This window comes from Oncorhynchus nerka, linkage group LG9a, assembly GCF_034236695.1.
Source record: "Oncorhynchus nerka isolate Pitt River linkage group LG9a, Oner_Uvic_2.0, whole genome shotgun sequence".
NCBI lineage: Eukaryota > Metazoa > Chordata > Actinopteri > Salmoniformes > Salmonidae > Oncorhynchus > Oncorhynchus nerka.
Genome location: NC_088404.1, coordinates 51,410,929 through 51,483,017, shown reverse-complemented (window position 1 = coordinate 51,483,017; position 72,089 = coordinate 51,410,929). Strand labels below are relative to the sequence as shown.

The following is a 72,089-nucleotide window of genomic DNA, read 5'->3' as shown; positions in this document are numbered from 1 at the left end:
ACTAAAATAGAATTGAATACATGATGTACATATGAGATGAGTAATGCAAAATATGTAAACATTATTAAAGTTACTAGTGTTCCATCATTAAAGTGGCCAGTGATTTCAAGTCAATGTATATTGGGCAGCAGTCTCTAAGGTGCTGGTGATGGTTATTTAACAGTCTGATGGCCTTGAGTTAGAAGCTATTTGTCAGTCTCTCGGTCCCAGCTTTGATACCCCTGTACTGACCTCGCCTTGTGGATGATAGTGGGGCGAACAGGCAATGGTTCGGGTGGTTGTTGTCCTTGATGATCTTTTTGGCCTTCCTGTGACATCGGGTGCTGTTGGTGTCCTGAAGGGCAGGTAGTTTTCCCCCAGTGATGCATTGGGCAGACCGATCCACCCTTTGGAGAGCCCTGAGGTTGCGGGTGGTTGCTTTACCAGTTGCCTTACCAGGCGGTGATACAGCCCGACAGGATGCTCTCAATTGTGTAAAATTTCTGTAAAGATTTGTGAGGGTTTTAGATGCCAAGCCACATTTCTCCTGGCACCCCACTCCCAGGGCCTTCACCTCCTCCCTGTAGGCTGTCTGGTCATTGCTGGTAATCAGGCCTACTACTGTTGTGTTGTCTGCAAACTTGATGATTGAGTTGGAGGCATGCGTGGTCACGCAGTCATGGGTGAACAGGGTGTACAGGAGGGGGCTGAGCACACACCCATGTGGGGCCCCTGTGTGGATCAGTGAAGTGGAGGAGTTGTTTCCTACCTTCACCACAAGCCCGTCAGGAAGTCCAGGACCCAGTTGCACATGGCGGGGTTCAGACCCAGGGTCCCGAGCTTAATGATGGGCTTGGAGGGTACTATGGTGTTGAATGCTGAGCTATCGTCAATGAACAGCAATCTTACATAGGTATTCCTCTTGTCCAGATGGGATAGGGCAGTGTGATGGCGATTGCATCATCTGTGGATCTATTGGGGCGGTAAGCAAATTGAAGTGGGTCTAGGGTGTCAGGTAAGGTAGATGTGATATGATCCTTGACTAGTCTCTCAATGCACTTCTTCATGATGACAGAAGTGAGTTCTACCGGACGATAATAATTTAGTTCAGTTACCTTTGCTTTCTTGAGTATTTGTTGTTAATGGTTGACGCTCATACAAAGTACATAGCTAGACACGGCCTTGTCGACCTGATAGCTACTGAGGTGAGACCGGTAAGTCTCACCAACAGCACACGTTCACAAACTCTCTCAGGCTGGTTTAATGTCGATGATGATATGTTTTCTTGTATGCCAAATATGCCAGACGTTGTTGTGGGGGAGGCCAAAGGGAGGTGCTCATTTTGGAAGTAGGTTGCTCTTTTGACTCTTACATGGAGCAGACCTTTTCTGACAAGTGACAGAAATACCAGTCCTTTGTGTCATGTCTTAACAGCTTCGGTTATCAGTGCAAGCTTGTGGTGCTGATATTTGGGAGTCTAGGCCATGTACGTAGACTGACAGTACGTGGCCTTCAGATTGCAGGCCTGCATAAGACAACGGCAGAAGCAGCTGGCGAGGAACTGTTCTGTGTCAGCGGTCATGGGCACCTTTGCTGTGTGGAGAAGAAGGTGGTATCTGTGTCCAGATATTCATGTTCTTTGAAATGTTTTAATTCATCTCAACTGTAATGTGATTTAAATGAAGTATTTCAGCTGTGTGTGCGTGCACATGAGTGTCTGCAGCCTGGCATATGAAGAATCCACTTAATATATCCCTCCATGCTACATGTCTTCAAACGAGACGAGTGAAGCTTCCAAGCACATTATCTTTAAAACATTTTTTAAAATCATTAACATCAAGATGATGTTATTTGTTTACTAGTCAAAGAGAAATACTCACAATTTAAGCAAGAAGATTCCCTCTTTCAAAATGTGACGCCTTGTATTTTCTTATGATGTGCATTTTAGAAAAATAACAATGTTAGGGTGACGATGTGTGTACAATGGGCATTTCAGATTCATCTCCTTGACATGGAATGTTGAAGCCGGGGGGTTATCTGTTGAAAGACACAATCTGTTCTCGTAGACACCTAGAGATTGGCGTGTCACCTTTCTATGTGACTTCATGAAATCTCATGAATCAATCATCTAAAAGGATTGGTTGGTGAGATGGAGTGAACAGTGAGTCAGTGAACCTTGGGGTCACTTAGTTGAAGTCAGACACTTCAAAGCGATATCGTTTGAAACTCTCAAGGTTGTCTGATGAAAACAGACGTTGTGTCACCTCACATTATCACATTGTCCTGTTCATAGACGCAATAAAGAGGGGAAAGACGCGTGAATGGCAGTGACATTGGTGCTGCTGTCTAATTGGATGAACAGATGTGAGGGTAAGGTGTGCCGACGCTCTGTGGAGCTGGGGAGTGAAATGGCGGTGAAAGTGGGTGGAGAACTCTACAATAGATATGTACCAACATTATGTCAACGTTTGTGTGACGGTTTGTGTCAGTGTTTGTGTTTCTCCAGAGTGGGCATGAGGTGGGTTGGACGTGGCGTTCGTTGTGATCGAGTTTCTGTCTTCGCCGGCGATGCATGATGGCCATCTGGAGGGAATCGCATTGCTCATTAATCACCTCCCTCTGGACGGACTTCATTAAACACTCTGCTAAGGTGCGTTTCACTAATTCACGGTTCTTTCTTTAACTTTTTCAATCTCTCTCTTTCTCTCTCTCTCTCTCTCTGAGATAGTATTTTGATAGTTGATAGCATTTTCTTCTGAAAAAGGAACTGCATTCAACTGCTGGAGGTGGAACAGGAATCAAATTGCTTTCTTGCACAGTACAGGGATTCAGAAGGTAAAGCTGAAAAACGTATCAGGCAGTACGCTGTAATGCTTCCATTCACCACAACATGGCAGTGTGTCTACATGAATGAGAGGCGTGGAGCAATGAAATAAACCATGGTTTCTGGCTGCACTGTTAAAGATGGTGCACAGTAAATTACTGGACTTTTTCTGTTATCGAGTTTCTATCTGTTAATTTTGTATGACACACACACACACACACACACACAATCGCTCACTCGCTCTCTCCTCATTGCTCCTTGGATTAGGAAGGTAGCTCAGAGCTCTTACTAAGACCTCTCTTATATATGGACTTCCACAAAAGACAGATGAATCCCTTTGGATATTAGAGTATCTCGTTCAGTAATCACACACGCACACACACTTTGTCTCCTGGCCTCTGCTGTGCTCATCTCAAGTGCTGGACAGAGGAGAGCAGTTAGAGAGGCCTGGAGGAAGTAAACACTGTATATAATTTAGGATGAATGCCCTGTATTATCCCTCGCTCCTCTCCTCCGCTCACACATTGGCCCACAGGTGGGAGTTACGGTAGCTGCTTATTGCAGTCCAGATGCCTGGCTGGGGTGTTTACTGTGAGAATGGGACTGGCTGTGTTCAGAGTTGTGTTCACAAGGCATGCCACATGGCGTGAGTTGGCTCGAACCGAAGCAGACAAATGATATAGTCATGAAAGGTGGTAGTATATGTGTGTGTATGTGTGTTTGTGTTGACATGGATTTTGCATACAACAAACAATGTGCCACATCATATCTTCCAGCTTTCATCTCATCTGCTGTTGGTAATGTGTGTGTGTTTATTTCTAGACCATCACTATGACATATGTCTGGCGCCTTGTATCACTTTAGAGAACCATATAGTGAACTCCCCTCAAACGCCTGCAAGATAAATTGACCCCAACCCCCGCAGGTGTGGATGTCCCCTTGTACCCCCCCAAATAGCTCAACTAATTTGGGGGTACAGGAGGCATGCATGGCGGAGGGGGGAATTTATTGCTCAGGGGGGTGTGCCCAAACCTGCCTTAGTGGCCCCCAGGTGATTACAGTACTGCAAGCCCACCTGGCCCTCCCACCTGGATAGATAGAAATAGGAGAGGAGAGAGGAAGAGAGGTTGTTCCCTTTGATGTATACCTTTATCCTAGATTATAACTTTGGTGTTTAGAACAGTTCAAACACAGCGATCTGTGTGAAGGTTTTAAGGTGGGTGTAATGTGCATGGTAGGTTGGCTGCTGAGGGGAGGACGACTCATAATGATAATAACTGAGCAAATGGAATGGCATCAAACTACGTGTTTGATGTATTTAATACTATTCCACTTATTCCGCTCCAGCCATTACCACTAGCCCGTCCTCCCCAATTAAGGTGCCACCAGCCTCCTGTATTGCACATGTAGTTCCATGGAACCTGCATTAACACATCACAAAATCTGGTACTCTGAATCATGGACCAACCACTCAGGCAGGTAGCAGAATTTGTTTGCAATCTTGGAACCCACAACCAAATCTAGCAAGCTAACTCAATTCACTTCTGGGGGTGTGAAACATTAAGCATAGATCAGGGCACCAAACACTCCAGGATCCGAATCAGAAAATGCCCTATAATTAAAATGAAGTGCTTCTCTGTTGTCAAATCAGCATCCTCTAAGGGGTGCTTGGATTGGTCTACCCCACCAAGCAGCTTATTCCTCCATCCTAAATGTCCTCCACATGAGTCCCCACCAGACTGCAGCCAGACTCCTAGCTGCAGGGAGATCGTCTCCACTAGGTCCTGGAACATTGTGTGGCACCTCATCAAGGCCCCATCTGTCATTCACGCTGCACCACTGTGTCCACAGAGGCCTGAAGATAATGATAACCGTTAGTCCATTTGCCACAAAGCACTGGGCGACCTCCTTTTCAGACGCCCTCACTCGCTGGATGATGGAGATAACTGGACCACAGCCTACGCACTGTTGTTTGTTGCTTAGGGCCTCATCCATCCAGGCAACAGATAGAGACAAAATGGCAGGCAATCATGGCCGCGATTTAAAAACGGAGGCAGTTAGCATGACAGCCATTGATGTCTTTCATAATTAGCGAGTGTTTTATAATTAGCTAGTTAGCTAATGGGCTGATGGTTGTTTTTCTCCTCATTCCGTCGCTGTGGTTGCAGAGGCAAGACCACCACCTCCTGTGGTTTTGGACAAAATGGCAGGTTAGTCAGGTCGCTTAAATGTGCCCAGCAAATGTCCCTGGTGGCTCCCAGACGTGTGATTCAGACTGCCATTTGGCCACGCGCCTAGAACTTTTCTGTGACACTGCCACCAAGGCCGGATAGGCAGGACAACTGGTGCCAATGACAAATCGTATAGGGATGTGTTTTTTGTGGGTTGCCCCCGACATCGGGGAGCTTCTCTTCAGCATCTGGAACGAAATCCCAAAGTCTCCTTGCTTTGGTTTTGGCTGATTCCTGTTGACTGCCTCTGATACGTTCCAACTGCTCTACATACAGCCAAGAGAAACAGTAATTTCTTCTTTATCTATATTATTCCCCACCCATTAGGGACTCTACTTTTCCTACCAACACCCTTCACCTTGAAAGTCAAAATAATCTCTGTGCTCTTGGATTTTAATTAGAGTTCATATGGGAAGGCTTGTGACATTGACAAAAAAAATGGTGGCTAAACTTCATCACTCCCTGATGAAGGTTGTGTGAAAGCATAACATTTTGGCCATATTTTTTATTAGATTTTTTATTTTACCTTTATTTAACTAGGCAAGTCAGTTAAGAACAAATTCTTATTTTCAATGACGGCCTAGGAACAGTGGGTCAACTGCCTGTTCAGGGGCAGAACGACAGATTTGTACCTTGTCAGCTCGGGGGTTTGAACTTGAACTTGCAACATAGAAGATATGATCAAATGTGCTTATACCTATCCTATCATTTCAAATCCAGTGCCTAGGACAGGGGTGTCAAACATACAGAGGGGGTCCAATCTGGCCTGCGGGTGGTTTGAGTAAAAAAAAAATATATATATATATATATATATATATATATATACTGTAAATATATCTTTTTTGGGGGGGTGGGAGCAAGGAAATAGAACACATTTGTAGTGCAGCCCATAAGACCTCGTTGAAGACCGAATGCGGCCCCCGGGGCAAAATGAGTTTGACACTCCTGCCCTGGGAGATAAGGAATGGGGGTCGATTTGAGATTGAGTGACAGCGATTGACCTACAAAGATGATTGAAGACAGCCATTTTGAGCCGATGTCTGCCTGGAGACACACAGGATGTATGACTGAGATGTGAGGCAGGACTGCAGTGATATGTGAGGAGAAGATAAAAGAGGGGAAAGGTGTCACAGCTCCAGGGAGGAGACCGAGGGTCGGAATGCATGCAGCAGAGATGGAAGAGGGGGTTAACAGCACAGGTCTCCGCTGTCAGAAAGGGTCGATCTCCCGGTTTTTATAACACTCTGAAGATGAAATAGCAGACATTGACATTGAATTGGACAAATCGTTCCTTCCTTGGCATCTCCTCTACCATGTGAAATCCAACTGACAAACTTGATTTGAGATTCCACAATCTTTATCTGAGCTGAGTTAAGCAAGGCTTCCATTTGTGGGAAACATGTTCCCTAATAACAATTTCAGTTGGACGATATGAATGAACATTCCAAAATGTTAGAGTGAAACATAAAACAGCAAATTGTGTGTGCATAGTCAGGCTTGTGAGGGGGCGTTCACAATGTACCAGTCAGTTTGAATACACAAATTTGTATTTTTTATTTTACCTTTTATTTAACTAGGCAACTCAGTTAAGAACAAATTCTTATTTTCAATGACGGCCTAGGAACAGTGCCTGTTCAGGGGCAGAATGACAGATTTGTACCTTGTCAGCTCGGGGATTCAAACTTGCAACCTTTTGGTTACTAGTCCAACACTCTAACCACTAGGCTACCCTGCCGCCCCCAAATATTGAATTATGAAGGGCTCTCACTCTAGCAAGCTCTCCTTTGTAATTGTATTGTATGGAGAGAAAGACCTTAAGTGAAAAATGTTTCATTGGGGCACAGAAGCCAGAACTATCCTTGTGCTGTTGGACCATAAAGGCCAGGAGGTGGTCTCACAATGCTCCAGCGGCAGCACTCCTTCTTTGTGGGCTTATCACTAGCATTAATGGGGTCTCGTGGGCAGCCCATTCACTCTCCAATGGCACTGTCGACCGCTGCAGCTATGGCCGATGAAACATCTGTGAGGGTAATACTGTTTTTTGTTTACTGTCCTTCTAAATTAGATTTGTGCTGAAGTTCAGAAGGAAATCGATTCGCTGTATTGAATACTGAGCTGTGGGCGCACTGTGTGGTGAGCAGGTTTAGATTTTATGGCAATGTTCCAATTCTCTGAAATGTTTTCTTACATGAAAGGACTGGAACTGTTTTTCCCACGTTTTTCCTCCTTTCCCTTATTCGGTTGGTTTACAATGTTTCCTTTCCTGAAAAGGATCTTTGCTTATAAACTGTCATATTTTTTTTAGAGCTAGAGCTATACAACTGCAATACAAAAACAATTGTTCTGAGAGTCCAAACTAATAGTTTAAATAAAATATATAATGTAAACAGATACATCTAGATACAGAAGACAAATTATAGAGGAAAACCCTAAAGCAGGGTGTAATTAATGTGCCATGGAATCAGCGCTTCCAAAATCTATTCCCAACTAGTTTGCAACCTGTATGCCGCAGTTGTCAATTTTTGGGCCCTTGAATTAAAGTGGTATACTTTTTTATTTCGCACAATTTTCTTTAACTAATTTTGATGTTTAATGTAGGGCTGACAGACAAGTTCCTTACCTTCTCCCTCTTCCACTTGCCTCTTCCATTTTTGTGGTAATGCTGCAATCTGTTTATTGTCATTTTGGAAAGAGCTGACATTTCCATTTATTTGTGTTAGCTGCATGTGACAGAACTCCACCAGTCCTATTCATGATATCATTAACAAAGTATTTAAAAAAAAATCCCCCCTAAAATATTCATTTTTAGTTCATTAGTTTGAATTTACCCATAATATTTGTTATTTCTTAACTGGCGGATTAAACATGAATTGCAACCAGCTTTCTATGGCTTGTTTTAAAAATAACGATTTTTTGGAGATTATTTAATTTTCAGATAACTGGAAGTGAGAGGTTATAATCTGAATAAAGGGAAAAGGTACATTTTTGAACACTGGGTGAGCCATTCTTACTAATATTTTTATTTATTTTACCTTTATTTAACTAGGCAAGTCAGCTGAGAACTAATACTTATTTTCAATGACGGCCTAGGAACAGTGGGTTAACTGCCTGTTCAGGGGCAGAACGACAGATTTGTACCTTGTCAGCTCGGGGGTTTGAACTTGCAACCTTCCGGTTACTAGTCCAACTCTCTAACCGCCAGTTCGGATTTAAGTACAACTTTTGAATGACTGAAGCCTTTAATTAGAGGTTGGCACAATGATTTAATATTTAATCATTTCAGCCCTTAGAAATCATATTCAATATATAAATAGGCCTGTTGAATTTTATCTGGCTTGCTGTTCCAAATAAAGTGGGATATTTTTTACTCATATCATTAAAAAACAAGTTGTTTGGTGTAGGCAGGGCCATAAGTAAATGGGTAAACTGGGATACGTCTAAATAATTTATCAGGGTGATTTATCCACAAACAGCAAGATCTTATATTTTTGCTAACTTTCTATTAAAATCTTTGGAGTGAGATCGCTTCTTTCTTTCGGGATATGAATACGGAGTATGTCCTCTTCACTGTCAGACCATTTCATTGGTGAACTACACAGTAATGTGGTACAGTACACTTGTAATCCAGAGAGGCTAGAGAAATGATCTAGATCCTCTATGAGGCTGTGCAGGCATCCAAATTGTGGATTTAAATGAAAACATGAGTCGTCAGCATACAATGACCACTTTGTTTTTAAGCCCTGGATTTCTAGCCCCTTGATATTATTGTTGGAATTAATTTGAATAGCTAACATTTCAATGGCCATAATAAATAGATATGCCAATAGTGGACAACCTTGTTTCACTCCTTGACAGTTTAATACTTTTTGAGAAGTAGCCATTATTTACTATTTTACACCTGGGCAATCCTCTTTGTCATGTCAGTCTGGGGCGGTCTCTGGGGCAGCAGAACTGAGATTGGCTGGTGGGTTGAGATCCACACATGAGGAAGTGGCATTACCTGCATTTTTGTCATGATACCGTTTGCAACCTCGTAGATTGGTGTTCCCTGAAAACAGAGGGTTCTACTGATAATGGGATGTACGCGTGAGGTTCAGTATTGTAGCTGAGGGAGTTTTATTTCATTGCATTTCAAGATTTGAGGCTAAATGTTCACTGCTACAAATTCTATATATTTTTAAAGGGTTTATTTCCAAAATGCTATATAGACACATTTTTCACATTTACTGTATGTTTTTTTCATCTGAAATTAATGCTTATGTCCACTTCACGGTTAGACCATTTCATTTATTTACACGGTAATTGTAAAAATGTAATTTTTGGGCAATCCATTTTTCATCTGAAATGAATGCTTATGAGTACCTTAATCTGTCTTTAAAATATTATTGTTCTCAGATGTTTTATTGATATATTTTAGATATGATTATACAGTATACTATACTATACAGTATATCCATTGTTTAGCTGGAATGGAATGTGCGTATCCTGTGTATTTTACAAACATATCTCATATTACTGTATTGATTAAAACAATCATTTAAAAAATACATATTGATGTCACATATGATTCATTTTCATAGTTCTTTAGTAAATCATGTATTTGTCACATTTGACTGTGTAAAACCTTGCAGTGCTACTGAGAGTGGGGTGGATATATAGCATTTTACAACATTTGATTATTTGTCTCTCTAAAATGAAACCATCTAGTGATAGATTTCAAACAAATACATCTCTGTCATTTAACAACCCCATGCCATGATTAGATGCGGAAAAACACCAATCTCTTTCATTAAAAAAACATGTACAAAAATAATAATGATAATTTTCCAAAATTTCTGAAAATTGATATATATATATATAGCGTTTTGGTGAGAGTCAGAGAGCAGAGAGGAAATCTGTTTTTCATTGGCTGAGTGGCGAGAGGATGAGCTTTTGATTGGTCTGGGTTGAGAGGAGATGTATCTTTCATTGCTTGAGAGGAGAGACCCAAGGTCCGCTCTCCCTGCTACAAAGGCAGTCGACCCATGATCAATATGGTAATTTTCCCTGTTCACTGAACTCTCCCTCTTGCTCTCTCTCTCTCACACAAAATTATCCAATGATAATCCGTTAGGTGAATTGACCCCACTGTGTCATATAGCTTCTTCACAAGCATCTCTTCAGCAGAAGCAGACCCTTTAACAGTTTCAATGAGAAAAGGAGTATATGGCAGCACAGGCTTTTCATGAACACTGTTCCCAATGGATGAGCTCCCAAAAGAATCATGTATCCAGTCGATTAGACCCGCAGTGGGACACGACCCATTACAGATGCGTATGAGTATGTACGCTTAGTAGTATAATTTACAGGAAAGTGTGTGCGCGTGTGTAACAGCAAGCACTACTGGAATATCTTGCAGCATATATCTTACAGCATCATTAGCTGTGCAAATTCCATCTGCATTTAGTGGTGAAACAGTCCAGTTGCTAATTTCTCAGCCATAGCAGGAAGGTCGATTAGCATATCCTGGAAATATTTTCACTGAAGGGTCTATGTAAGGACAGTAAATGGCAGACTAATCTGTTTACTCTTATGTTCCTGTTAGCCTATGTTGATTTCTAGATAAACTCTGCATTGCAGTGGCTCAGTGGGTTGACTGATAGTATGGAGAGGTTAGTGATAGCAGCAGTTTCTCCACGTGGCCCCAATCAAGGCTGCCATGGAAGTGAAGTGCTACTTTTTCATCTTGCTAAACAGCACCAAACACTAACTGCAGTTTGGTTGGGATATCTTGCTCTCTCACCAGGCACACTCTGAATCTCGCCATGTCTATTACTGTGAGTGAGGGCTCTATTCAACCTGTATCGTTGAAGCCTTACAGATGGCGCGCTAGAAATGTAAAGGTAATTTCAGATTGAGCACACATGTGAGGCACTTCTCGTGTTTGCGGTGCGGTCCCTGCTAACTCGGGAACATTCAATCATGCAGTTACGCTTAACTTCGCAATACATATTGAAGAGCCCTTTGTGTGGGGTTTGTGGAGAGGGTTATACACACGCAAACACACACATGCTTGCGTGTGTGTCTATAGGTTGTGTGTGTGTGTGTAGTGTGCGTGAGATTGGAATCCACTTTGCAGATGCAACAGCGATGGGAAAATGACCCTGCTTCATTGTCATGCTGGTCCAGATAGTGCGTAATGTATGGCTGGTATCACAACAGTGAGAAAAGACGGCGGCTGGGAAGGGTAGAGTAGAAATATCTCCCCATCATGCCAGAGGCAGTGGCATAAAAGCGCTGTTGTAGCTTTCTTTTTCTCCCTTCTGTCATTTTTATGTAACGAGCCCATAAAACCAGGTGGCGTCTCGTTTGTCTACTCCCTCACAAATGTGTGTTCGTCAACAAAATGGGGCGAGCGCTAGCGTTTGCTGTCATTAAAGGTCCAAGATATGAGGAAGCACACTGGCTTTGAGTCCCATATCTGTATTGATAATAGAGCTGTGCGCCTCGGAGGCCGCTAGCTTTCATCGACTTGGTAAAGCCCTGTATCCGGGTAATTTCCCTCCTAAGTGTGTTGACCTGCCATTTTAAATATTTATATTTTTTTACTCACAAATTGCTTGTAATTTGTGGCACAAAATACCTTTATATTTGTTGTGATATAAATTGTAGCCTACATCACTTCCAATAGCAAGGGCTTATTGATTTCCCCATGTTATGGAAGCTTCATTAAATGGCACTTGATACTAATTCTAAACGAGCAAGTAAACCCCAAATGAATTAGGCACATACTGTAATACATTTCTCAGATATGGCCCAAATATAACTTGTGTTTTTCATTACATTACTGGTGATTTTGTAGCCGAGGCTAAATTCAATTCCCAATCCTAGAGGACATCTAACCACAGAACCTGGTCAACAGCAGGGCATTGAGGTCCTGAACCCTCTCCGGTGAAATTCCCCTACATAGAATAACCAGTCTTGCTTGACAGGGCATCTTTTTCCAGAGGCAGCTCAGTGAAAAAAAAAGTATCTCATTCTATTACGTAAAAGGTCCATGTCATCACCTTTTGACTGCCCTGGTCCCTCCGCTTTATTAGGTTAGGCAACATTATTTTAATGCAGGTATCCATTTTCTCTCGTGTATTAAAGTTCCCTAACTTTTACTTCCTTCTGACCTTGTCAGTCAACAGGAAATTAATGAAGTTCAGTCAAAATGACACGGATTAGACAAATCTCTTCCGACCCCACAGCATTTCATCTAGTTTAACATCAGTGATCACCTGCATTTCCAATGTATTTAAAATTAAGGAGCAGTATAACTTTTTGGGCGACCCGAACAAATTTGAGAGTTGTATAGATTAAGAAGCGGTAGATCTGTTCTATGTGCACAATTTCTATTCATGCCATTCTTAAGATTTGTTTTTGCGTCTCTTACTTTAGTTTTGTTCACCAGCTTCAAACAGCTGAAACAACAATATTTTTGCTTATGGAAAATACATTTCAGTGGTTTAGATGGTAAGATTATCTACACTATACTAGCTTATTTCGTCACAAGCTGAAATCAGGCAAACTATTAATTTTAGCAACCAGGAAATGGCAGAGCGATATCTGCAAAGTGCAATGTTAATAATCATAGGTTCCTGTGTGCGTTTGTGAATTAGCGGGATTTGATTATGCCTAATATTTCTAGTCTCCTTCAACCCCTTTGTGAAAGAGCCTATAATTCTGCTATGCAAAATGACTGCAAGCCTCTGACAATGTATTATTGCATCAGTGTTGGAAATGAATGTTCTGCAAACCATCATTACATTGGCCGATTGCAGCAGGCATAACACAGTCAATAACATGTCCACACAATTATTCAGAGGTTTAAATACTCTTTATGTAGTCATTTCTTAGAATGTTCCACTTTCAACCAAAAGACAGACCTCTACATCATTCTTCATATACTCAGCAAAAAAAGAAACATCCCTTTTTCAGGACCCTGTCTTTCAAATATAATTTGTAAAAATCCAAATAACTTCACAGATCTTCATTGTAAAGGGTTTAAACACTGTTTCCCATGCTTGTTCAATGAACCATAATTAATGAACATGTACCTGTGGAACGGTCGTTAAGACACTAACAGCTTACAGACGGACTGCAGACGGTAGGCAATTAAGGTCATAGTTATGAAAACTTAGGACACTAACTATGCAATAGGCTGAGAGAGGCTGGACTGAGGGCTTGTAGGCCTGTTGTAAAGGCAGGTCCTCACCAGACATCACCGGCAACAAAGTCACCTATGGGCACAAACCCACTGTTGATGGACCAGACAGGACTGCCAAAAAGTGCTCTTCACTGACAAGTCGTGGTTTTGTCTCACCAGGGGTGATGGTCGGATTCACGTTTATCGTCAAAGGAATGAGCGTTACACCGAGGCCTGTACTCTGGAGTGGGATCGATTTGGAGGTGGAGGGTCCATGATCTGGGGCGGTGTGTCACAGCATCATCGAACTGAGCTTGTTGTCATTGCAGGCAATTTCAACGCTGTGCGTTACAGGGGAGACATCCTCCTTCCTGCAGGCTCCTCCTGTCATGACCCTCCAGCATGACAATGCCACCAGCCATACTGCTCGTTCTGTGCGTGATTTCCTTCCAAGACAGGAATGTCAATGTTCTGCCATGGCCAGCGAAGAGCCCGGATCTCAATCCCATTGAGCACGTCTGGGACCTGTTGGATCGGAGGGTGAGGGATAGGGCCATTCCCCCCCAGAAATGTCCTGGAACTTGCAGGTGCCTTGGTGGAAGAGTGGGGTAACATCTCACAGCAAGAACTGGCAAACCTGGTGCAGTCCATGAGGAGGAGATGCACTGCAGTACTTAATGCAGCTGGTGGCGACACCAGATACTGACTGTTACTTTAGATTTTTACCCCCCCTTTGTTCAGGGACACATTATTCAATTTCTGTTAGTCACATGTCTGTGGAACGTGTTCAGTTTGTCTCAGTTGTTGAATCGTATGTTCATTCAAATATTTACACATGTTAAGTTTGAAAATAGCTTCTTTTTTTGCTGAGTTTACATATCTTTAACATCTTGAAACCTGCAAGATCACAGAGGGGGTTTCTGTTGTGCGCTTGTTTAGGGTTTTATTGGTAAAAACATACCAATAAATCAGGATATCAGTTGTAACCTAACGAGAGTGTGCTGTGTGTGGTGTCATTATTCATGCACTGAGAACTCTTACAAGACAGAGTTGATCGGTGCTACGCAGTGCTGAGCCTCATGAAGCCTCCTCTGCCATGCTGTAGCTGCGTTTACACTGCACTTCCCACAGCGCTGTATTGACACCACACACACACCTTAGGGATGACGACCAGGGCCCCACAATTTCTAGTGGAGTAATGGCCTCAGACACATGCACACTGCTCTCCCCTCCATAGGGGAGCCGCACTCTGCTACAGTCAGCACTCCTGTAATGTAAAGTGGGTCGGCATAAATGAGGGGGGCACCTCCAAGATTAAGAATGCAGCATTAAGAGTGGCCCCCGCTGATACAGAGAGTTTCTAATGGGCCTGGAAGTGAACCAAACTGAATGGGTGGATGTCACAGTGGATGATGAATCAGCGTAATTCTGTTCTGCCGAGCTAAAGCTAAAAGGAACTTGGATGGATGGACGACCATCTGCCTGATGGCTGCCTGGTGTACAATTCAGAGAGGAGAGTGCATGGTCAGAAAGGAATTGTGCAGCCAAGGAGGATGCCAAAGTAAAAATCACTGCACAATGAGTCTAAACCAAGCTATGTCACCGTAGCATACAGTAGAGACTCGTATTTTGGTCAGATGGGGAAAAACAGCCTTGTGGTGTTTGCTAGTCACTGTTGTCACAGCACATTCATGTTTAGCAACTGCTACAATTGTCCTAGTCTGCAGCAGCAAGACCAGCGTGACAGTGCGGAGGGCAGTGACACCCAGCATAGTATGTGCAGCACGGGATTATATGATATGCTGGGCACCAAGCACCAAGCACTGTTTTCGGACAGCTTAATTTTTTTTTTTTTTTTTAAATGTCATTTTAGCAGATGCTCTTATCCAGAGCAACTTACAGGGGAAATTATGGTTCCTTGCTCAAGAAAAAAAAAAAGATTTCTCAACTAGTCGGGGATTCGAACCAGAATCCTTTTTGGGAAACTCCACTCAAAAACAATATTTTAGTATTTGCTTCATTAGTACATTGTTTGATATAGTCCCAAAATGTTTTCCATGTCAGCAATCAAGTTAGATATCTTAACATTCAAAATACAGAAATGCAGCCGTCTGATGCAAAATGCATCATATCGGCTGTATTTCTGTATTTTGAAAGCTATACATCTTGAAAACTTGATTGCTGACATGGAAAACATTGAGACAATATCAATCAATGGACTAATGAAACAAATGTCAAAAGTTTTTGGGTGGAAGTTCCCTTTAACTGCTATACCTCAGATCTCAAGGAATCTAAACCTGGAATGACAATGCCGCAAATGGCAGAGATAGCTTGGTAAAATGTGCCTAAAGCCACTATTTCTATGGTAACAAGTCACACGTTTTAGCGCATACACTGTGTTGACGAGCTACATTGTTGATTTTTCAGCATCCCATGCAAATCTTGCCAGTCTGGACATTTTGTGTACCATTTAGATTTGGTGATGGTTTGTTTCAATGTCACATTAAAGGACATTGTAGTTTTTTTATGTCTCTATTTTTTACCCCAACCAGCGATTCACTTCCTCATCCTTGTTGTGCAGTACAGGAGCTCTGAGAGAGCTCCAAAAATGCTCCAAAAACACCCAAATAAACCGGAAAGCTCCCAGTATAGTGAGGTCTTTAGAATTTAAAACTGTTCAAGGTGTGGAGAAATGCTGTATGGAAAAGATGACGTGAACAACTTCTATTTTTAAAGATTTATTAGACAGACATATGGATAGAGGGGAGACAGACACGTTCCTCTAAGAGATTCGCAGAAAATCTACCACCAGAGGAGGGGTTGATTAGACTACACATTTGAAACATCTTAATCGCTTAAGGACACCATTGGCCAATTTTATGGCTCAAAGGCCCAGATACCAGTTGCTAAGACCTGCTTTAGTGACTTATGGCCTTAATGAGGGTACCTAGAAGCCAACAATATAACGTTGCGGAAAAGTTTAGGAATGACAATTACATGTGTACAATATCTAAAGACCTGCATTACTATACTGAGAGCATTGTCGTTTAAAAGACTACGTATTTGGAGCATTTACTCGTGTTTTTTTCAGAGCACCCGTATTGCACAACGAGGATGAGGAAGTGAATCACTGTTTGGGGTCTCTCACAAGCACGTGATATCGCAAAAAAAAAGTGTCTGGACCCTTCTATAAAATACCATTTACATTCGAACTACAGATTTGTTTGTAAAAAATAATAATCTAACTTCTCCTTTAAAGGTAAGAGTCTGGCTAGTATCTGGTACCCCTAGAACAGTGTTTCCCAACTCCTGTCCTGAAGTACCCCCAACAGCACACAATTTTGAACTTGATGGAAAAGCGTGCATAGCTCCACACAAATCTCAAACCATGCAACTTCTAGTGGTATTGCAAGCAAATATTGTTATTTTGGGGGAAATTGAGGTGTTTGATGCACAGGAATTCTAAGAATGTTAGGCAAACAAAAACAAAACGTTGGTCTAATGACAACACGGATGCATTTGCCGTTGGTATGAAGATCGCGTAGCAGCATGTTGCCTAATATATTTGATTTAACTTTCATTATATATACACCTAAATCATATTGCAGGACATCGCTCCTTTTCTGACGACTGCTTTATTCCCGCTACGCAACAAATATTAGGCTACCATTTATCCATCACTCAGTCAAAAGTAAATAGACCGGTAGCCTATATGACAGTATGGGTAGGCCACAGTATTGCTTTGTGACAGCAGTGAGACACAATAGCCTATTCATCTCAGAGCCTATACCAAGGCAGGAGATTGTGTTTCTATCTTCTATTGATAAACAAAATATTCAAAAACAATTAGTATCTTACATAGAAGTGTGGGCTGTAGCATTTACTTTTAAATTGTTTGAATGGACAATCAATTGTGCAGTAGGTGTAGACAGTGTTTGGCACTCGCTATAGGAGGCATAGGTCACTGCAAAATATATATATTTTTTTAAACAAAAAAAAAAACATTCTTCACGCACATCTACAGAATTGTGATCAAATTTGCTATTGCGATTTCTTTTTGAAACTATCCTGGCCCAGCTCCAGAATCACCAAATCATACAGCAAATGTGGGAATTTTTGTTACCATAAAATGTGAATGGGGGGTGTTTTCCAAGTCAGGTTTTAGTGCTTGTTTACAAGCCCACAAATATAGTATGGTTTAACAATCACAACATGCGTATGTATATGTTGCGTGTGACTGTTAGATACATTTGTTGCGGAAATTCTAGAATCTCCACGTACCTCAGAACTAAGTAAGACATGTATGCACGGTTGATAAATGAGGACACTGGTTCAATTGTCAAGGGCTTGATGATTAGTTGACAAGTAGAATCAGTTGTTCTTGTTCGGGGCCACAATAAAAATAATGAACTGCTGGGGGTACTTGAGGACTGGAGTTGGGAAACACTGCCCTAGAGAGTCCTCTGGTTCACCCAATATCCGATCATCAATACATATGTATTCAAATTCGTACTGTAAAATAACTTCTAACAAGGCATTGCTTATAAGGTCAAAACGCATACGGCCTATTTGAAACAAAAGTGCAAGCAGCTAGCAAAATTCAAACAACCTCTAATTAAATGAATAAACAAAACGTAACATTTATTCATAATTTGGAGCAGCATACATTGTAAAACGTGCAAAGAGGAGTTCTATAAATGTTGAACAGCATGTTAATTGCTATTTGTTAATTGCTAGGTTAACATCGCTCGATTGAAAAAGGAGAGCGGAAAAGAGCTACATTCAATACCGCTTTAGTATTTTCATGATTTCTTCTTCAGTATAGTGGATGTGGATAGTGAACCTCTCTGTAAGTGTACCATCAACAGTACTCTTTGACCTGTGAACTTGTGACCTCTAAAATGTGGCAGACAAACAAAAATGGCCCCAGAAAACAGATGTCTGAAAGACCTCAAAGTACATCAGAAAAGGGTAGGGCACAGGGGTAAGGATATGACAGCAGTAGCCTTTGAAATGCAGTAGGACTGTTCCAGTGACTTTGATAGGATAGGGCAGCAGGGGGGGGATCTATACTGCACACGGGTTGGGAAGGTCCTCAAACACAGGCTGCTCTTCGATCCCTCGCGCAAACAGCTTGATCAACTGGCAGTGCACTCTGGAAGAGCAGAAGACAAAGAAGAGATTGTTTTAAGCAAACAAAAGGCAGGAAATCAAATCAAGTGTTGATTTTCTGCACTGCACTTTCAGAAGTGGGTTATAGTGCATTCGGAAAGTATTCAGACCCGTTCACTTTTTCCACATTTTGTTACGCTACAGCCTTATTCTAAAATGTATTAAATAGTTTCCCCCCCTCATTAATCTACACACACTACCCCATAATGGTAAAGCAAAAATGGCTATTTTCAGGTCTCTCCAGAGATGTTCGATCGGGTTCAAGTCCGGGCTCTGGCTGGGCCACTCAGGGACATCCAGACGCTTGTCCTGAAGCAACTCCTGCATTGTCTTGGCTGTGTGCTTAGGGTCGTTGTCCAAATGGAAGGTGAACCTTCACCCCAGTCTGAGCGCCCCAGAGCAGGTTTTCATCAAGGATCTTTCCCTCGATCCTGACTAGTCTCCCAGACCCTGCCGCTGAAAGAAATCCCCACAACATGATTCTGCCCCTACCATGCTTCACCGTAGGGTGGGTGGCAGGTTACTTACAGACTTGATTCTTGGCATTCAGGACAAAGAGTTCAATCTTGGTTTAATCAGACAAGAGAATCTTGTTTCTCATGGTCTGAGTCCTTTAGGTGCCTTTTGGCAAACTCCAAGCAGGCTGTCATGTGCCTTTTACTGAGGAGTGGCTTCAGTCTGTCCACTCTACCATAAAGGCATGAATGGTGGAGTGCTGCAGAGATGGTTGTCCTTCTGGAAGGTTCTCCCATCTCCACAGAGGAACTCTGGAGCTCTGTCAGAGTGACCATCATGTTATTGGTCACCTCCCTGACCAAGGCCCTTCTCCCCCGATTGCTCAGTTTGGCTGGGTGGGTCTTGGTGATTCCAAACTTCTTCCATTTATTAAGAATGATGGAGGTCACTGTGTTCTTGCGGACCTTCAATGATGCAGACATTTTTTGGTATCCTTCTACGGACAATTGTTTCGACCTCATGGCTTGGTTTTTGCTCTGACATGCAATGTCAACTGTGGAACCTTATATAGACAGGTGTGTGCCTTTCCAAATAATTTCCAGTCAAATGAATTTACCATAGGTGGACTCAAGTTGTAGAAACATCTCAAGAATGACAAATGGACATTTTTGGTTCAGATTTTGTCATGAACTTCTCATGAATTTGAAAACATTTCTAAAAACCTGTTTTTGCTTTGTCATGATGGGTTATTGTGTAAAATCCATTTTAGAATAAGGCTGTAATGTAACAAAATGTGGAATAAGTGAAGGGGTCTGAATACTTGGGAATATATAGGGAGTGGTTACTCACCCGACTTCAATGGCAGCATGAGGGAGGATCTCGCCGTCACAGTTCCAGCTGCTGTAGGCAGGGCTACAGCTGCAGGCTGGGTGGTCTCGGCAGATCTGGCTGAAGAGCCTCTTGCCATTCTCCCTCAGGTCCAACTCGGAGTCACTCTGGCAGTAGCGCGGGGTGAAGCGGAAGCGCCGCACACGGTGCACTTCTACAAAGGTCATGTCAAACTGAAGGGAAAAGAGACAGAAGTGAGAAAATCAACTCCCTGAAACAGGGAATTGAAGAGTTAACACATCTCATGCAAACAATCCTATGGACCCGGGTTGGAGTAGCCATAAAAAACATGACATCATTGCAGTAGCCCCACCCAGTGTGGTTACCTGGTCGTATTTGCTGGTGTGGCGTAGCAAGTGGCGCAGGAAGTTGAATCGAGAGCACTTGCGTACGAGGATGAGGTCGGTGGTGCCGTCAGCGAGGTGGGCAGCGGGGGACAGGCCCTTGGGGCTACGGGGACAGGCACAGCTCATACTGGCCGCGTTGATGGCCAGGAACTTCCCTCTGATCACCCGCCACCCCCCTTTGTATTCTGGGAGCCGAAATAGAGGTTGGTGCTTTTGAAGTACATGCATAGTGGTTTTTGTAGAGACCCATGGTGCGTTGGCTTGAGGTCATATGGGTGTTCAGGCAGAAATACTTACCACTGTCTGAAACATCTGGATCAGTCTCGCAAATCTCTGGGGCATCCTCGGAATACAGCTGTCCGTTGTGTTGGCATATGAAGCACCTGGAACTCAGGGATGGAGTGAGGACAGGGGAGAATGGAGTTGGCTAGCCAAATCTAGATGATATTTACATAGACAAACATGTGGGTATAATACTAAACTACACAATTGGTTGTGGATATTATTGGACAGGTTGCATTTGTACAGTAGTACATACCCAGCTCTACACCTGGTCTTGTCTCGTGGAGTTCCCAATATGTCCGTTGCTGGTAGAAAAGACACAGTCCCTTCATAGTAGTGATGTGTGAGAAACGTCTTAAAACCTGCACAAACAATGGCATTCAATATCATTAGCAACAGTCTACCGCAACAGTATTAAAAGTTTCCTAAGTGTTAAAGCTACTCTTCTGACCTACCTGAAAAGTCGTATCTGGCTGGTCCCATCCATCGTTTCCTTTCGCTGTCTGCCAGCACGTCGCCATAGAAACCGTACCCAAGCAGGGACACAGAGTACCTCAGGAATGTGTTGTTGTGATGGACCGAGCACACGTCCATTGGCTGGGCATCTCCTGTGAAGAGACCACCCCCCACCCCCAAGTCTAGTATGAGTAATCCTCCACAGATGTGTGTAGTACAGTGTCCTACACAGGTGTGACGGATGTGTACTTTTACTATAAAACATACACACCAGTGGAGGCTGGTGGGTAGAGTTATAGGAGGACCATCTTATTGTAATGCCTGGAATGGAATAAATGGAACAAAGTAAAACATGTGGTTTCCATATTGTAAATGAGCCTGTCCTCCTATAGCTCCTCCCAACAGCCTCTACTGATACAACCCATCCACATGCGCTCAAACTCACATACATGCCTACACACACCTACAGCAGTTTCCTCTCATCTCAAAACCATTGAATAAGTAGGTTACCTGCTGCCACTTGTTGGTCAGCTGAGTGTGTGGTAGGGTTAGCATAGAAGTAACAAATGTGACATTTCTATGCACAATAGAGTCCTGAGGAATTAGCTGGAACGGTGATAAAAGGTGGCTTATGCTACTTATCGGTGCAGCGTAAGCATTTTAGTTCCACTTCCTTTAGAGTCACTTTTAAAGGCATTTTAATGGGAAGTGCTGCCAATATTTCAATATGGACAACTGCACTCACCCACTATGATGTGTAAGGCCGAGGTCACAGGGTCGTTGATGCCTACAGTTGCATAGCAGATGCAGTCCGTTGAACCTGGATAACACACACAAACAACGGAACCTTATGTTTCTGACTACACAGAAAAAAAGAAAAATAACTCTGCAGTGTGTGAGCATGCAGGACAGAAAAGTGGAACGCGGAAATCAGCACAGATAAGATACTGTAGTGTACATGAAATGGAACTCATCGTTGACCTATTCGTTTGTAAACCGACAACACAGTCAGGTCAAAAACTGTGACACGATAAGATGGGACATCTTGTCAACATCAGTTATTGATGGCTTATGACGTGATCATTGCCAGGGCCAGTCCTGGCCGTTCTGCTGCCCTAGATGAGACAAAAATAATCGCTGCCCCTGCAAGAATAGTCCCAGTAAGCAAAATTACGTAAGAAATGTCTAAAATACGTATTCTTCCAGACATGGAAGGTAGGTTCATAATTTCAATTCTGAATGAAAAGGTGAACATTTTTATTTTCCGGGCATTGAAAATACATATTTTACAGACAATGAAAACAGGTTCATTTCTGAATGAAATTTGAAAATATGTAATTTATAGACGTTTATGTTTAGGCCAAAATCTGAACCAAAAATCAACGTCGCTGGTCGGGACTGAAAAAAAAAGAAGTCCAAAAGGTGTCAGCATCGTTCTGTGCTTACTGAGGTATAGCCTACAACAGGGATGGGCAACTACAGTCCTCAGAGCAGGAGTAGTGTCACTTTTTGCCCATCCCTAGTCAACACAGCTGGTGAAACTAATTGCATTCTAAACTGAAGATTATGATTAGTTGATTATTGGTGTCAGTTGTGTTACCTGGGGCAAGAGTATGACACAATCAGGCCCCAGAGGATTTGTTGCCCATCCCTGGCCTAGTGTCGCTTGAAATACAATTGATGTGGTAGGCCTACAGTTTGTAAAACACCAAAAGAAATAGAAGGCTGGACCCCCCCCAAAAAAGTTGGCGTCAGTCAGTGCTTACTGGGGTGTTGTCTACCATGTCAGCCCACAATGGAATGTCCATCCATGTGGTAAGCCTGTTATCTCCAGCCTGTAGGCTACAGAAAAAGCCACGTACTATATCCGCTACATAATTTGTTATATCCTTTTTTTGACAGAATGTTTGTGGAGTGCCGCAGCAATGCGTCTCTCCAACAGCACCCTGGCGAGGCAAGCTGGGAAAGGACAAGATAAAGATCTTGCATCCCTGCCTTTGACAAAGCGGGCACTACTTATCATAGGGCGGCATCAGCACTCACCTAAAAAGCAAACATGCCACTGGTTGAGAGAAATTGTAATTTCTGGGCAAAATTATGTGAGGTTTTATGTGTTGTTGTAGGTGCATCTTGGTCAGTTTGGCTCAGAAAATGTCACCCGTGTCAATCTGCCACCATAGGCAGCCGTCTAATGCTGCCTAATGAGCGGGCCGGCCCTGATCATTGCGGTGTCAAAATAGTGGTATGTGTGCGAGTGTGTATGCTCTAACCTGCGGGTATAATGCCAATGCGCAGAGTACAGGGTACCAGCTTCTCCTCCGGGCTGTTCTGGTCCACGCCGTTGTCCCTCTGGGTCCGGGAGACCAGGCCGTGAACCATTTCACTGAACATGCCGTCCCCGCCCACACACACCACTCTGCATAGAAGTCGGAGGTCAGGTCGCACACAGAGGTCAAAACAACAGCACTAATGTTTTTGTTTGCTGTTTGAGAGGAAGAATATACTGGGCCTGGGGTGGTTTTTAGTTCAACTCTGAATATGACTGATGTTTGGGCTGAAAACCAGAATACAAAGAGGGGCTTCCCAAACAAGGACATTGAGAACCCCGCAAACCGGGAACATCTAGTTAGGGTTTTATTTAACATTAGGATGACAACATCCCAAAAACATTCAGCTAATGTTTTAGTTTATTTCAGTTTTTTTTTTATGTAACATTTGCACAACATATGTAAAACCACCACGTAATAACAAAAGGTTTCCTGGGAAAGTTCTTGCAACATCAGGCAAATATTTTTATACGAACATTGTATAATCAGCATCACAACTGGACAGTTTTTGTGTTATTAGAACCTTTGGGGGCAACCTAATGAATGTTCTGGGAACATTCACAGAACCAATTTTGGTTTGCTGGGAAATGTCTCCATCCATGACTCACCCATCATATTTCTTCAACTCAGCCTCTGTCCTCAGGTGGTCCCTGGCATGATTGGCATGCTCTGTAACTATGACAACCAACGACAAGGAAAGCGTTAGACATCTCAGCATGCTTTACATTTTTCATTCAAGTGCTTCCTGTAGATGGCATACACTTGAAAAGTTATCATTTTAAATCAATATATTGAACAGGTTTACAATCGACTAGATGATATCGCTTGACTGTTTCATAATTTGCACTATAATCTGCAATATTTTGGATTTTGGGAGTAATCCTTCACTAGCTTGGAGCAATATATTGAATAAGCATTTTCCATAAATAATTCTAGCCACAAAGCAGCAATTTACCTTCTCTAACCATTATAACGATGTGTTATGATTTCGTACCCATTTTAGATTTATATATTTTTTTAAATGCTCAACTATTAATATCTTGATATCAACCCAAGCTTCTATATTGTTGAAAATACAATTGGTCATAATTTGTGACAATGAAATGACGATGTCCACAGTGGTACTCCAGTCTGAGAAGTAAAACGAATGTAAAGTAATCCAGTATTCATCGACCATCATCTTATCCATTAAGGAACATGGCTGATGAATGGCGGCCGTAAATTATGTCACAATCATGTGCGGCTTGAGAGAGAGCTTGTGCCCATTTGCCTACAGTGAGAAATGTGACTTGGCCCATAAAGACTCCATCTTTTATTAAAGCATGTTTAATGTTGTTGGCAGGAACTCACCAATCACGTGCGTGGAGATGGAGGCAAGGGTGAAGAGAGGGGCGACTTTCTGCTCGTAAATACGCTCGCCTTGCTGCTTGCCCCCATAGGGGTTGATGTACACCAGCAAATGCTTGGGTCTGCTGGCTGAAAAAAGTCAAGTGAAAGATGTTACTGGTTTTTCCAGAGAGAAGGGCATAACAGTACCGACTGAGGCCCATACTCATTTCTGAGTTAGCCTCGCAACTAGACTTCACAAAGCATATTCAGTGACCGTAACAGTGTACACTGAATAGAGAGTCAGTAATAAAATCAGCCATACTCAATGCTGTGAGCTGCTCTCTGATGGTCTGGACCCACTGCTGACACAGCGCCCCCTCTAGGCAGTGAAAGGTGACGTCACTACACCGCCAGCGGTGCTGCCACGCTCTCTCCACGTAGGACACTGTGGCAGGGGGACACAAAGGCAGTGACGGGAGAGAGGCTTAACAGAACATAGGATTTACTTTGCAGTGTCATCTACCATATTGAATCCAATATCTGTAGATTGCTCAAGATCGTCAACATTCTTACCTGTGAATGCATATGGATAGGCCTCGGTCGATTTCTGAGGCATTTTCTGCCACCTGCCGTCATCTTTCGTCCCGCTGTCCACGTCGAGCTCCCGGACTGCTAGGATCTCAGACACTGACACACCGTGACTGGTACCTGTTGAACACACACCAAATCAATCCGTCACAATGTGGTAGGAACCAGTGATATACCCTTTATAAATTTAATTCTTAGAGAAAGGGAAAAGCACACAGATAAATAGATTATCCTGGCACACAGTTAAGCCTTTTTTTTACCATCCCAGCCAAACAAACTGGTCAGGCTGTATCAGCCTGGACAGCTTGGATAGCTCTATTCTAATACAGTTTAATGGGTTGAAATGGGAGCTTTAATGGACCAATTAACAGTTTGATTTCAACATTAGGGTGGAGCTAGTGTTGGGCCGAGAAGGCAGGGAGTGGAAGAGCCATTAGTCTTGTATGTCTGACGACCATCATAGGAAACACTATTGATGGATAATAACACAGCAGATGAGATTATTTGAAGGCAGATTAGATATTTCACTATAGTCCAAACAATACCATAGTTAGCACAATGCCTACATTAATGGCGCCTCTTATTACCAGCTTATGGCCCTTTCCTGCATCATCATTATCATGATCCGAGTCTGCATTCATTTGACTTTGTGCCCACTGCCCAGCTTAGTTCTAGAACAGCTCTATAGGAAACCAGAAACATTAATGACCTCTGAGTGACTCCTATGTTCATTATTGCACTCCATAAAATGGCCTGTTTGTGGCACAACGGAGGCCATAAGAGTTACATTATAATAAAAATACAGTTCATTTATGCCTGCATACCACAACCCAACTAGCTGAAATCGAATGCCGTTTGTGTGCTGAATGAAGTCACTTTTCAGCTATCACGACCTGTTTATGACATGTCACTACGATGACATTGTCATATAGTCTGATGAAAGTCTCCCGTTGCCGGAAGTGACAAAAAAAACCATTGGCTGAGTAGTGTAAATAAGAGGCCCCTACAGAGGAGAGGGATGGTGCAGTGACTTGGCTCAACAGGCTGCGAGGCACTATCCGTGTACCTTTACACACAAACCTGAGGACACGGATTATGTGACAAGAGGCACGGAGGGAGAGGGTTTTTTAGAGAGGTTGTAGTGTGAGGAAGAATTAAATACACAGATGAGTATGGAGAGACTTCAAAAATCCTGAAGCCAATGTCATACAACATTCATGGAAGAGATACGTGCACAGGTGTCAAGTTAGGATTCAGGCCAGGGTGCTAAGACACAGACCGAAGCGACAGGGCATGACTCAAGTCACTTTTTATGTGTATGGGATTTTCTTGGCACAAACTCAAGGTCACGAGCATAAAACTGATCTGGTTAATGATTACCTCAAAGAGAGACTCAGTTGATGGTGCTAATCCTGACAATGTCTCCCAGGACCTAACTGAGAAACACAGCACAGAGGGATGGCCAACGATAACAACATGCTCGGAAACAGTCACCAGAAAGAAATTAAAATGAGGAAATCTGCGATTGGTAAATCAACTTTTGGACTTCTTGAAGAATATAATGTATAAATGACTAACGAGCTTAGTTCAACTTTTTGTAAGCAAATTGTAAACAAACTGTATAGCTTCGAAACATGGTTTAAACTATACTTTTGATCTCATGGATGGTCGGTCTTTGCATCCATAACTCCAGCCCCAACCCTCAGCTGTTTTCCAAAACAGTGTTCATGAAAATGAAACAATATGAACCATTTCTGTCTGGGCCTAGACACACAGCAGTGCATGTATGAATCACTGGGATGATGCCCCATTCAATTACATAACTTATCCACTGAGGGTGCAAAAGCCTCAGTGAAATCTCACACTGTTGCACAATGGGATGAAAATGCTACACAGTAGCAGGAGGCAAGAGCAATACAAAAGTGGAATGACATGATAAATATCAGTTTATATTAGCACGAGAGAGACAGAGCTCCAATAAGAACAAAGGATAATTCCCCCTAAAATTTTTTACTGCTGTGGTTCACGGGCCATGAGGGTGCCAGTAAAGTAACGCCGGAGAGACACTAAGTATCACATTGGTCACGTTGCAATGCACAGCCTATTCACATTTAATGATGAAGCAAAGTGGCAACAGGACACAGGAGTGTCATTGTTCTGTTTGCTACAGGTTGTTAACAACAGATGGCTCTCCTACCCCGGTGGAGGTACGGAGAGCCCAAATGAAAACCATACATCCACTGTGATGACTCAGCAAATTGTAGGTGTTAAACACACAAGACGGAAAGCACCTGATAATTTTAAAGTTATGAGCATTAAAACACGTAGATTTTACACCCCCCCAGATCCAATGTCTCCAAGTCGAAGGGGTGCCATCCCTTTCACAAACCAGGGCAGGTCAAAGCAATTAGGTCAGAGAACATTTTATGTTCACAAGGTTACCCCTTTTTCAAACAAACGTGTTGCAGAGAACGTGGTTCATCACGACACTTTTCTTTAGATATTGTACCAACACATCTCCCTAGGACTTCCTTGACCACACGTTTTGTACATACTTATCAAGGTTGTGAACGTACTGAGACATTTATGATGTGGGTGTGTGATTCCCTGTGGTAACATCACTGTTGACTGAGGGCAAGACATAACAGCACACTCCACTACAGCTAGGACCACTAGTCACCACGACACAAGCAGCTAACTGTATTTGATGTAGGCCTACATAGGCTAAATAGGAAGTAAGGGACCTTTTTGCAATGACTTTGAAGTTATACTCGTCAAGCTGAACTTCAAAATCCAGCCTGAATCAGGAGACCTCTAATCATAGCAAATGTTTTTAATTTCATCTCGCCAACTTTTCTGTCTTCTTAATCTGATCTGATCTAGAGGAACCCCAAACACAGCTGGCAAAAGTACTTCAAACTACTCACTCTAGCGAACACATGTCACCCAATTCTTTGACCACATTGTGGTAAGTGCTCCTACCTGACTCTCCTTTGTCTCTGCGCAGAAACTTAGGAAAACAGACACCTGGAAGGGGAACAGTGTTATTGTGTTATTGAGTTATTGTAGTTGGTTGCACCAAGATGAACAAATGCTTGATATTTAAAATTTTCCAGCCTGGAATAGGGATTTTTTTTTTTTTTTTAATAAAACTTTCAGAACATCCTGCGCATTGGCTTGCTTTACAATTCAGCCAGGGGAGTTCAAAGTTAAGTAAGCGTTTTTTCCTTAGTAAACCACAACAATGGCACCACAATGAATTAATTTGAGGCCAAAATGCAGCAGATTTTGTTCCTGAAGTCAGTAGTGTGTTCGAGGTATAGAGCCAGCATTTGATTAAGCAATCTCTACTCCAAGATAAGGTCTTGTGTCATTCGATCCCTTTCAGCTAGAGAATGGTAAAAAATAATCTTATGAGAAATGCGTAGAAATGCATTTACCCTTTAGGCCTTTTGTGAAAAAAAGTTATTTTATCAAAGACTTCATTCCCCTTAATCTGGAAAGATGATCATTTCAATAACGCTCCTTGTGATTGCTCATTTTCAGGCTTTATGTCCTTGAAACATCCAGATATCTCTGCTCTTTTTACAGCTCCTGAAATGAATAGGCTCGACTCCAAAGCCCATCCATTGTGAAATAAATGGAGAGACCTTTGACAGCCTCAAGACGTAAGATGGCAGATAGAAGGCATCCAAAGAACTAACACGATACAGGGAGGCTACTAGTCGATCTCTACACAGATCTGGTGCCTTCAGAAAGTATTCACACACCCCTGGACTTGTTCCACATTGTTGTGTTTCAAGCTAAATTTAAAAGGGATTAAATTGAGATTGTGCCTAGGCCAGTGACACACAATACTCCATGTCAAAGTGGAATTATGTCTATAAATTTTTACAAATGAACTACAAATGAGTCAATAAGTATTCAACACCTTTATGGCAAGCCTAATAAATAAGTTCAGGAGTGGAAATGTGCTTAACAAGTCACATAATAAGTTGCAGGCACTCACTCTGTGTGCAATAAGTGTTTAACATTTGAATGATTACCTCATCTCTGTACCCCACACATACAGTTATCTGTAAGGTCCCTCAGTCGAGTAGATTCAACCACAAAGACCAGGAAGGTTTTGCAATGCCGCACAAAGAAGGGGACCCATTGGTAGATCATTTAAAAAAAGCAGACATTGAATATCCCTTTGAGCATGGTGAAGTTATTAATTACACTTTGGATGGTGTATCAATACACCCAGTCACTACAAAGATAGGAGGCGTCCTTCCTAACTCAGTTGCCAGAGAGGAAGGAAACCGCTCAGGGATTTCACCATGAAGCCATTGGTGACGTTAAAACAATTAGAGTTTAATGGCTGTGATAGGAGAAAACTGAGGATGGATCAACAACATTGTAGTTACTCCACAACACTAACCTAAACGACAGAGTGAAAAGAAGGAAGCCTGCACAGAATAAAAATATTCCAAAACACACATCCTGTTTGCAACATGGCACTAAAGTAAAACCACAAAAAAATGTGGCAAAGACATTAACTTTATGTCCTAAATACAAAGTGTTATGTTTGGGGCAAATCCAAAAACACACCACTGAGTACAACCCTTCATATTTTCAAGCATGGTGGTGGTTGCATCATGCTATGGGTATGCTTGTCATTGGCAAGGATTAGGGAGGTTTCCTTGGATGAAAATAAACCAAATAAAGCTAAGCACAGCCAGTATCCTAGTGGAAAACCTGGTTAAGTCTGCTTTCCAGACAAATTCACCTTTCAGCAAGACAATAACATAAAACACTAGGCCAAATATACACTGGAGTACCTTACCAAGATGACATAAAAAATTCACGAGTGGCCTATTTTTGACTTAACTCGACTTAAAATGGCTGTCTAGCAATGATCAACAACTAATTTGACAGAGCTTAAAGAATTTTAAAAACAATAATATGCAAATATTATACAATCTAGGTGTGCAAAGCTCTTAATAAGATACTTACCCAGAAAGAGTCACAGGTGTAATCGATGCCAAAAGTGATTTTAACAAGTACTGACTCAAGGGTGTGAATACTTATGGAAATTAGATATCCGTTTACATTGTCAATAAATGTGTAACAATTTCTAAAAACATGTTTTCACTTTGTCATTATGGGCTATTCAGAGTAGATGGGTGAGACAAAATAAATATTGAATTCAGGCTGAACAATTTAATGTGGAATAAGTCAAGGGGCATGAATACTTTCTGAAGGCACTGTATATCTTCCACATAAGAAGCCATTACATAAGTATTACAGGATAAAGTGTGTAACTATGATATCTGTTAAAGCAATAGCTGTAAGTTAAGATGGCACCAAAGAGGATGGCTGACGTTTTACATGCACCTAACCAATTGTGCCATTTTGTTTAGTTTTTGTGTTGTTTGTAACTTATTGTTTTACTTATTTTGTACATAATGTTGCTGCTACTGTCTCTTATGATCGAAATAACTTCTGGAAATCAGAACAGCGATTACTCACCACGAACTGGAAGAAACCTTTTCCTTTAACGAGTCCGACGAGAAGGATATACTGCTCTCCCGGGAACAGGTGCAAATCCCCATTTTTTTGTGAAGAAAAGAGGACGCAGATCGGGCAGCTTTCTGAGAATCCGTAGCGAGCGAGTAAACTCCCACTGCCATCCATTCTACTTGCTAACATGCAATCATCGGAAAATACGATTATCCTGACATTAAGAAATGTAATATCTTATGTTTCACCGAGCCGTGGCTGAACGACGACTCGGATAATATAGAGCTGGCGGGATTTTCCATGCACTGGCAGAACAGAGAAGTTACGTCAGGTAAGACGAGGGGTGGGGGTGTATGTCTTTTTGTCAATAATAGCTGGGGCGCGATGTCTAATATTAAAGAAGTCTCGAGGTATTGCTCGCCTGAGGTAGAGTACCTTATGAATGATAAGCTGTAGACCACACTATATACCAAGAGAGTTCTCATCTATATTATTCATAGCCATCTATTTACCACCACAAAACAAACCTGGCACTAAGACCACTCTCAACCAACTCTATAAGGCCATAAGTAAACAAGTTAATGCTCTCCCAGAAGCGGCGCTCCCAGTGGCCGGGGACTTTAATGCAGGTAAACAAATCAGTTTTACCAAATTTTTACCAGCATGTCACATGTGCAACCAGAGGGAAAAAAACTCTAGACCACTACAGAGATGCATACAAAGCTCTCCGCCACCCACCATTTGGCAAATCTGACCATAATTCTATCCTCCGGATTCTTGCTTACAAGCAAAAACTAAAGCAGGAAGTACCAGTGACTTGCTCAATACGGAAGTGGTCAGATGACGCGGATGCTACAGGACTGTTTTGCTTCCAGACTGGAATATGTTCTGGGATTCATCTAATGGCATGGAGGAGCTTACCACCTCAGTCACCGTGCTTCAATAAGTGCATCAACGATGTCTTCCCCACAGTGACCGTATTTACATATCCCAACCAGAAGCCATGGATTACAGGCAACGTCTGCATCGATCTAAAGGCTAGAGCTGCCACTTTCAAGGAGCAGGACATTAATCCGGATGCTTATAAGAAATCCTTCTATGCCCTCAGACGAACCATCAAACAAGCAAAGCGTCAATACAGGATTAAGATTGAATCCTACTATACCGGCTCTGATGCTCGACGAATGTGGCAGGGCTTGAAAACTATTACAGACTACAAAGGGAAACCCAGACACGAGCTGCCCAGTGACGCAAGCCTACCAGACGAGCTAAATGCCTTTTATGCTCGCTTCGAGGCAAGCAACACTGAAGCATGTACGAGAGCACCAGCTGTTCTGGATGACTGTGTGATAACGCTCTCGGTAGCCGATGTGAGCAAGACCTTATAACAGGTCAACATTCACAAAGCCGCGGGGCCAGATGGATTACCAGGACATGTACTCAAAGCATGCGAGGACCAACTGGCAAGTATCTACACTGACATTTTCAACCTCTCCCTGACTGAATCTGTAATACCTACATGTTTCAAGTAGACACCATAGTCTCTGTGCCCAAGGAAGCAAAGGTAACCTGCCTAAATGATTACTGCCCTGTAGCACCCACATCTGTAGCCATGAAGTGCTTTGAAAGGCTGGTCATGGCCGACATCAACACCATCCTCCCGGATACCCTAGACCCACTCCAATTCACATACCGCCCCAACAGATTCACAGATGAAGCAATCTCAATCGTACTCCACACTACCCTTTCCCACTTGGACAAAATGAACACCTATGTGAGAATGCTGTTCATTGACTACAGCTCAGTGTTCAACACCATAGTGCCCTCAAAGCTCATCACTAAGCTAAGGACCTGGGACTAAACACCTCCCTCTGTAACTGGATCCTGAACTTCCTGACGGGCCACACCCAGGTGTTAAGGGTTGGCAACAACACATCTGCCAAGCTGATTCTCAACACTGGGGTCCCTCAGGGGTGTGTACTTAGTCCCCTCCTGTACTCCCTGTTCACCCACAACTGCGTGGCCAAACACGACTCCAACACCATCATTAAGTTTGCTGACAACACAACAGTGGTAGGCCTGACCACTGACAACGATGAGACAGCCTATAGGGAGGACGTCAGAGAACTGGCAGTGTGGTGCCAGGACAACAACCTCTCCCTCAATGTGAGCAAGACCAATGAGCTGATCGTGGACTACAGGAAAAGGCGGGCCCAACAGGCCCCCATTAAGATTGACGGGGCTGTAGTGGAACGGGTCGAGAGTTTCAAGTTCCTTGGTGTCCACATCACCAACGAACTATCATGGTCTAAACATATCAAGACAGTCGTGAAGAGGGCACGACAAAACCTTTTCCCCGTCAGGAGACTGAAAAGTTTAGCATTGGTCCCCAGATTCTCAAAAAGTTCTACAGCTGCACCAGCGAGAGCATCCTGACCGGTTGCAGAGGGTAGAGCGTACAGCCCAGTATATCACTGGGGCCAAGCTTCCTGCAATACAGGCCCTCTATACCAGGCGATGTCAGAGGAAAGCCCATAAAACTGTCAGAGACTCCAGTCACCCAAGTCATAGACTTTTCTCTGCTACCGCACAGCAAGCGGTACCAGAACGCCAAATCTAGGACCAAAAGGGTCCTTAACAGCTTCTACCCCCAAGCCATATTACTGCTGAACAATTAACCAAGTGGCCACCCGACTATTACACTGACCTCCCCCATTTGTTTTGAACACTGCTGCTACTCGCTGTTCATTATCTATGCATAGTCACTTCACCCCTACCTACATGTACAAATTACCTTAACTAACCTGTACCCCCCCGCACACTGACTCGGCACCGGTACCCCCTGTATATAGCCTCGTTATGTTATTGTGTCACTTTATTATTTTTTTTACTTTAGTTTATTTGGTAAATATTTTCTTAACTCTTCTTGAACTGTACAGTTGGTTAAGGGCTTGTAAGTACGCATTTCATGTTAAGGTCTACACTTGTATTCGGTGCATGTAACAAAGTATGATTTGATTTTGAATAATGTCACTAAGTATTTTCACGTCCGGATGAAAAGCGTGCCCAAAGTAAACCGCCTGCTACTCAGGCCCAGAAACTAGGATGTGCATATAATTAGTAGATTTGGATAGAAAACACTCTGAAGTTTCTAAAACTGTTAGAATAATGTCTGAGTACAACATAACTGATTTGGCAGGCAAAACCCCTCCCACAATCCATCCAGGGAATTCTTTGAGGTCACTGTGTTTTCCAATGGTTTTCTATGGGGGACCTGATTTAATAGTGCCCAGATTGCAGTTCCTATGGCTTCCACTAGATTTCAAGTCTTTAGAAATTGTTCGATGTTTTTCTTTTGAGAAATTAAGTAGTAGGGCTGCTCTTTGTAGATGTCACTCTGAAGCGCTTTAGTCTTTTGTTGCGTGTGAACTGGAGCGCGCTTCACATTGTTTTTATCTGGTATTAGAAACAGTTTATTCCGTCTTAAATGTTATCATTTATATACATTTTAGGATACCTGAGGTTGGATTAGGAACGTTGTTTGAAATGTTTGGACCAAGTTTACAGGTAACTTATTAGATACTTTGTAGTCATGTTGGAATCGGTATATTTCGGAATCAAACGCGCCAAATAAATGGACATTTTGGGGATATAAAGAAGGAATTTATCGAACAAAACGACCATTCATTGTGTCACAGACATTTGAGATTGCAAAAAGATGATCTTCAAAAGGTAAGGCATTTATTATATGGCTATTTCTGACTTTTGTGTCGCACCTGCCTGGTTGAAATATGTTTTTCTTGTGATTGTATGCGGGGCGCTGTCCTCAGATAATCGCATGGTTTGCTTTCGCCGTAAAGCCTTTTTGAAATCTGACACCGTGGCTGGATTAACAAGAAGTTAAGCTTTATTTTGATGTATTACACTTATATTTCTTTGAAGGTTGAATATTGATATTTCTGTAGTTTGAATTTGGCACGCTACAATTTCACTGGATGTTGTCAAATCAATCCCAAAAACGGGATTTGCGCCTAAGGGATCCATAAGAGGTTATTAACATTGCCCAGCTGAAAAGACAGTATTGCAGTCTTTCCCAACACTCTCTTTGTGGACCACCAGATTTTGTTTTAGCCCTAAACTGGCACACCTGAGCCAAAAAAAGTGACATTTCTGGTGGTCCCCAAGGAGAAGGTTGGGAATGGAAAGTACTGCACTATTGGTAAGTTCGGTGGTCAACGTTTTGGGGGTCGTAGTTTATGAAATGTTCTTTAAGCACAACCATTTTTGGTTGATACATATCTTAAGTCTGACAATCGACAACTGCATAGTCACAAAATAAGCCAACATATGTTGTTGGTGGAGAAGTGAAGGGCCTTTGCTCCTGTGCTCTTTGTCAGTGTGTCAGCTCATCTCAGTCATCAATGAACATAATGTAATTAAGGCAACATTCCAATCGTGCTTGTACACATTACAGTTTAAAAAAAAGGTCCAATATGCAAAAATTGCTCCCCCATATCCTGGTTGCAAAAAATTTGAATAGTTTGCAGTTTGTGGCAAAACAAGCAGAATACAGTGTAGAGAATCACTGTACTATGTAAACCGCTGAGAAATATATTTTCTGCTGGTCTACGAAACCAAAAGTAAAAGACACAAAAACTAAAGCACAGGAAGCATAAAAATATCACATTTCTACAGTGTATTCATACCCCATTAACTTTTTCCACATTTTGTTACGTTACAGCCTTATTCTATTCCACAGAAAGTGAGGTGGGATAAGGAGTGGGAGAAATTCAAACTAGAGGTCGACCGATTAATCAGCATGGCCAATTAATTAGGCCAGATTTCAAGTTTCCATAACAATCGGTAATCAACCTTTTTGGATGCAGATTATGGCCGAATACATTGCAATCCATGAGAAAACTGCGTGGCAGGCTGACCACCTGTTACGCAAGTGCAGCGTCAAAAGGACCTTGTGGCTGCAATGAGCCAAGGTAAGTTGCTAGCTAGCATTAAACTTATCTTATAAAAAAACAATCAATCTTCACATTATCACTAGTTAACTACACATGGTTGATGGTATTACTAGGTTAACTAGCTTGTCCTGCGTTGCATATAATCAATGCGGTGCCTGTTAATTTATCATCGAATTACAGCCTACTTCAACTTCGCCAAATTATTTTTATTTAACAAAAGTGCATTCGCAAAAGAAGCACATTCGTTGCACAAATGTCCCTAACCATAAACATCAATGCCTTTCTTAAAATCAATACACCATTTTTTTTTTTTACCTGCATATTTAGTTAAAATAAATGCATGTTAGCAGGAAATATTAACTAGGGAAATGGTGTCATTTCTCGTGTCTATGCAAGCAGAGTCAGGGTATATGCATTCATTTGGGCCGCCTGGCTCGTTGCGAACTGTGTTTTTTCCTAACAAAGACCGTAATTAATTTACCAGAATTTTACATAATTATGACATAACATTGAAGGTTGTGCAATGTAACAGCAATATTTAGAATTAGGGTTGCCACCCGTTCGACAAAAACCCGTTCCAAATTTCACTGAAAGAACAAACGCTTTGTTTTCATTATGATAGTTTACGGATTTGACCATATTAATGACCAAAGGCTCATATTTCTGTGCGTTTATCATAATTAAGTCTATGATTTGATATTTGATAGAGCAGTCTGACTGAGTGGTGGTAGGCAGCAGCAGGCTTGTAAGCAGTCATTGAAACAGCACTTTACTTGTTTTGCGAGCAGCTCTTAGTACAGCGCTCTTTATGACATCAAGCCTATTGACTCCCGAGATTAGGCTGGCAATACTAAAGTGCCTATAAGAACATCCAATAGTCAAAGGTACAGAGAGAGATAGTTAACACATAATTCCTATAATAACTACAACCTAAAAATTATTAACTTGGAATATTTAAGAACTGGGAATATTGAACCACCAGCTTTCATAGGTTCTCATGTTCTGAGCAAGGAACTTAAACGTTAGCTTTTTTTTTTTTTACATGGCACATATTGCACTTGTAATTTCTTCTCCAACACTGTTTTTGCATTATTATTTACGTAAACCAAATCATTATTTATTTGAGACTAAATAGATTTGAGTTATGTATTATATAAAAAATATTGTTGTAATTGAGTATTCACTATTGTTGTAATTGTCATTATTACACACACATATATATATATAAATAATAATCGGCATCTGCTTTTTTTGGTCTTCCAATAAATCGGTATCGGCGTTGAAAAATCATATTCGGTCGACCTCTAAACCATACCCTTGGTAGGTCATAGGCATGCCATGCAGGACTTCTCAGCTCTGACTTAGTGTTCCCTTTTCATCACTATACTAATAGGGATGGGTTCCCATGTTTGCATTGGACTGTTTTTGAACATTACAACATCTGATGGAAATGTGCCAGGAACTACATTATTAAAGTAACGTGCTAGGTCTTCCTCCCATCTCTTGACAGAGAAAGTGATGGGAATGTTTGCTTTTGTTAAGGGTCCAATGTTAGAATGAGGATAGTAGGCCTACTTCAGAATTAAGCTGCAGACAAGAGTGCAACTCAATATGTGATACCGATCAGCTTAACTGCAAAGGTGATACTGTTCGTGCTACTGAGGAGTTATTCAAGGGCATTAATAAATGGTAAAGGATGTTGCTAGTCAATTCCACTTTCAAATGAATGCCAAACAAAAAACATAGATTTTCAAATATTCCTCCTTTGCATATTTGGGTATTATTCTACACACAGGCTATTATTTTCATACGCTGCCAAACAAGACCAAATTTGGTTGGTCAGGCCTAGAGGTCGACCGATTATGATTTTTCAGCGCCGATACGGATTATTGGAGGACAAAAAAAGCCGATGCCGATTTTTAAACTGTATTTGTAATAATGACAATTACAACAATGCTGAATGAACACTTATTTTAACTTAATATAATACATCAATAAAATCAATTTAGCCTCAAATAAACAATGAAACATGTTAAATTTGGTTTAAATAATGCAAAAACAAAGTGTTGGAGAAGAAAGTAAAGGTGCAATTTGTGCGATGTAAGAAAGCTAACGTTTAAGTTCCTTGCTCAGAACATGAGAACATATGAAAGCTGGTGGTTCCTTTTAACATGAGTCTTCAATATTCCCAGGTAAGAAGTTTTAGGTTGTAGTTATTATAGGAATTATAGGACTATTTCTCTCTATACCATTTGTATTTCATTAACCTTTGACTATTGGATGTTCTTATAGGCACTTTAGTATTGCCTGTGTAACAGTATAGCTTCCGTACCTCTCCTCGCTCCTACCTGGGCTCAAACCAGGAACACAACGACAACAAGGGGAACAACTAATCCAAGTCTCAGAGCGAGTGACGTTTGAAACGCTATTAGCGCGCACCCTGCTAACTAGCTAGCCATTTCACATCACATCATTACACCAGCCTAATCTCGGGAGTTGATAGGCTTGAAGTCATAAACAGCAGAGCTGCTGGCAAAACGCACGAAAGTGCTGTTTGAATGAATGCTTATGAGCCTGCTGGTGCCTACCACCGTCAGACTGCTCTATCAAATCATAGACTTAATTATAACATAATAACACACAGAAATGCGAGCCGTAGGTCATTAATATGGTCAAATCTGGAAACTATCATCTTGAAAACAAGACGTTTATTCTTTCAGTGAAATAAGGAACAGCTCCGTATTTTATCTAATGGGTGGCATCCGCCAGTCTAAATATTCCTGTTACATTGCACAACATTCAATGTTATGTCATAATTACGTAAAATTCTGGCAAATTAGTTCACAATGAGCCAGGCGGCCCAAACTGTTGCACATACCCTGACTCTGATTGCAATGAACGCAGGAGAAGTGACAACAATTTCACCTGGTTAATATGGCCTGCTAACCTGGATTTATTTTAGCTAAATATGCAGGTTTAAAAATATATACTTCTGTGTATTGATTTTAAGAAAGGCATTGGTGTTTATGGTGAGGTGCACGTTGGAGCAACGACAGTCCTTTTTCGAGAATGCGCACTGCTTCGATATTATGCAACACAGGACACGCTAGATAAACTATTAATATCATCACCCATGTGTAGTTATAACTAGTGAGTACGATTGATTAAGTTTAATGCTAGCTAGCAACTTACCTTGGCTTCTTACTGCATTCACGTAACAGGCGGGTTCCTCGTGAGGCAGGTTGTTCGAGTGTTGGACTAGTTAACCGTAAGGTTGCAGGATTGAATCCCTGAGCTGACAAGGTAAAAATCTGTCGTTCTGCCCCTGAACAAGGCAGTTAACCCACCGTTCCTAGGCCGTCATTGAAAATAAGAATGTGTTCTTAACTGACTTGCCTAGTTAAATAAAGATGTCCGATTTCCGATTGTTATGAATACTTGAGATCGGCCCTAATTAAATCGGCCATTCCGATTAATCGGTCGACCTCTAGTCAGGACCAAATCTGAACCAATCATAGAAGTCTGTTTCACATGAAAGTACAGCTCATTACAGTAGAGTTCAGTACGGTACAGTTAGGTCTGGCTAATATGGCCTAAAAATCATATCTCAATTTTTTTCAAACCTATGGGTGATTCTCGATATATCTCAATTTTTCAAAACGTTTTCTCTAAATAAATGTTGTACAGTTAAAAGGTCAAATACACTGCATTACAAACAGTTAGCAGAAATCTGATGAATTTAGGGCTTGTGAGATTATACCTAGGATAAATAATAGCCTTCCCCAACCATTAGACACACCAATAATTTAATGATTTTATCAAAATAGTTTAACCAGCTTTTTTTGTTGCAATAATCACTGATCTGGCTTTGAAGTCTATGAAAATGCTTTTTTTTGTTACACATTTAACTAGAACCATGCATAATGCACATTCACAAATAATGACTGACTTCTTGTAGCAGGCGTTAGGCTATAGAAAAATAACACAGGTCTCATCAACAATCGCTCAAGCCCAGTGCTTGTGATTAGCCAGCTAATCTTTATATTTCAAGTTTAGCCAACTTGGGATCTATTTGCAAGTTAACACGGTTGAACAGTTGAATTGTTATGAACAGACCCTTCTGTCAGTCTCCCAACATTTTGAAAAGCATGTTAGCCTGTCCACTTTGTTCATAGGTTTGATGGATTCTATTAAAATGTAACATTTTTCAAGTTAAACTGTACAGTCGTGGCCAAAACTGTACAGAATGACACAAATATACATTTTCACAAAGTCTGCTGCCTCAGATTGTGTCATGGCAATTTGCATATACTCCAGAATGTTATGAAGAGTGATCAGATTAATTGCAATTAATTGCAAAGTCCCTCTTTGCAATGCAAATGAACTGAATCCCCCAAACACATTTCCAGTGCATTTCAGCCCTGCCACAAAAGGACCAGCTCACATCATGTCAGTGATTATCTCGTTAACACAGCAAGCACCAGGACTGTCTTCTAAAGTTCATTCAGCTGCGGGATCGGGGCACCACCACTACAGAGTTTGCTCAGGAATGGCAGCAGGCAGGTGTGAGTGCATCTGCACACACAGTGAGGCGAAGACTTTTGGAGGATGGCCTGGTGTCAAGATGGGCAGCAAAGAAGCCACTTCTCTCCAGGAAAAACATCAGGGACAGACTGATATTCTGCGAAAGTTACAGAGATTGGACTGCTGAGGAAATTTTCTCTGATGAATCCCCTTTCCAATTGTTTGGTGCATCCGGAAAAAAGCTTGTCCGGGGAAGACAAGATGAGCGCTACCATCAGTCCTGTGTCATGCCAACAGTAAAGCATCCTGAGACCATTCATGTGTGAGGTTGCTTCTCAGCCAAGGGAGTGGGCTCACTCACAATTTTGCCTAAGAACACAGCCATGAATAAAGAATGGTACTAACACATCCTCCGAGAGGAACTTCTCCCAACCATCCAGGAACAGTTTGTTGATGAACAATTCCTTTTCCAGCATGATGGAGCACCTTGCCATAAGTCAAAAGTGATAACTAAGTGGCTCGGGGAACAAAACATCAAAATTTTGGGTCCATGGCCAGGACACTCCCCAGACCTTAATCCCATTGAGAACTTGTGGTCAATCCTCAAGAGGTGGGTGGACAAACAAAACCCCACAAATTCTGACAAACTCCAAGCATTGATTATGCAAGAATGGGCTGCCATCAGTCAGGATGTAGCCCAGAAGTTAATTGACAGCATGCCAGGGCAGATTGCAGAGGTCTTGAAAAAGAAGGGTAATCACTGCAAATATTGACTCTTTGCATCAACTTCATGCAATTGTCAATAAAAGCCTTTGACACTTATGAAATGCTTGTAATTATACTTCAGTATTCCATAGTAACATCTGACAAAAATATCTAAAGACACTGAGGCAGTAGACTTTGAGAAAATTTATATTTGTGTCATTCTCAAAACTTTTGGCCACGACTGTATGTTGGGCCTACAGAAATAAATGCCTATAAACCGTATTTTTCCAACAACAACAAAAAAATAAGTTAAGGCAAGTTAGTTAAGAACAAATTCTTATTTACAATGACGGCCTACCAAAAGGCTTCCTGCGGGGATGGGATTAAAAATATAGGACAACACATACATCACGACAAGAGACAACACTACATAAAGGGAGACCTAAGACGACAACATAGCATGGTATCAGCACAACATGGCAGCAGCAGGTTTAGTTTGGCAGCTGGGGTGAAAGAGGAGCAATTACGATAGAGGAAACCATGTCTAGATTTAACTGAGCTGAGAGAAGAAGGACAGTGTACCGTCTAGCCATACTCCCATGTACTTGTATGAGGTGACTACCTCAAGCTTTAAACCCTCAGAGGTAGTAATCACACCTGTGGAGAGACCTGTTTATCCACTTCTCCACCAGACAAGGCGGTGACTGAAAATGTTGTTGTGTTGATTGATGCAAGAAACCACTTTACAAAATAATCCCATACCCATTATTACAGATAATCAGATAAATTATGCTACCCTCTGCCTATTGGCTACTGGCTTATTCAAGCCCGTCTCAAAATACAACACTGACTCTTTAAGACAAAAGAAAAGCTCTTACCTAGAAATGTACACGTTTGTGCTCTTATAGGAAGCAATCACTCCATTGCTGACTACAAAGTATCCATAACTGGGCTAATAACTCACTAACTAGCAAAGGATATGAAGAAAATGTGCTCATGTGGCTACATGCAGCTCTTGCTTTGATCTCAAACCAAGCGCATCTACTCACAACCACAGCTGTAAACACAGTCCAGTTCAAAGTAAATGGCACAGATCCATATATGGCAATAGTTTGCATACAACAAAATCTCTTGCATAGTTCATTTTGTTTCGGTATGTCACACTGAAAGTGGCTAATATTGCTTTGATTCGATCACAATTCCCACAATAAAGGGAAACGTTGCCTATGTTAACAGGCAAAACTCGTTGAGTGAAGTTCAATCTCATGCTTCTCTCAGTGGGATGACATTTCTTCTGCACTGCAGTCCCGGGGGCGCAGCTTAGAGGGAACATTAGTCTTGACTGATAAGGAGCTTATATTTCCTCAGCCCTTGTCTGCAAAATTAACAAAACAAGGCTATGCCATTGTACAAGCAAGCACCACTGCTGAGGTTACCAGCTTTTTGAAGATTGTGTTTCACGATAACATAACCAGCTGATACTACAGTTTTGATAACTTAATCTTAAATGGCACTTGTTTTTTTATTGACTGACTATACACAGTGTATAAAACATTAAGAACACCTGCTCTTTCCACGACTTACATTGACCAGGTGAAAGTTATGATCCCTTATTGATGTCACTTGTTAAATCCACTTCAAATCAGTGATGAAGGGGAGGAGACACGTAAAATAAGGGTTTTTAGGCCATGAGAAAATTTGATACCTTGAAGAGTCCATGCCCCTGACAAACTGAGGCTGTTCTGAGGGCAAAGGGGGGTGCAACTCAATATTAGCAAGGTGGTAATGTTTTGTACCCTTGGTGTATTGAAGGCAATTTAGCAATTTGTTAGGTTATCTGTAATCGCTATGATAAATTAGGCATTTATTGCGCACTGTTGGCATATAGAGAAATGCCCCATTTTTGTCCCGGTACGGGCAGTGAGTCCCATTTGAGCACTCAAAAAATAAAAGTGTGAGTACTCGAACAGCCCATCCCTAGTACAATAAAGTACATTATTGTGTTCTCAACTCTTGTGTGCTCTACTGTGTACTGTTCTGAAGTAGAGTTAGGCGGTTTACAGATTTTTATAACATTATACAAAAAAATTGAAAAATACCATTGGGCATCTTACCAGAATGCTAACAAAATTAGCTCAAGTAATAGCACATTTCCATGAGGCTACTAGCTAAATATGCTAACGAGCGCAAACGAAAATAAACAAATTACAATTACAGGCAATCCAGTTAATAAAGTTATACATGTATAGGTATGGGTCTACCGAACGTCATTTTTGGATATTTTGTTTAATTTAAAAGCGAATGTGAACGAGAGATATTGAACAAAAATAAAGATGTTGACAAGCTTGTCTGCTCTGAAACAGATCTAAAAATGCTTATTTTTGTCATTTCTGCTCAGCGTCAGACAAAGTTTGTGCTTCAGTAGCACTTCTCCTTTTAGATGAGAATTCACTAATGGGCATTCCATCAGCAGACAGCTCTAAGTGTAGACAGCAAGCCTACTTTTCTCCGGTAAAGTTCAAGATTAACTAGCTGGCTACATTATTTCTATGATTAACATTAGAAATATGATGGCCATGCATCATTTGTTTTGCAAAAAAAAACTTGCAACGTCATTTACTGTGTCTGCCAGCCAAATAGCGTTGCATTTGTCATCCGATGAAAATGAAGCTATTTTCAGACTAATTTACTAATGCCTTTTCTCTGAAAGAAAACTATATTTGCACGTCCCTGATCCCTCTATTGAAGCAATCACAACACACAGCAGGACTCACCAGCTCATGCTTTCACCTGTTGTGCTATTTACAAAAAAACTGGTCCGGGGTGGACCAAATCTGAACCAATCATGGACATCTATGTTTTGGCCAAGACAAGGCTGGTACGGACCAGACAAAAAAAATCGACATCTGTGGAAGTTGAAATTAAAGCAGGTCTGGACTAGGGCTGTTAGGGTGACAGCATTACCGCCACATCGGCGGTCACGAGTCATGACGGCAGTCAAATTCCACGTGACCGTTTAGTCATGGTAATTAGGCTTCTCCAAGCTCTGACGCTGCTGATAGTCATTATTAGCCAAACTTGCTAACTGTCTGGCACTCAGCACTCTATTGTCCCTCTGACATCAATGCAAATGTCATCAAAAATCTAATCAAACACTTCGTTAGAGCCCATGAGCTCATGTTGTGTAAAGTTTCTATAGGCTATGTAAATTGTGTGAGAAAACAAGAGTGATGGCCTTTATTAAAAAGATGATCCCATCAGCTACTATATTTATTTCTTGACTTTTCTTAATATGAAGCACATAGCTTATCTTTACAATAGGATTATATAGCCTACCTGGCTGGCATGAAAATGAACCATTGGAAAAGCGTCCTCCATTCGCTATTTAAGTGCATTGATGACATTCTTTTCTCTGCCCCTGTTTCGAGACAGGTGCATGATAATGGTCCATTCTAAATCAAAACACATTTCACACATATACTATTTAGTATATGTAAATACAATATTAAATCATGAATAGTGTGAAGAATTTGTTCTTAACTGACTTGCCTATAAAAATGGGTAGGGCCTCCCGGGTGCCATCAGAGTCCCTGGGTTCGCGCCCAGGCTCTGTCGTAACCGGCCGCGACCGGGAGGTCCATGGGGCGACGCACAATTGGCCTAGCGTCGCCCGGGTTAGGGAGGGCTTGGTCGGTAGGGGTGTCCTTGTCTCATCGCGCACCAGCGACTCCTGTGGCGGGCTGGGCGCAGTGTGCGCTAGCCAAGGTGGCCAGGTGCACGATGTTTCCTCCGGCGCATTGGTGCGGCTGGCTTCTGGGTTGGATGCGCACTGTGTTAAGAAGCAGTGCGGCTTGGTTGGGTTGTGTATCGGAGGACGCATGACTTTCAACCTTCGTCTCTCCCGAGCCCGTACGGGAGTTGTAGCGATGAGACAAGATAGTAGCTACTACAACAATTGGATACCACGAAATTGGGGAGAAAAAGGGGTAAAATTCAAAAAAAAAAAAAATGGGTGACAAGATTAGCCTATCATTTGTGAATGCATTTCGCTATACCCGCAATAACCTCTGCACGTGACCAATAAAACGTTGATTTGATGACACTTGTGAATGATGCCCAGCTTAAGGCAAGGAACCATTTCCTTGTTTGACCGCTAGGTTTTATGGGTATTATGACTCATACTGTGGTACTCTATATGCTTTGCCCCTCATCTGAATCTCAAGTGACAAGAGATTTGCTATGTAGCTGATTGTTCAGACATGTGGGCCTGTCATTGATGATTATAAATAAATAACTTTAAATCTTTATTTATTTATTATTTTATTACCTTTAACTAGGCAACTCAGTTAAGAACAAATTCTTATTTTCAATGACGTCCTAGGAACAGTGGGTTAACTGCCTTGCTCAGAGGCAGAACGACAGATTTTCACCTCGTCAGCTCGGGGATTCGATCTTGCAACCTTTCGGTTACTAGTCCAACGCTCTAACCACTAGGCTACGCTGCCGGGTAATACATAAATAACATCCTAGAATTATGATTCTTTGTGAATTTATATGCAGTGTCTTTAGACTAACAACATCAACGCAGTAGCCTAAAACATTAAGGCTAATTTGCAAGGGCTATGGTGGTTATTACCGTGTGAGGTGATGAAAAATGTCAGCCAGCTCATAAAGAAGAACTCCGAGGCCAAATTGTGTGCCATCCAATTGACCCGACATAGTGAGGCTATCCAAGCCAGGGCCGCAGCCGCACTCCGCGGACCAGCTGTCAAACAACAAACAGCTCAGAATCGGCTTGCTTTCATTTAAAATGAAGCTCTGGGCAATGGATAGAGGACTAAACTCCACTCCATGTTGAAGGAAGTTTATGATGAACTTCACTGGAATTATGAACTTCAGTGAAGCTGTAAGGAATCTAGCTCCGATTACATTATTCGCTCATTCTCAATTCTTCCAAAAATGTCAATTATTAAACACCCACCTTGTGCATATATGTTTGTCCTCTGTAGTTGCATACCTATTTTCTCAATAAACGTTAATCAAATACAAGCACTGTCGTTTACTCATTGCTGTTGCTCCAAGATGGCAACTAAGCACAAATGCGCATGTGCCCATTGTATATCAACAAGGAAACAGTAGGTGGTGGTATTTGATTAACGTTTATTACATAGGTACAATGTGGAGATTTCATAATTGAAATGTTTTGAAGTATTGACCTTGTGCGAATCGATGTAGTCGGAGCTAGATTCCACAAAGTATGGTCTCGGCTCCACGCTGTTGAAGTTCTTCAGAAACTTCCTTCAGTGGAGTTTAGTCCACTAGCCAATGGATCGTCTTGCTGTTATAATACTCAAGCATATATATATATATATATATATATATATATATATATAAGAAAAATAAACGAGTACATGAAACTGTTAATGTCCTAACGTTAGTTGTCGGTGTCGGATAGGCTATGGGGCAATTAACTACATCGACCTTATACTTATAGGGCAAATTTAGGCTATATCATTCCATGTCATTCGTTGACAATAACAAATGTTAAGAGCATGCAACGACTAATTTATATTGCCTATATAAAAACATTCAGAGGATTATGTGCATGCCCACGTCATGTGTTTACGCGAATGTGGATAGCGGATATACCCAACAAAGAAAACAGGCTAAATCACCAGTCCCTCGACCTCTCAACGTCCTTCATCGTCCACCGCGGAATATTTTAATAACATCTTTGCACTTCATAACCAGTTTATCTTTTGACACTTACCGACTTTAAATGGGTGATGTATGCCCCCAGAAACGCGTTTTTTCTTGGTCGCAATCTCTTTCCATGTCAGAAGCACACGGTTTAACGACACTTCGAATAAGCTGTTTTTCAGTAGGAGTTGGGATGTCAACAACCGCGGTTGTTTTTCCATGTCTTCACCAAGAAGCCACAGAACTGGATGACTATTCAGTAATTTATCCGGTTGTCGAGACACCTTTGTCTACAGAAGGAAACAATGTTGCTGTTTTCGACAACGGCAGAGCCACAATTGGATAGCGGATTCTTCATTCACCATAGGGGACGAACTAAACATTACGCATATAGCGTCACGACGTATTCTAATTTTGGTGCTGGAGAGACATTTTGAAATGACGGACAGACAGCTTGCTCTGAGAGCAAATATTACGTGGTGGGAAAAGTACACAATTGTCATTCTTGAATAAAAGTAAAGATAGAAAATGAATCAAATTAATGTGAACGTCACCCAGTAAAATACTACTAGAGTACATTTTGTTAAGTATTTGATTGTATCAAAGCTTAATGTAATTGCTAAAATATATTTGAGTATCAAAAATATAATTATAATTAATTTCAAATTCCTTATAGTACTTTCCTGCAGTCAAATGACAAAATCATCCTCTAGTTGCAATCTGACGGCGAGTGAGTAATCCCCCTCTACCATCAATCTTATTAGCCAACGTGCAATATTTGGATAACACAATGGATGAGCTCAAGTCATTTTCCCAACAATTGTTTATAGACAGATTATTTCACTTATAATTGACTGTATCACAATTCCAGTGGGTCAGAAGTTTTAAACAGCTTGGAAAATTCCAGAAAATTATGTCATGGTTTTAGAAGCTTCTGATAGGCTAATTGACATCATTTGAGTCTATTGGAGGCATACCTGTGGATGTATTTCAAGGCTGACCTTCAAACTCAGTGCTTCTTTGCTTGACATCATGGGAAAATCAAAAGATATCAGCCCCAAAAAATTGTAGAGCTCCACGAGTCTGATTCATCCTTAGGAGCAATTTCCAAATGCCTGAAGGTACCACATTCATCTGTACAAACAATAGTACGCAAGTATAAAAACCATGGGAACACGCAGCCGCCATACCGCTCAGGAAGGAGACGTGTTCTGTCTCCTAGAGATGAACGTACTTTGGTGCAAAAAGTTAAAATCAATCCCAGAACAACAGCAAAGGACCTTGTGAAGATGCTGGAGGAAACAGGTACAAAAGTATCTATATCCACAGTAAAACGAGTCCTATATCGAGATAACCTGAAAGGCCGCTCAACAAGCAAGAAGCCACTGCTACAAACCTACCATAAATACGCCACGGTTTGCAACTGCACATGGGGACAAAGATGGTACTTTTTGGAGAAATGTCCTCTGGTCTGATGAAACAAAAATATACCGGTTTGGCCATAATGACCATCTGTATTTTTGGAGGAAAAAGGGGGAGGCTTGCCAGCTGAAGAACACCATCCCAATCGTGAAGCACGGGAGTGGCAGCATCATGTTGTGGGGGTGCTTTGCTGCAGGAGGGACTGGTGCACTTCACAAAATAGATGGCATCATGAGGTAGGAAAATTATGTGGATATATTGAAGCAACATCTCAAGACATCAGTCAGGAAGATAAAGCTTGGGTCTTCCAAATGGACAATGACCCCAAGCATACTTCCAAAGTTGTGGCAAAGTAGCTTAAGGACAACAAAGTCAAGGTATTGGAGTGGCCATCACAAAGGCCTGACCTCAATCCTACAGAACATTTGTGGGCAGAACTGAAAAAGCTTGTGCAAGCAAAGAGGCCTACAAACCTGACTCAGTTACACCAGCTCTGTCAGGAGGAATGTGCCAAAATTCACCCAACTTATTGTGGCAAGCTTGTGTAGGTTTAAATGCAATGCTACCAAATACTAATTGAGTGTATGTAAACTTCTGACCCACTGGGAATGTGATGAAAGAAATAAAAGCTGAAATAAATAATTCTCTCTACTATTATTCTGACATTTCACATTCTTAAAATAAAGTGGTGATCCTAACTGACCTAAAACAGGGAAGTTTTACTAGGATTAAATGTCAGGAATTGGGAAAAACTGAGTTTAAATGTATTTGGCTAAGGTGTATGTAAACTTCCGACTTCAACTGTAGTTTCTTATAGTCTGACGAAAAATGAACATCCAAGTGTCAAGCCATGATCTGTTTCACCTGTCCTTGTGCTTGTCTCCACCCCTTCCAGGTGTCGCTTATTATCCCCGGTGTATTTACCCATTTGTTTCCTGTCTCTCTGTGCCAGTTCGCCTTGTTTGTCTAGTCAATCAGCGTTTTTGTGTCTCAGTGCCTGCTTTTCCCAGTCTCTCTTTTGTCGCCTTCTTAGTTTTGACCCTTTCCTATCCTGACTCCCTGACCACTCTGCCTGCCCTTGACCTCAAGCTTGCCTAACGTCTTGTACAGTTGGGACTCTGACCTGGTTACTGAACCCTTGCCTGTCCTGACCTCTCGCCTGCCTGTCACCTGGCACTGTTTGGACTGAGCTGGTTTATGAACTCTCGCCTGTACCCGACCTGCCTTTTGCATACCCCTTTTGTTATAATTAAATATCTGAGCTCTACCATCTGCCTCGTGTGTCTGCATTTGGATCTCACCTTGTGCCCTTATACCAAGTAACGCAGGCTTGTATCAGTCCACTTAAATGCATAGTTGTCTTTGATAATTGAGGGTGCATCACCAAATGTCATCATTGCAATAGTTTTTCCAACATACATTTTATAGCCTGATTTAGCACCATATTCACATATTAATTGGAATATATTTGGAATCGTCGTCTTAGCCTCTGCTATGTACACGATGACGTCGTCTGCATACTGTATATATCTTGTGTTCCTTTGGACCCACCTGCAGACCATGAATGTTTATGGCACTTCGAATAGCACCCGCCAGAGGTTCTATACTAAGGGTAAATAATAGTGGCGAGAGCCAGTCTCCTTAACAATTTCCTTGTTGTAGTGAAAAGGAATGCATATTCCCATTCGTTCTAACAGATGATTTTGGACTTGAATATCTCAACTCTATCCATTTCAAAAAGTAGTGAAAAGGAATGCATATTCCCATTCGTTCTAACAGATGATTTTGGACTTGAATATCTCAACTCTATCCATTTCAAAAAGCGCTCCCCAAAACCAAACTTCTATAACGTTGCTAAAAGAAAGACCCAGTCGACGTGGTCAAATGCCTTTTTAGCATCAAATCAAATCAAATCCAATTTTATTTGTCACATACACATGGTTAGCAGATGTTAATGCGAGTGTAGCGAAATGCTTGTGCTTCTAGTTCCGACAATGCAGTGATAACCAACAAGTAATCTAACTAACAATTCCAAAACTACTCTCTTATACACAGTGTAAGGGGATAAAGAATATGTACATAAGGATATATGAATGAGTGATGGTACAGAGCAGCATACAGTAGATGGTATCGAGTACAGTATATACATATGAGATGAGTATGTAGACAAAGTAAACAAAGTGGCATAGTTAAAGTGGCTAGTGATACATGTATTACATAAGGATGCAGTCGATGATGTAGAGTACAGTATATACGTATGCATATGAGATGAATAATGTAGGGTAAGTAACATTATATAAGGTAGCATTGTTTAAAGTGGCTAGTGATATATTTACATCATTTCCCATCAATTCCCATTATTAAGTGGCTGGAGTTGGGTCAGTGTCAATGACAGTGTGTTGGCAACCACTCAATGTTAGTGGTGGCTGTTTAACAGTCTTGATGATGATCTTTCCCAGCTGATGCACTTCCTGTAACAACAGGCAGTGGTCGGGTGGTGTAGGTGTCCTGGTGTAGGTGTCCTGGCAGGTAGTTTGCCCCCGGTGATGCGTTGTGCAGACCTCACTACCCTCTGGAGAGCCTTACGGTTGAGGGCGGAGCAGTTGCCGTACCAGGCGGTGATACAGCCCACCGGGATGCTCTCGATTGTGCATCTGTAGAAGTTGGTGAGTGCTTTTGGTGACAAGCCGAATTTCTTCAGCCTCCTGAGGTTGAAGAGGCGCTGCTGCGCCTTCTTCACGACGCTGTCAGTGTGAGTGGACCAATTCAGTTTGTCTGTGATGTGTATGCCGAGGAACTTAAAACTTGCTACCCTCTCCACTACTGTTCCATCGATGTGGATAGGGGGGTGTTCCCTCTGCTGTTTCCTGAAGTCCACAATCATCTCCTTAGTTTTGTTGACGTTGAGTGTGAGGTTATTTTCCTGACACCACACTCCGAGGGCCCTCACCTCCTCCCTGTAGGCCGTCTCGTCGTTGTTGGTAATCAAGCCTACCACTGTTGTGTCGTCCGCAAACTTGATGATTGAGTTGGAGGCGTGCGTGGCCACGCAGTCGTGGGTGAACAGGGAGTACAGGAGAGGGCTCAGAACGCACCCTTGTGGGGCCCCGTGTTGAGGATCAGCGGGGAGGAGATGTTGTTGCCTACCCTCACCACCTGGGGGCGGCCCGTCAGGAAGTCCAGTACCCAGTTGCACAGGGCGGGGTCGAGACCCAGGGTCTCGAGCTTGATGACGAGCTTGAGGGTACTATGGTGTTGAATGCCGAGCTGTAGTCGATGAACAGCATTCTCACATAGGTATTCCTCTTGTCCAGGTGGGTTAGGCAGTGTGCAGTGTGGTTGAGATTGCATCGTCTGTGGACCTATTTGGGCGGTAAGCAAATTGGAGTGGGTCTAGGGTGTCAGGTAGGGTGGAGGTGATATGGTCCTTGACTAGTCTCTCAAAGCACTTCATGATGACGGAAGTGAGTGCTACGGGCGGTAGTCGTTTAGCTCAGTTACCTTAGCTTTCTTGGGAACAGGAACAATGGTGGCCCTCTTGAAGCATGTGGGAACAGCAGACTGGTATAGGGATTGATTGAATATGTCCGTAAACACACCGGCCAGCTGGTCTGCGCATGCTCTGAGGGCGCGGCTGGGGATGCCGTCTGGGCCTGCAGCCTTGCGAGGGTTAACACGTTTAAATGTCTTACTCACCTCGGCTGCAGTGAAGGAGAGAACGCATGTTTTCGTTGCAGGCCGTGTCGGTGGCACTGTGTTGTCCTCAAAGCGGGCAAAAAAGTTATTTAGTCTGCCTGGGAGCAAGACATCCTGGTCCGTGACTGGGCTGGGTTTCTTCTTGTAGTCCGTGATTGACTGTAGACCCTGCCACATGCCTCTTGTGTCTGAGCCGTTGAATTGAGATTCTACTTTGTCTCTGTACTGACGCTTAGCTTGTTTAATAGCCTTGCGGAGGGAATAGCTGCACTGTTTGTATTCGGTCATGTTGCCAGACACCTTGCCCTGATTAAAAGCAGTGGTTCGCGCTTTCAGTTTCACGCGAATGCTGCCATCAATCCACGGTTTCTGGTTAGGGAATGTTTTTATCGTTGCTATGGGAACGACATCTTCAACGCACGTTCTAATGAACTCGCACACCGAATCAGCGTATTCGTCAATATTTTTTATCTGACGCAATACGAAACATGTCCCAGTCCACGTGATGGAAGCAGTCTTGGAGTGTGGAGTCAGCTTGGTCTGACCAGCGTTGGACAGACCTCAGCGTGGGAGCCTCTTGTTTCTGCCTGTAGGCAGGGATCAACAAAATGGAGTCGTGGTCAGCTTTTCCGAAAGGCGGGCGGGGCAGGGCCTTATATGCGTCGCGGAAGTTAGAGTAACAGTGATCCAAGGTTTTACCACCCCTGGTTGCGCAATCGATATGTTTATAAAATTTAGAGAGTCTTGTTTTCAGATTAGCTTTGTTAAAATCCCCAGCTACAATGAATGCAGCCTCCGGATAAATGGTTTCCAGTTTGCAAAGAGTTAAATAAAGTTCGTTCAGAGCCATCGACGTGTCTGCTTGGGGGGGGATATATACGGCTGTGATTATAATCGAAGAGAATTCTCTTGGAAGATAATGCGGTCTACATTTGATTGTGAGGAATTCTAAATCAGGTGAACAGAAGGATTTGAGTTCCTGTATGTTTCCTTCATCACACCATGTCTCGTTAGTCATGAGGCATACGCCCCCGCCACTCTTCTTACCAGAAAGATGTTTATTTCTGTCAGCGCGATGCGTGGAGAAACCCGTTGGCTGCACCGCATCGGATAGCGTCTTCCCAGTAAGCCATGTTTCCGTGAAGCAGAGAACGTTGCAGTCTCTGATGTCCCTCTGGAATGCTACCCTTGCTCGGATTTCATCAACCTTGTGGTCAAGAGACTGGACATTGGCAAGAAGAATTCTGGGGAGTGGTGCGCGATTTGCCCTTTTTCGGAGTCTGACCAGAAGACCGCTACGTTTCCCTCTTTTTCGGAGTCGTTTCCTTGGGTCGCTGCATGCGATCCATTCCGTTGTCCTGTTTGTAAGGCAGAACACAGGATCCGCGTTGCGGAAAACATATTCTTGGTCGTACTGATGGTGAGTTGACGCTGATCTTATATTCAGTAGTTCTTCTCGACTGTATGTAATGAAACCTAAGATGACCTGGGGTACTAATGTAAGAAATAACACGTAAAAAAAACAAAAAACTGCATAGTTTCCTAGGAACGCGAAGCGAGGCGGCCATCTCTGTCGGCGCCGGAAGTACACTATCAAGAGATAGTATAACTGTTTGTTTGAGGTGGGTCTTAAGAGTAATTGATAATATTCAGAAGTCGTCTTATATTCGACGTTGAGTGACGTTCTTTAATGTACCCGGTTTGATCTGGATTGATAAATTTTGTCACTGCCTACTCAATTATTTTTGTTAATCTTAGTAAGGATTTTGGAGTCACAATTTAGTAAACTTAACATTACTGTCTAGTAGTGGGTCCTTACCTGGCTTCTTTAACAGGGTGATGGTTGCTTCACACCAAATATCTGGGTATTTATTGTGCTCTATAACCTCATGAAGAACCCCTCTGATCAGCATTATTAGCTCTTTAATGACATTTTTATAGAACTCACAGGGGAACCCATCAGGACCTGGACACTTCCCATTTTTTCATGCTTCTGATGGCCACTTTGCATGTTCTGTGTCAGTAATGGGGGCGTCTATAATTTCCTTATCTTCATGCGATAGCTCTGGCAGCTTCAAATGTGTGAGAAAGTCCTCAGGAGAGGAAACATCTATGGGTTTCTTATGTAGGGTCTCGTAGTACTCAGCAAATGTCTTATTTGTTTCATGTGTACAAGAAGTAACTGCCCTGCACAGTTCTGATATTGGGAATACATTGTTCAGCTGCATCCTTTTATAGTTACAGTGCAAGAATTTTCCCAGGTTTGTCTCCATCAGTATAGTATTCATTTCGGGCAAATGTTATAGAACCCTCAGCTTTGTGAGTAAGAAGCGTAATTAGCTTCAATTTCTCTGCAGTTGTGACAGGTTAAAGGACATATTCATAGTCTGTTATACATTGAAAAGTATTAGTAAGTTCATAGTATGTGAGGATCTTAAAACATCTAAGGTTAAAAAGATGCATTCAGTATTAGTTGATAGAGATTGATAACATTCATATAATTGTGTTAAAGTTCAAATCTGTCAAAGGGTACGAATTGTGAGAGTAATGTGTAAACGTTATATTGATTACTTTATTTTGTGGTGCCTAAAAGTGTTAATCTGTGATCTACGAAATGTTCTTAATCTATGAGCCGGAGATCGATTGCTCTGGTCTCCACCCATATTCCTGGGGAATATCGCGGTCTTTTCTCATTGAACTATACGTTGAATTGAGAATACAACACCGTATCACTCTCGTGATTATTTCTCCCCTGTTTTCAGGTACTTTATTGATGATAAAAATAGTAATTTAAATGTTATAACTAGCGAACATGTCAAGAGTGTTTAAGGTGTGTTTTAGTAACGTCTTGAGGAAGTTAGAGTTAAGTTTGAAGAGAGTAATATTAGCCCTGCTCGGTTGAAGTGAAGGATAGCATCGTACTGAGAGTAGCTGCCATTTTATGTCGATTGTGAACGAACATGCGTGTTGTTAATAAGATATTTTGCTGTGTTATTTGTATAATGGGTTTTCTGTTATGTAATGTGTTACTTTTGTGAAATGATTGAATTATACGTTGAATTGAGAATACAACACCGTATCACTCTCGTGATTATTTCTCCCCTGTTTTCAGGGGCGTAACACAGTCAACTGAATTAGTGTCCCCTTGTTTCCTATGTCTTTCTTCTAATTGGAAATGTCTCTCTAAATCTCCTCTTGTTTTTGTATACATACTTTTTTGAGCAGAGATGAATAAGCCTTAGCACTCTGCCATAAAAGGGTTGGGCTGATAACTTCTGTTGAGTTAAATTCCAAAAACTTAAGTTCAGCTTGAGCAACCCTTTAAAAACCGGTTTCTCCAAGAAGAGAAACGTTTAGCCTCCACCTGTATGTATCAGGTTGTCAATCTTTTAACTTAAGTTTTAGGGATACCCGACTATGATCTGAGATGGTGATATTATTAATAATACCGTGTTCTGCCTGATGAGCTAAGGTCTGAGTGATAGTAAAAAGAAGTATATCCTAGAGTAAGTCCCATGAGGATTTGAAAAGAAAGTATATTTTGTTGTTGGGTTTAACTTTCTCCAAACATCAATAAACCCCTGTTCTTCCCAGTGAAACTGAACTGCTCTAGACAATTTTAATATGGGACCACCTGGTCATGACCACCAAATGTGGAGATAATGTGCAATTAAAGTCACCTCCAACTACACAATGTGTATGAATACTTAGCAATCTCTAAGAAACATATATTAATAAATTACGGGGAATCATCATTTGGTGCATACAAATTAGCTAAACTAATATGTATGCCAAATAATAGACACTGAATGATAACAAACTGTCCCTCTGAATCAGTTACCTTATTTTTCAATGTAAAAGACAACCTCTTATTAACCAATATTTTAACACTATTTCAATTTTGAGGAGGAGTGAGAGGAGAAGAAGGTCTGACCTACCCATACCCATTTAAGCTTTTTGTGCTCCTCGTCTCCTGGAGTGGGTGTCCTGGAGGAATATTTTTCTTCTGTTTAATCACATGGTTTAAGTCCTTCACGTTATACATCAAAATGTGTCAATATAAAACACGACAGACCTTGATTTGAATTGACCTTTTCCTTGTAGCCATAACTGCAGACAGAAATGCTCCTTTGTTTTTCATTTCAATACAAACACACACACAGAAACAAGAACATCAACACAAAAACGAGTGTCTCCACTAGAACGAAGGGAGCCCGAACAGTGAAATTAAAAGTAGAACACAAGACTGCCACCTTCCTGGGTGATAGATCTTGGTGGTGTGTTGTTCTTTAAATGAGGGGGGTTCCTCATAAGACCCAGTAAACTGTCCAATTGTGGAAACAAAGTTATATTTCGGCCAATATTATAGTATATCTGACCTAATATTTATCACTAGATAATTTCACTTCAGCGACCTATCATTTAAAGAGTAACATGGATGCAAAAATAAACAAATAAGAAACAAATCCACATGGATGAGACAAAGCCGCATGGATGAGACATTCCCTGCACTCTGTTATAAACTATGAAATATAGCCCCATAGCCTATTAAATTATATTAGGCTATAAGAAAACAGAACGCAAAAAAAAAAAAAAAATACAAGCATTTGCGGACAGGCATAGTAAATGTATCTCGTTCCATAGAAGGCTGTCCTAAACAGTAAGGTTTAAATTCTGGAAATTAAATGTAATCCAAAAGCATTGTCTAATTCAATAAAAGATCAGCACATTTTCGGCTAATATTTTAAGTAACCTACACTTCAGTAGCCTATATAATTTCCATGAAACAAGGTAAAAAATAAATACTATTTACTCTATAGCCTAATAAAAGAGAAAGTGGGAATGAGGAAAGATTAAATAACCTTATCATCTCAACAAACTGTGAAAAACTAATGTATTTGTCCAGCAATAATGTCCAAATTATGAGCTTAGATCAAGGTAGTTTCAAATTCGTAAGAAGAAGGGGTCGCTTCAGTAGTCTATGTGGACTAGACAATGTTCAGCCATAGATTTAGGCTACTTCTTGGGCCTTGGGTCCTTGTCTCTCACTCCTTCTGGGCCCAACAATTTGTCACATGGTCAGCATATTTTTCCGGATCCTGTCCTCGTCTGGAAGGTGGTATAATCCCAATGGAGCGCAGGAAGGACTCGGCATCAGGTACAGAATCAAAGATGTGGGTCTTGCTCTCATGGGTAACTCGCAGCGTCGCAGGGAACATCAGAGAGTATGTGATGCTTTTGACTGCCAATTCTCTCTTGATCCCGTTGTAATCTTTTCTCTTCCGCAACAGCTCTGCAGAATAGTCATTGAAGGTAGATATGCGCTTGTCCTTGTAGAATAGTTCTCCCTTGCCTCTCAACAGCTGCATTATCTCCTGTTTAGATTCGAAGTTGAGAAGGTGCACAATGATAGCGCTGCGCCTCTGTGTGTCCTTTGCTCTGGGCCTGTTCTGGGCTGCAGGTGCCGTTATGTGGGCCCTCTCCATGACCAAAGTTGTAGCAGCATCGATTTCCAAGACCTCCCTCAGCATCTTGTCCACAAATGTAGACATGTTCTGCCCCCTTTCTCCATTGGTTTTGACCCAAACATTTTAAAATTATTACGACGTGAAAAGTTTTCCAATAAGTCTCCCTTCTTTTGCAATTCCTCTACCTAGCCCATCAGGTAGTTAACAGCCTGGTCTTGTTGTGTTAGCTTTTCGTCATGTTCCTCATTTTTCTTTTCAATGTGGGTCAAATCAAATCAAATGTATTTATAAAGCCCTTCTTACATCAGCTGATATCTCAAAGTGCTGTACAGAAACCCAGCCTAAAACCCCAAACAGCAAGCAATGCAGGTGTAGAAGCACGGTGGCTAGGAAAAACTCCCTAGAAAGGCCAAAACCTAGGAAGAAACCTAGAGAGGAACCAGGCTATGAGGGGTGGCCAGTCCTCTTCTGGCTTTGCCGGGTGGAGATTATAACAGAACGTGGCCACGATGTTCAAATGTTCATAAATGACCAGCATGGTCAAATAATAGTAATCACAGTGAACAGGTAAGGGTTCCATAGCCGCAGGCAGAACAGTTGAAACTGGAGCAGCAGCATGGCCAGTCGGACTGGGGACAACAAGGAGTCATCATGCCAGGTAGTCCTGAGGCATGGTCCTAGGGCTCAGGTCCTCTGAGAGAGAGAAAGAAAGAAAGAGAGAATTAGAGAGAGCATAAAAATTAAATTCACACAGGACACCGGAAAAGACAGGAGAAGTACTCCAGATATAACCCTAGCCCCCCGACACATAAACTACTGCAACATAAATACTGGAGGCTGAGACAGGAGGGGTCAGGAGACACTGTGGCCCCATCCGATGATACAGGATATAGGCAGGATATAACCCCACCCACTTTGCCAAAGCACAGTCCCCACACTGGAGGGATATCTTCAACCACCAACTTAGAGGCAGAGAATCCCAGTGGAGAGAGGGGAACTGGCCAGACAGAGACAGCAAGGGCGGTTCGTTGCTCCAGTGCCTTGCCGTTCACCTTCACACTGAAAAGATCAGTCTTCAATAAAGACTTAAAGGTTGAGACCGAGTCTGCGTCTCTCACATGGGTAGGCAGACCATTCCATAAAAACAGAGCTCTGTAGGAGAAAGCCCTGCCTCCAGCTGTTTGCTTAGAAATTCTAAGGACAATTAGGAGGCCTGCCTCTTGTGACTGTAGCGTACGTGTAGGTATGTACGGCAGGACCAAATCGGAAAGATGGGTAGGAGCAAGCCCATGTAATGCTTTGTAGGTTGGCAGTAAAACCTTGAAATCATCCCTTGCCTTAATAGGAAGCCAGTGTAGGGAGGCTAGCACTGGAGTAATATGATCAAATGTTTTGGTTCTAGTCAGGACTCTAGTAGCTGTATTTAGCACCAACTGAAATTTATTTAGTGCTTTATCCGGGTAGCCGGAAAGTAGAACATTGCAGTAGTCTAACCTAGAAGTAACAAAAGCATGGATTCATATTTCTGCATAATATTTGCAATGTTACATAAATGGAAAAAAGCTGTCCTTGAAACAGTCTTTATATGTTCGTCAAAAGAGAGATCAGGGTCCGTGGTCCTTCACAGTTTTATTTGAGACGACTGTACAACCATCAAGATTAATTGTCAGATTCAACAGAAGATCTCTTTGGTTCTTGGGACCTAGAACAAGCATCTCTGTTTTGTCCGAGTATAAAAGTAGAACGTTTGTAGCCATCCACTTCCTTATGTCTGAAACACAGGCTTCCAGCGAGTGCAATTTTGGGGCTTCACCATGTTTCATTGAAATGTATAGCTGTGTGTCATCCGCATAGCAGTGAAAGTTAACATTATGTTTTCGAATGACATCCCCAAGAAGTCATCCACTTATAATTTTTCTCTAGAGTAGCCTTCATGCCATCAATAGAGGTTTGCATTTTACCAAGTGAGGTGGCTGTTTCTCATCTAAATAACTTCAGTTCTGCCATTGTTCTTTAAAAGTGCTTCCCTCACCATCTTAAATAAGCACACTCCATTCAAAAAATGTAGAACTAAGAACAGATATAGCCCTTGCTTCACTCCAGACTTGACTGCCCCTGATCAGCACAAAAACATCCTGTGGCAGACTGCATTAGCATCGAATAGCCCTGCGATATGCAACTTTTCAGGGAAGTCAGGAACCAATATACACAGTCAGTTAGGAAAGCAAAGGCCAGCTTTTTCAAATAGAAATTTGCATCCTGTAGTACTAATTCCAAAAGGTGTTGGGACAGTGTAAAGTCCATGGAGAGTAAGAGCACCTCCTCCCAGCTGCCCACTGCACTGAGGCTAGGAAACATTGTCACCACCCGATAAATCTACAATAACCACGGATTTCAATAAACATTTTTCTAGGGCTGGCGATGCTTTCCACCTGGCTACCCCTACCCCGGCCAACAGCTCTGCACCCCCCGCAGCAACTTGCCCAATCCCCCAACACTTCTCCTTCACCAAAATCCAGACAGCTGATGTTCTGAAAGAGCTGCAAAATCTGAATCACTTCAAATCAGCTGGGCTAGAAAATCTGGACCCTCTCTTTCTAAAATTATCTGCCAAAATTATTGCAACCCCTATTACTAGCCTGTTCAAACTTTCTTTCCTATCGTCTGAGATCCCTAAAGATTGGAAAGCTGCCGACATCATCCCCCTCTTCAAAGGGGGAGACACTCTAGACCCAAACTGTTATAGACCTATATCCATCCTGCCCGGCCTTTCAAAAGTCTTCGAAATCCAAGTTAACAAACAGATCACCGACCATTTTGAATCGCACCGTACCTTCTCCACTATGCCATCTGGATTCCGAGCTGGTCATGGGTGCACCTCAGCCAACCTCAAGGTACTAAACGATATCATAACCGCCATCGATAAAAGACTGTGCAGTCATCTTCATCGACCTGGCCTAGGCTTTCGAGTCTGTCAATCACCGTATTTTTACCGGCAGACTCAATAGCCTTGGTTTCTCAAATGACTGTGTCGCCTGGTTCACCAACTACTTTTCAGATAGAGAACAGTGTGTAAAATCAGAGGGCCCTTTGTCCGGACCTCTGGCAGTCTCTCTGGGGATGCCACAGGGTTCAATTCTTGGGCCGACTCTTTTCTATGTACATGTCAATGATGTCGCTCTTGCTGCTGGTGATTCTCTGATCCACCTCTACGCAGGCGACACCATTCTGTATACATCTGACCGTTCTTTGGACAATGTGTTAATTAAAGCTTCTTCGGGCTAGAGTCTATTTTTCTCCACTTCCTGTCTGACAGACGTGCCCAAAGCTTGTTACTCAAGTCCAGAAGCCAGGATATGCATATAAATGGTACCATTAGATAGAAAACACTTTGAAGTTTGTAGAAATGTTCAAATAATGTGTGAGACTATAACACAATTGATATGGTAGGAGAAAATCCAAAGAAAAACCAACCTGAAATGTATTTTTGAGAGCCCATGCTCTTTCAATGGAAAGCTATGGGTCATATGCAATTCCAGCTCCCAGATTGCAATTCCTAGGGCTTCCACTAGATGCCAACAGTCTTTGTTCAAGGTTTCAGGCTTGTTTCTTTCCAAACGAGGAAGAATTTTGAGTTTTGGTACTGGGAGTCAGAGTTTGAAATCAGTATGTGCGCGTGCGACGAAGAGAACGCGAACTTGCTAATTTTGCTTTGCTATTGAACATAATTATTTATATTATATATTATAGTTTATTTACATTTTAGGGTACCTGAGGATTAAATGGAAATGTATTTTGACTTGTTTTGACAAAGTTTAGCGGTAGCTTTTTGGATTCCTTTCTCTGCATGTTGAAATAGTGGATTACTCAAATCAATGGTACCAACTAAACTAACATTTTAGGATATAAAGAAGGATTTTATCTAACAAAACGACCATGCATGTTGTAGCAGGGACCCTTGGGATTGCAAGTCAGAGGAAAATTTTGAAAAAGTAAGTGAATATTTAATATGCTATTTGTGATTTTACGAAGCCTGTGCTGGTTGAAAATTTTTTGATGTGGGGCGCCTTCCTCAAACAATCGCATGGCAGGCTTTCGCTGTAAAGCCTATTGTAAACCGGACAATGCAGTTAGATGAACAATAATTTAACCTTTTAGCCGATATAAGACACATGTATGTACCTAGATGTTTAATATCCATAATTTCTGTGATTATTTATTTGAATTGTGCGCCCTCCAATTTCACCGGAAGTTGTCGACAGGTGTCCTGCTGGCGCCTATCCCAGAGAGGTTGTGTTAACATACCTCCAAACGAGCTCCAATGCCATACAGCACTCCTTCCATGGCATCCAACTGATCTTAAATGCTAGTAAAACTAAATGCATGCTCTTCAACCGATTGCTGCCCACACCTGCCCGCCCGCCTAGCATCACTGCTCTGGACGGTTCTGACTTAGTGTACAACTTCAAATACCTAGGTGTCTTGTTAGACTGTAAACTCTCCTTCCAGACTCACATTAAGCATCTCCAATCCAAAATTAAATCTAGAATCGGCTTCCTATTTCGTAACAAAGCCTCCTTCACTCATGCTGCCAAAAATACCCTTGTGAAACTGACAATCCTACCGATCCTTGATTTTTTATTTTATTTATTTTGCTCCTTTGCACCCCATTATCTCTACTTGCACATTCATCTTCTGCCGATCTACCATTCCAGTGTTTATTTGCTATATTGTAATTACTTCACCACCATGGCCTATTTATTTCCTTAACTTACCTCATTTGCACTCACTGTATATAGATTTTTTGTTTTCTTTTGTTCTACTGTATTATTGACTGTATGTTTTGTTTATTCCATGTGTAACTCTGTGTTGTATGTGTCGAATTGCTACGCTTTATCTTGGCCAGGTCGCAGTTGCAAATGAGAACTTGTTCTCAACTAGCCTACCTGGTTAAATAAAGGTGAAATAAAATAAATAAATAAAAAGGAAATAGATAACAAAATGTTGTTGATCTTAAAGAAAAGGGGAACTTTATAAGCCATGTACAGCAATAAATATCGAGATAATATAGCGTTCCATGTGTTTTTTTCTTGTTTATTCTCAAATGTTTTCTTCCCCATTGGGGTGTCACCTTCCCTGCCAGATAGGAATCCATCTAACTCATTACATGGAGGGCCTAGTGTCAGCTGGTTTTTAGTTTTTCCTTTCAATTAAGACCTAGACAACCAGGTGAGGGGTGTTCCTTGCTAATTAGCTACCTTCATTCATCAATCAATTACAAGGGAGATGCAAAAACCTGCAGACACTTGGCACTCTGAGAAATTAGTTTGACACGTGACAAAGATCCTGAAAAGACATGATAAAAAATTACAACATTAACCAAAACATGTGCAACGTAGAGCCACGTGTGACTTTTCTGCATATACAGCTAGACTGACACATATTTTATCCAAGAGGAGTGTCAAGTGCAGCTTACCGTTAGCCTACTTTTTAGCCTACCAGAACAGGAATCTTCTTTAGTGCATAACACCCAGTTGCAAAATAGCTAGCTATGGCTAGGATGGCCACGTGACTTTCTCAAACCCTTTCGCTGCAGCATTTCGCCGACTGGTGAACAGATGTTCCTGGGAGAATCACAACTCAATCAAATGCTGAGTATTTTCATCAGACCAGCAAGGAGCTAGCTAGCTAACTGACTAGCTAGGCTGAATATAAAGTTGTGGCTCAACAACAGCAAGCTTATCGGGTATCCAGCTTCAAGTCCTATTAAAGTACGTAGCTAATGTTAGCTATTTAGCAAAAGTAAAGGCATGGAAGGCTGCAATTAACAATCTGTTATCAAAGATGTAGGATTAAATAGTCGTGATAATATTAAGGCCAACAAAAACGAATTACATTTGAACGCTGCAGGAAACTATTATTAATGCCCCTTCTCTTGTCAAATTTCTCTGTTTTTGCTGAAGCTGAAGGAAAGACCCAGGACACTTAGACAGACCAGGCAGCAAATGTCAAAGGGAAATGACCTGGGCATTGATATGGACTGGTCAGATTGAGGAAAATATAGGTGATATTGAGATTGATGAGGAAACAGACCAACCAGCAACGTGCTAAGGTAACACGTTGGAATGAGGAGTGCTGAACTTGTTTGACAGCATGTGAAAATTGTCACCAATAAGTTATAATTCTAGTAAATCAAGAACACTTTCTCACTCATCTTCTTTTTTTGTCCCATCCTTCAGCTACCCTCATCTATCTCTGAAGACCATCCTGGTTTGATTTATATTTACCATACATTGTTCAACTGTGCTGTGATGATTCACAAAAGTTCTGAACCTTTCTATTCTCCAAGATTCTACAGATTGTAAATTAAAGAAACATTTTAGCTCAGAGTATTATTATTTTATTGATTGACGATTACTTTTCAGATCACCCAGAAGTGTTATTTGCAGAGTTAACTCCAGGTAAATGTTGCAATTCTTCAGCCATTCCTGAATCTGCGACCAAAAACAAGCTACATACATACTGTATGGACAGTACCAAAACAAATTATCTATTGATTCTGTCTCTTCGTAGCAAAATCTGCAGAGCTGTATCCCACATACAGTTGAAGTCGGAAGTTTACATACACCTTAGCCAAATACATTTAAACTGTTTTTCACAAATCTTGATATTTAATCCTAGTTCCCTGTTTTAGGTCAGTTAGGATCACCACTTTATTTTAAGAATGTGAAATGTCAGAATAACAGTAGAGAGAATGATTTATTTCAGCTTTCATTTCTTGCATCACATTCCCAGTGGGTCAGAAGTTTACATACACTCAATCAGTATTTGTTAGCATTGCCTTTAAATTGTTTATTAACTTGGGTCAAACATTTTGGGTAGCCTTCCACAAGCTTCCCACAATAATTTGGGTGAATTTTGGCCCATTCCTCCTGACAGAGCTGGTGTAACTGAGTCATGTTTTTAGGCCTCCTTGCTCTCACAAGCTTTTTCAGTTCTGCCCACAGATTTCCTGTAGGATTGAGGTCAGGGCTTTGTGATGGCCACTCCAAGCCATTTTGCCACAACTTTGGAAGAATGGCCCACCCCATGGAAAAAATGTCTGCCCTCCGAATTCATAATCATTATATAAATTGTACTGTTTAATTTTGACTGGCTTGCCATTCCAAATAAAATTGAATATTTTTGCTAATATAATTTTAAAAAACAAGTTGTTAGGCAGGGTGTGTATTCATGGATGCAAACGGGAGCCAGGCTTCCCCAAAAAATGTACCAATCGTCTGTCTGTGTTTCATAATTTTCCTTCAATTCACAAGAGGCAGAATTTATCTCACAGGAGAAAGCATCTGAGTGAGCAAGATCTTAAAGAGCAAGATACAGCGTTATACGAGGTCTTCAGTTAGCCTTAATATCTCAGAACAAAAATAGATTGACAAGTTTCAGAAGAAAATTCTTTGTTTCTGGCCACTTTGAGCCTGTAATCGAACCCACAAATGCTGATGCTCTAGATACTCAACAAGTCTAAAGAAGGACAGTTTTATTGCTTCTTTAATCAGGACAAAAGTTTTCAGCTGTGCTAACATAATTGTAAAAGGGTTTTCCAATGATCAATTAGCCTTTTAAAATAATTAACTTGGATTAACTAACATAACGTGCCATTGGAACACCGGAATGATGGTTGCTGATAACGGGCCTCTGTACGCCTATGTAGATATTCCATAACAAATCTGTCGTTTAAAGCTGCAATAGTCAGTTACAACATTAACAATGTCTACACTGTATTTCGGATCAATTTTATGTTATTTTAATGGACAAAAAATTGCACCAAGAATTGACTCTTCTGTAATTTGGCCTTGACATTAGTCTTTCTATACAGATGTTAATTTACATTATTAATAGAAAAACATCCTTACAATTAGGACCTCTATACCAGGCTGTGTCAGAGGAAGGCTAGTCATAGACTGTTCTCTCTGCTACGCACAGCAAGCGGTACTGGAGCGCCAAGTCTAGGTCCAAGAGGCTTCTAAACAGCTTCTATCCCTAAGCCATAAGACTCCTGAACAGCTAATCAAATGGCTACCCAGACTATTTGCACCCCCCTATGCTGCTGCTACTCTCTGTTATTATCTATGCATAGCCACTTTAATAACCCTACCTGCATGTACATAATTACCTCAATTACCTCGACACCGGTTCCACGCACATTGACTCTGAACTGGTACCCCCTGTATATAGCCCTGCTATTGTTATTTGCGGCTGCTCTTTAATTGTGGTATTTTTAAGGTCTTTTCTTAACTGCATTGTTGTTTAAGGGCTTGTAAGAAAGCATTTTACTGCGTATGTGAAAAATAAAATAGGATTTGATTTGAATCATTTCAGCAAATTAAACGAATTAGGTGTGTTTTTCTCCATATTCCATCCAGTTCACTTTATTTTTAAAATAATATATTACACTTGATCTTTCTTGAATAAGTTCCTCCAGTTCTTTTTGTTTTCCCTCTAACTTATTTTGTGCCTCTACGGTACAGTTGTTTTTGCTCTATGTCTGTACTGTTAGTCCCTCTATTTCCTTTGTTAATATAAACTATTTTGACCTAAATTGCTTTTCTTTTAAAGAGTAATATTGAATTGCATGGCCTCTAAAGGCACATTGAAAAGTGTCTCATACAATAAGGGGATCTGCTGTACCTACAATATGTTATGTTGGTAAAAAACTGTTATAAACTCCTCTTTCCTGGATAAAAACAAGTTGTCATCTAACACTTTGTTTACATTTCCAATATCCTTGTCCAGGTGAGAATTCTGTAAGAGTAATGTCAACTATTTAATGGTCTGACTGCATTCTGTCCCCTATCAACACTTGTACACTTTTGGTGCCAGCGAGAATGACATAAGAAAGTAGTCAAGACGCCTAGCTTGATTGAGCCTCCGCCATGTACATTTCACGAGGTCAGGATATTCAAGCATCCATATATCCACTACTTCCAATATATCCATGATATCAGTGATTTCTTTAGGCGCATGAGGTTTATAGTTTGTAATGTGGTTTCCTTTTACGATCCATTGAGGTTTAAAACCAAATTATAAAATTCCCACCATAAAATAGAGTCTGTATTGCTTGTAGGCTTGACAAATTCTTCTATATATTTTCAAAGAAGCATTGATCATCATTATTTGGACCATATAACTTAATAAGCCAAACATGTTTAGGGTTCTATAACCTATTTAAAAGAATCCATCTCTTTTGCGGATCTGTTTGGACAATTTGAACATTCGTATTAGCCCTTTTGAGTTTCTTTGCCCATGGGAGAAGTATATTTCACCCCCTCAGTCCTTTTTCCACACAACTTCCTCTAAAATCGTTGAATGAGTTTCTTGTAAACAATAGATATTATATTCCTTCTCTTTTAACTAGGTAAACACAGATCGTTTTGTCTTGTTCCGCTAAGCCATTACAATTATAACTGGCTATACTTATTTTACCATAATGAGATATATCATAATGCAGTGTATATCTTTGTAAACTTACCATTTAAAAGTACAATGATGATTGAGTGCTCGTATAGCTGTACCATGATATTTGAGTAAACCTCCAATTGTTCTCCACGATTCCACCCGCTAAAACCTCCCCCTATCCCAAGTTGGGTTGTCGTCCCAGTGACTGGCAGACCACCCCTGTCCAGTTGGATCCTAGGGCCTTTGAGCGATTGGGACCCATCCTTTAAGAAGAGGACACAATGCCACCCACAGAACAGAAGCAGATCAACCACCAAAACCATTTCCAATGGCCTCACTTCAATTGTATTTTTAGAGTTATTAAAAAAATATACAGAACCAGTCAAAAGTTTGGACACACCTACTTATTCAAGGGTTGTTGTTTTGGCTACTAAATTATTCCATATGTGTTATTTTATAGTTTTGATGTTTTCACTATTATTCCACAATGTAGAAAAAAGTTTTAAAAATAGAAAAAAAAACCTTGAATGAGTAGGTGTGTCCAAACTTTTGACTGGTACTATATATATATATAAATATATATATATATATATATAAATATATATATATATATATATATATATAAATATATATAATATATAATATATATAAATATATATATATAAATATATATATATGTTAATTTATTTTCACAATTAACTAATAATATACCCTGTATTGTTGACAGTTCATATGCTACCTATAACCAGGATTGCCATTACAAAAATGTATTCTTTTGGTAAGCAATTATTATTTTGGCAAACAATTATTGTGATTCATTGTGATTCATCAATCAATCAAATGTATTTATAAAGCCCTTCTTACATCAGCTGATGTCACAAAGTGCTGTACATAAACCCAGCCTAAAACCCCAAACTGCAAGCAATGCAGGTGTAGAAGCACAGTGGCTAGGAAAAATTCCCTAGAAAGGCCAGAACCTTGGAAGAAACCTAGAGAGGAACCAGGCTATGAGGGGTGGCCAATCCTCTTCTGGCTGTGCCGGGTGGAGATTATAACAGAACATGGCCAAGATGTTCAAATGTTCATAGATGACCAGCAGGGTCAAATAATAATAATCACAGTGGTTGTCGAGGGTGCAACAGGTAAGCACCTCAGGAGTAAATGTCAGTTGGCTTTTCATAGCCGATCATTCAGAGTATCTCTACCACTCCTGCTGTCTCTAGATAGTTAAAACAGCAGGTCTGGGACAGGTAGCACGTCCGGTGAACAGGTCAGGGTTCCATAGCCGCTGGCAGAACAGATGAAACTGGAGTAGCGGCGGCCTTGTGGACTGGGGACCTCAAGGAGTCATCAGGCCAGGTAGTCCTGAGGCATGGTCCTAGGGCTCAGGTCCTCTGAGAGAGAGAAAGAGAGAGAATTAGAGAGAACATACTTAAATTCACACAGGACACCGGACAAGACAGGAGAAGTACTCCAGATATAACAGACTGACCCTAGCCCCCCGACACATAAACTACTGCAGCATAAATACTGGCTGAGACAGGAGGGATCGGGAGACACTGTGGCCCCGTCCGACGATACGCCCGGACAGGGCCAAACAGGCAGGATATAATCCTACCCACTTTTCCAAAGCATAGCGCCCACACCACTAGAGAGACAATTTTAACCGCCAACTTACCATCCTGAGTCATGGCAGAGCATAGCCCACGAAGATCTCCGCTACGGCACAACCCAAGCGCCAACCCGGGCAGATTCATCCTATGTTGTCCCCAACATCTTTATCCCATAGCAACAGATGTGGGATAAGTACACACACTCTCCCCAACCTTCCTACACCATCAACCACAAGCTCAAATGTTCAACAGTTGTTTCATCCCTGAGCCCCACTGAAAAGAAGACTTAATGTGAGAATGCATATACAGTTGTACCTGTTTGAGAAGCACAATTGAGCAAGAATGGGGAGATTTGATTAACCAATGTCAAGTTCTAGCTGATAGAGCTCAGAAATATACCCCTTTCCCTAACGCGCACACGCTGGTCCCCCGCTGTTACCATTTTCCCAAGCATCTCTGTGCAGTCGGACCTTTGATTATTGTGTGCCTCCAGGGCCACAATAATTTGCCCTCTCTCGAATTGTCCGAGTCTGACCCCCTCTCCATGGGTTACTGCAGCTAGTGTTGCCAGCACTTCCACTACCTGGGTGGGGGTCTCCATCGGAATTCCCACCGGCTAGATGCAAGGTCGTCAAGGTTCTCATTAGCAGCTTTGAGAAATTCCTTGTATATTATGCTCACACACCCGGGGGCTTTAGCTTTGTAGGACCAACCCTGCCAGGCAGGCTCAAGCTCTTGAGGGGGCGGTGCTGCTTTAGTGAGTCTCTGACCTCATTTATCTTTCTGTCTTTACTGCGTATAGGCTCCTTGCTGTAGGCCTATAAAACAGATAAAGATTTCTCGATCAGGGGTGTGCCTAGGGTATAGGGTTGGGGACCGTTCCATCATGATAGGACAATAAATAAATAGACTATTTTTGTAATATATTTTAAAGTGTATATCCCATATCTGCACAAATTGAAAACTCTCCCTGTAACAATTTCCGCTCGCAGACACACATGTGCTCTGGCACTTGCAACCATTTGACTTTTTCACTCACTTAACTCACCATACTTTTCCAATAAAACAAAACACACACCCCATCTTCCATGACAACCGCACTCCCCCCACATACACACCCACACATACCCACATACCGTGCCTTCTATGTCCCTCTGTTTGCTGTGTTTTTAACCCTACTATGTTGATTACTACCTAATTTCCAGTTTGAAGTACTTCTGTGTTCCAATTCCTTATATTTGAAGTTGTATCATTTCAATAATTGTATTTTCTTCTAATGCCGTCTTTTCTATTTCTAAAATACTCTAAATAGAATGTCGAAAACAAATTATTTTACAACATTCCCTATCTTGAATGGTATATTGTATTTGTAGTTTATATCTTCATCAATTGATGTATTTGATAGATTTCCAGTGTTTTATTACAATCCCTACCATGGATAGTATTGGGTGTTCCATTATTCGACTCCTCTATGGGAACTTTGTATTATTTACAATAGCCATGGAGTAGTCTTGGTGTCTCGGCACAGTTGGTTATCGACTACCAGAGCTAAACGTTTCCCTTTTAGTCTATTTACTTTAAAGAGTGGGTACAGAACTTTGCGCCGTTCTGCAATTTCCTTTGGGAACTGATCGGTCATGCCTATTTTCATGCCAGCGAGCCTTTTGCCCAGACTTTTAACCATGATTTTATCCTTAAAGAATGCAAATTTTGCAACGATTGGCCCTTCAAATCGGTTTCCTCGCTGTCCGAAAGGATGTACAAGTTTGAGTTTGATTTTATATCGCCTGTGATCTGTGGCACTTTAACCAGGAAATCTTTCACCACACTATTATGGATCTTCACCCTCATTCTCTATAATATTGGTAAGTATCAGATATTCTCGCATAGATCTAGTCTGTATTTCAAGTAAAGCTTCTCTCAGAAACATGTTCTATTTACAAAAAAAATCTTCAACGTCCATTTCGATAGTATTGACTGTACCTTTTAGCTTGATTGTTTCTTTCTCCATTGTTGCTGCTTTTTCATTTACTCATCTCGAGGCTCGCCTTCAACTTCTTTATAAATTTACTGACTAGTTCACGTATGCCCAATTTATCGACTTTAGCGAGTCGGTTCCTACACTCACCATTTCAGGTGGTGAAAAGCATAAATCGTCTGTGTCTGTTGAGGTGTCTCGTTTTCTTTTGGGAATTTAATATTTTGTTGTTGAGTGTGTTGGTAATATTGGTCGATACATTTCTCTAGCCTCATCATTTTGTTTTGTTTTGTTGTCCTGATTATAGGTTATTTCCCACGAGTATACGAGTATGTGGAGGGAAGTGCTAAAATTTAGTCAGATTCACAGATATTGATTATGACGTTTTCATCTTGAGGCGTTCTGCACCTCTGTCTTCAATCCGTCATTGTTGTCTTTAAGTGAAGTGTTTGATGTTTATGCTATTGAAAGTAGCACGTTTTGTAAAACTTTGTAAGGGAATATGTCAGTAATGAGCTGCCCAGTGACGAGATCTTTGTGCATTTCCAGTAACTTATGTTAACTTCGTGCCAGAAATGACTGTGAATTTGTAAATTCTTAACTGGAAACTACTTGTCAGTAAGTTATTGTAAAAGTCACAATAACTTACTGGTAAAATATTGCCAGTAACCTACATGACACACGCTGCCACTAGCAATCTTGCCAGTAACCTACTGTGCCTTCACTGACTCTTCTGTTGACAACATGCACATCACTTGCTGATTGGCAGCATACTGTAACAGTGCCAACCTATCAAAATATTACAGGCTTGGCTTATTTGAGGCTTTCAGCTAGCTCTTTTTGGTCTTCCATAAGCAGGAATGTCATCCCACTTAATATGCTCTGTTGATAAACATTAAGCTTTCACACTGTCAGTTCTGTTCACATAAGTGCATGTGATACCAACGAACCACATGCTATTTAATTTAAAGCTAGTCACCATGTAATTGTAGCACTCACTTTCCTACCAGACCATTAGGTTAGTGAGTGTGATGGATTAGCTGTAGTAAATGACTGTGAATTTTACAAAAACCCACTTGTAATTAGTTGACAGTAAGTTATTGAAAATGAAACACTTACTTCCTGTGAACCAGTTGCATCCACATAATCATAAAACCACTTATACTGGTACAACATTTCCACTGACGGTTGGCACAAATACAACATCATTTTGACCACCCCTCAAAAAATGCGAAAGAAATCCCTTCAGCACAATGCCCCAACTCCATTTTAAAGTGCAGTAATGATTGTACGTAATGCTGCATTCGTAACCAAGTGGATAGTGGGAATTTACCACATACAACTGGGAAAAATGATTACCAATTGGTAATTACTAGTGAGAAATGCGTCTATCATTCCTAAGCTCCGACTTCTCCCACATGCTGACCTCTGATGTCTCCTATTAAGGAAATTACCTAAATAACAGCATTTTTGGCAGGTAAATGTAACAACAGAAAATGTAATAATATGGTTTTGGAACTATATAATTTGTTTTCAAGCATGATAGCTTTACTGTTAGTTTCTAGCTGACACAGCTTGTTGGCCATTAGCCAATTGGCGTTTCCCACTAATTTCAAAACACGGGTGACTACATAAAATATAGGCCCCCCCTCGAGGATTTGAACTCTCAACATTTGGATTTGAGGTATGCTGATCTTTCTGATGTGCCACAAAGTCTGTAGCATGTCCCAAAACATTCATGACCTGTAATACATCTCTGCACTTAGCAAAATAGTGCCATATGCACTGATATTTTAGTTATTCTGATTATTCTCTCATCATTGATTTAATTGACTTATTTCAGCAACTTGAGGGTTTTCTGTAAAGTTGTCTAATGTTAATTGGGCTTATTATTCAGTTTTAATGTTACTCCTGAATCACTATGATCAAAATAATCCTTTTTCTTGACTGTATTTTTAGCGAAGCTGAGATTTACTTTGATGTGTGTATTAATGTCCCCT

General features: G+C 41.4%; 1 protein-coding gene across 2 annotated transcripts; it reads right to left on the bottom strand.

The window, feature by feature from the left end:
* Positions 1–17,819: 17,819 nt before the first annotated feature.
* On the bottom strand, positions 17,820–46,840 carry LOC115134476 (ceramide kinase-like). Of its 2 annotated transcripts, XM_065022673.1 has the most exons (14): positions 46,527–46,840; positions 45,393–45,521; positions 25,035–25,169; positions 24,784–24,906; positions 24,483–24,608; positions 23,741–23,807; positions 23,076–23,221; positions 21,551–21,625; positions 20,805–20,957; positions 20,606–20,711; positions 20,365–20,450; positions 20,047–20,252; positions 19,682–19,893; positions 17,820–18,359 (listed from the first exon to the last, which is right to left on the bottom strand). In XM_065022673.1, the coding sequence occupies exons 1-14, from the start codon at positions 46,675–46,677 to the stop codon at positions 18,272–18,274; spliced, it is 1,803 nt and encodes a 600-aa protein (XP_064878745.1). In that variant the 5' UTR covers positions 46,678–46,840; the 3' UTR covers positions 17,820–18,271. The 2 variants fall into 2 exon arrangements, with proteins under 2 accessions (XP_064878745.1, XP_029524344.1); XM_029668484.2 differs by lacking the exon at positions 45,393–45,521 and having other exon boundaries at positions 46,527–46,839.
* Positions 46,841–72,089: the final 25,249 nt, after the last annotated feature.

Coding starts and splice junctions, on each gene's coding strand:
- LOC115134476 (XM_065022673.1), bottom strand. CDS start 46,677: ATGGAAAAACAACCGCGGTTGTTGACATCCCAACTCCTACTGAAAAAC. Junction 45,522..46,526: donor ACATCACCCATTTAAAGTCG/GTAAGTGTCAAA, acceptor GTTGTTTGACAG/CTGGTCCGCGGAGTGCGGCT. Junction 24,609..24,783: donor AGAGCAGCTCACAGCATTGA/GTATGGCTGATT, acceptor GACTTTTTTCAG/CCAGCAGACCCAAGCATTTG.